Consider the following 72,089-nt stretch of genomic DNA (forward strand, 5'->3'; position numbering starts at 1 on the left):
TGATGGTCTACTACAATATTACTACAAACACGTGAGTTAGGGATTGTCAATATTGAGAGCACCTCAGAGTTGGTTACTTTTTGTACCGAGGAATGATCACGTGCAATTGTCTTTTCAATGGACATTTTCGGTTGGGTGAACTTCTACAGATGTCAGCGACTATGGATAAAGAAGTGTGGAAACCATGTTGTGCCAAAATGAAATAACTAATACAAGCAAATGATATAATTTGATCAATCAAAATGGTTATTAGATACATTGATTCTGCATTTCTTAATGGTTCAAAACAACAAAAAGTATTCCACAGAATATCATATATAAATCTGCACAATATACCGAATGCCAAAACCAGAATACTACTAAATAATATAAATATATTCTTTACATATGAACCACAGTATTTCTGACCCCTTGAAAATAATATAAAAAATCTTGCAATTAGGTTATCAGCAATGGCTCGGGCTAATTCGAAAGTGAAATTTGAAGTTTGGCAGTAAATTGTAGTGAATGAATAAAATTTAGTCATGTTTAGTACAATGTAGTGAAAGATATTGGAACCTATTTTACTTGTCAGATTTCTTCGAGCTAGTTGATTTTTATTCTAACTGTTCTATCCCCCCACCCCTCGGATGAGACCGTATAAACCGAGGACCCGTGTCGCAGTAGGTGCTGGCACGAAAAAGATCCCTCCCTGCTCAATGGCCCTGAGTGTCGAGTATAGGACAAAATTTGCAGCTCTCCACCGGTAAAAAATTCTCGAGAGGGAGTCCAACAATCAATCAATCAATCTATTCCCCCACCCACTTAAAAAAAACCCGATGCTACCTACCTGAATTAATTTTTCTTAATGGTGTTCATCGCAATGCTTGGTTGTGCCCTCAAACTGGAATAGTTTTTAGAGGCCTGGAATTCCTTGACCAATTTTATTTTATTAGCCGAACTATATTTCTAAGAAGGCAAGATGTATGGTATGTGAGTTTTATCTACATATGTTATGTAGTTCATATTAAAAAACCAAAAGGGATAATTGACGATATCCCATTCAGGGTGTAAACATATCAGTTTGAATTACTTTCCATACATTGTACTTGACATAAAATATTTTTTGCGCATAATGCGCTCCATACTGAAGATCCGTAAATGTTCACCCAACCGAAAATGTCCACTAGCAGTACAGCACGGGGAAACTCTAAACAAACGGACCTGTACAATGGAGTGGGGAAAACTTTAATTTTCATCATTGTTAATCATTTGTATGCAAATATGAGCATGGGATTAGTAGATAATAATGTACATAATGCATCAAGTCTTTCTGAGAGCGATTTAAAAAACTAGCCTTTTTGAAAAACACATGTAGTATTTTATGTAGTAACTCATAAATGCATTAAATGCAACTCATTGAGCTGATTGGTCTATTTGTGTCCCTCACTGAACAAACGTCACAAAATATATTTTCCTCGATCTGATGATTCTCGCGATGCTTTTCCCGCGCACATGCGCAGATCCAGGATAAACGTCAATACTTTATAAATATGCATGAGAATATCGTGTTCTTTTCCTGACCATTACTTTGTTAATACCGAATAAAATTTCGTCGAATTTACAAGAATGCTTCATTTTTGGTAGCTTATCTTACTCCAGAAATTTTTGTTTGGTTTCAGCTGTGCAAAAATACTGTTTAACACGGCATACATATCTTTAAAAATCGCCGATATTTCCATTTGTAACCTTAACTGTGCTGCGATATTTTACTTTATTTGCATTGGCGTCGGAAGCAAAATGAAAGTGGGGGCTAAGTGTAAGATAAAAATTTTGTACCTTCAAAAAAACCTGACAAGCAAAAAAAAGGGGGGGGGAATGTCCATTTCCCAATCACGCAAATCCTATTTCGTGGTGGTGGTGGTGGTGGGGGGGGGGGGGAGGGGGAGTAGGTTCGAACTTCAGTACCAAATTTTTTTTCTAAACACCACCATTTTCCCCATTTTTAACCTATACTAAATCGTATCTGTGGAAAGTGGGGGGGGGGGGCTAAACCTACGTTTATATGTTAAATGTCTACACTAAGTACATACTTTGGAAAAAAGTGGGGGGGGGGCGCTAAGCCCCCCTAGCCCCCCCCCCCCCCCGGTTGCGAGGCCTATCATTTGCTTACTTAATTTATCTATTCAAACGGCTTTTCTATAATGCAATTAGTAATGCAATTATCTTGATATATTGATTATAATTGTTTAACTCCGCCAAATCGGCATTAAATTGCATTCCATTCATATACTCCGTATTACGTCGAGAGAATTGTAGGATCGATTGTGGAAAAGATGAAGATGTCATTTTTGGGTAACCATCAAGTGCAATCTCTACCCAGAGTTATCGGTCTACTTATATTGTAGCGAAACGAACGAAAACTCTGGGAAGAGATTTATCAAGTGACGAAAAATTAAAAATCAGAGAAGTGCCCCCTTGTGAGAGACAATGTATAAACATAATATAATTTTTTTTATATACAATACTTGAAAAAAGTACGTGGAACAAAAATAGACATTGTATGTACGTAATATAATGATTATTTTTGTACAATAATGGAAAAAGTACGTGGAACAAAAATAGGCAATGTATGCACGTAATATAATAATTATTTTTGTATAAAAATGGAAAAAGTACGTGGAACAAAAATAGGCAATGTATGCACGTAATATAAATAAATTTAAGTTTACTTAAATTTTTTTTATTGTAATCAATAAATGTCCTCCTTGAATGTTAAAGTCTGAAATATTGTAAAGCTGTTTTTTTTTTATAATGGTCATTATGGGTCTGAACTTTCCCTATTTCGGTCAAGTCAGGGGCGTTTTCAGACCCATTTTCATTATTTTCCTGTTAACTCTGAGTGGTAATTACTGTAAATTTGGATTATCTCCCTTTGCAAAATTGGTTTATTTCTCATCTTAAAGATATGTATGCCGTGTTAAACAGTATTTTTGCACAGCTGAAACCAAACAAAAATTTCTGGAGTATGATAAGCTACCAAAAATGAAGCATTCTTGTAAATTCGACGAAATTTTATTCGGTATTAACAAAGTAATGGTCAGGAAAAGAACACGATATTCTCATGCATATTTATAAAGTATTGACGTTTATCCTGGATCTGCGCATGTGCGCGGGAAAAGCATCGCGAGAATCATCAGATCGAGGAAAATATATTTTGTGACGTTTGTTCAGTGAGGGACACAAATAGACCAATCAGCTCAATGAGTTGCATTTAATGCATTTATGAGTTACTACATAAAATACTACATGTGTTTTTCAAAAAGGCTAGTTTTTTAAATCGCTCTCAGAAAGACTTGATGCATTATGTACATTATTATCTACTAATCCCATGCTCATATTTGCATACAAATGATTAACAATGATGAAAATTAAAGTTTTCCCCACTCCATTGTACAGGTCCGTTTGTTTAGAGTTTCCCCGTGCTGTACTGCTAGTGGACATTTTCGGTTGGGTGAACATTTACGGATCTTCAGTATGGAGCGCATTATGCGCAAAAAATATTTTATGTCAAGTACAATGTATGGAAAGTAATTTAAACTGATATGTTTACACCCTGAATGGGATATCGTCAATTATCCCTTTTGGTTTTTTAATATGAACTACATAACATATGTAGATGAAACTCACATACCATACATCTTGCCTTCTTAGAAATATAGTTCGGCTAATAAAATAAAATTGGTCAAGGAATTCCAGGCCTCTAAAAACTATTCCAGTTTGAGGGCACAACCAAGCATTGCGATTAACACCTTTAAGAAAAATTAATTCAGGTAGGTAGCATCGGGTTTTTTTTTTAAGTGGGTGGGGGAATAGATTGATTGATTGATTGTTGGACTCCCTCTCGAGAATTTTTTACCGGTGGAGAGCTGCAAATTTTGTCCTATACTCGACACTCAGGGCCATTGAGCAGGGAGGGATCTTTTTCGTGCCAGCACCTACTGCGACACGGGTCCTCGGTTTATACGGTCTCATCCGAGGGGTGGGGGGATAGAACAGTTAGAATAAAAATCAACTAGCTCGAAGAAATCTGACAAGTAAAATAGGTTCCAATATCTTTCACTACATTGTACTAAACATGACTAAATTTTATTCATTCACTACAATTTACTGCCAAACTTCAAATTTCACTTTCGAATTAGCCCGAGCCATTGCTGATAACCTAATTGCAAGATTTTTTATATTATTTTCAAGGGGTCAGAAATACTGTGGTTCATATGTAAAGAATATATTTATATTATTTAGTAGTATTCTGGTTTTGGCATTCGGTATATTGTGCAGATTTATATATGATATTCTGTGGAATACTTTTTGTTGTTTTGAACCATTAAGAAATGCAGAATCAATGTATCTAATAACCATTTTGATTGATCAAATTATATCATTTGCTTGTATTAGTTATTTCATTTTGGCACAACATGGTTTCCACACTTCTTTATCCATAGTCGCTGACATCTGTAGAAGTTCACCCAACCGAAAATGTCCATTGAAAAGACAATTGCACGTGATCATTCCTCGGTACAAAAAGTAACCAACTCTGAGGTGCTCTCAATATTGACAATCCCTAACTCACGTGTTTGTAGTAATATTGTAGTAGACCATCATGCTTTTCGGTTCATTCACGAGATTGGACCATTGTTTGCTGTAAACACGCGAGACAACGTGATCATGAATATTTCAATAAGAGGCGGTTTTTTATCCGACACGGAGAGAAAATAATTTTTACCAAATAATATTTCATAACTTTTAAAAGTGATGGAGCGGAATTGTCTTATTTTCAGAAAGTATATAACTTATATAACTTGATGAGACACCACATATATTTATTACTTTTAAAATAAAACACTAATACGGCATATATAGCTTTAATATTTTGTGTCTGCTGAAAATTATATGTCGTTAAAAATACTTTTGAGAATTTCAAACAAATTATTAAACGTCACAAAGGTGGCAACACACGACAAACTGTTTTACAGACTTTTTACTCATTGAAAGAGATTAGATAAGATAAGGTGTTCTAGTGTTGAAAGGTTTATGGAAAGAAATTAACTTCTTCATGGGTAACCGGGCTATCAAAATACTTATTGCATTAAAATAAAAAAAAATATGTACAATAATGGAAAAAAGTACGTGGAGCAAAAATAAACAATGTATGCACGTAATATAATAATTATTTTAGATACAATAATGGTAAAAAGCACAGGGAATAGAAATATACAATGTATGCACGTAATATAATGATTATTTTATTTAAAAAATAATGGAAAAAAGTACGGGGAAGAGAAATAGAAATTGTATGCATGTAATGTAGAAATTATTTTATGTATATTATGGGAACAGTACGTGGAACAAACAGAGACAATGTTTGCACGTAAAATAATATTTGTTTTACATACAATAATGGAAAAAGTATATGGAGCAAAATTAGTCTTCATTACTGCTTTACTTTGTGCGTGGATGAATTTGAAGATTTAAGGACAGATGATACAAAAACATTTTTCTTTGAAGGAGACTTAATTACAAATATTTTCCAAATCTATTTCATTTTCCAGTCCTTAGGAGAGAAAAATTCTAAGAATTATTCGCTTTTCTAAACTTGTGACATGATAATAATGGTAAGTCCCTTTCAAAGAAAAAAATTTGTTTGTATCATCTGCCCTTAAAGGTACATGGAAACAGTTTCAACGAAAAATTTTCAAAATTATTTTTCCGTTTTTACAAATATTTAACTATAAGGTCTATTTATTGATCATCAAAAATTTGAACTTCAATTGTTGAGATACAAGACAGATTTACAGCTCTAAACCGTTGTTAAGTAAACAGGATCTATGTCATGTTTTCTTTTTTATTTACCTAGGCTAATATACTAATATATGCTCATTTAAAGCAGATAATTTCAATGACGAAGTTAATTCTAAATACGATTAGACAATTTTTAGTGATTTTCTGAATTTCATTTTGTTATAAATATGATATTTTCTTTATATTATACTTTCATGTAAATTATTTGAATCTGATTCGTCGAGAAACATATGATAAAAAACACTACTACCCGCTGAATAATGAAGCCACGCCCTCCTGCGTAGCAACAGGCAACATTGCTTGACGACGGGTGGTATTACAAAAAATAGCGACTGCGCGGAATTTATGCGCGCACGGTTCACTGTAATATGTATTTGTATAAAACATTCAGTATAATATAATAAATATTGCATGTAGTTGAGTGTAACATTGAAAATTTTCACCCCTCGAAAACCAATGTCGATCGAGGTGCAAATGGTTCTCTTGGGGTGAAAATTTTCAATGTTACACTCAACTACATGCAATATTTATATAATGTAAACAAAAACAAGGCACAAGCCTTGTTTACATTATGAAGAAGTTTAAGTTCTGTATCTCGTTTGTTAATCAACAAATGATGTTCAATTTTTTGCTGATCATTAGATGATTCCTTATTTTAGAATTGTAAACATTAAAATTGTTAAAATTGGTGCAGAAAATTTAGTTGAAAGTGTGTCAATGTCCCTTTAAAATATTTAAATAGGTCTTCTAATATATATTGGAGACGTGCCCAAAAGATAAATATGAGTACATGTATTCGATCGGAAGAGACGACATTTGAATAGTTTAAACCTGCACTGACAAGGATATCAGAAGATGGCGTCAAAAATTAGTGGTATTTTTCTTTATTGTCATCTTTGGTGAAGTCTTTAACATTATCTAAAGAGAGAAATTGTTGATCTCTTATACTTTTGTTCATTCGTATCGAAAAATTTCAGTAATCAAATTTATATTTGGCTGGGATTGAAGCTATTTAAGTGTAATAATATGTATATGTTTCCTGTTTTTGAAGACAGAATGTCATTCTGTATGCATTGGATGGTTGGACATAAGTCCAAAAAGTCTGCCGACGGAAATGTTTTCTACAGGTAGCTTATGCCACCTCTGAAATATGTAGGTCCCTGTTTTATGCGCTCTTCAGATATTTGTCTTGTTTATAGATTTTTGGGGATTTACCACCGTTCGTTATTCCCACCCGTTTCATTTAAATCAACTGTTTCCCAAAAGGCATTCTGTCCGACAACTCAAGCAGTAAACATTTTATTAATATAATGACTAAAATTGTGCAGGCTTTCTGTGTTCGATGCAGCTGGAAAACATAAATTATTTTTATTTTTACGCGGCAAGCGATCGGGCTTGATCTTCTACAGAATTTTCAATAACAACTTATAATAAACAGTCATGTATTTTATTCTATTATATCGGAATGGTCTTACCTACATTGAAAAATCAATTCGATTGTAAAACCTAGCTGTAAAACAATCAAACGCGGAAAATGTCGTTTTAAACAATAAAATGCTCTCTTTGGTTTCTATAGTATAGTTAAATTTGTTATACCCTTATAAATATCATTCTATATATTTATTACTAATAAAAAGTCCAACAAAAGAAATGTTTTTTACATCGGTCTAACAATCACTATTGACCGGTCCTACATAAGAATTATTAGACCGCAACGTCACTGTTACGTCACAGGTAGTTTTCGTTCAATTTCGGCGTCACGGAAATAACCGAAGCTTAGTGCTGCAAGAGTTGTCGTTTGCTACAAAGATGGCGTCACACAGTAGCCAGAGTAGGTTCTCGAATACAGACGAGAGTGAAATTGAAAGTATACTTAACGAAAGGGACAGTAAGAACACTAAGAACGTAATTAGATCCGCTGAAAACATTTTAAACGAATTTTTAGTGCATACATGTGATACTTCTCTGTCGGAATTACGCTTAAAGCCAAATGAAGAGATCTGTAATGTTCTTCGAAAATTCTACTGTGGGGTACGAAAACAAGATGGATCAATGTACGCAAAGTCTTCGATGATATCCATGAGGTTTGGTCTTCAGAAGTCGTTCATGAAATCAAATGATATTGACATTGTTAACAATGAAGAATTCAGTCGTGCTAATGTGGTGTTTTCGGCTTGTCTCGTGAAAATTAAGAGAGAGGGGACTGGAGAAGTAAAGCATAAAGAAATCATCAGTGACGGAGACATGAAAAAACTGTATGACTGTGGCGTTTTCAATGTCGATAACCCCAAGACTTTACAATGGAAGGTCTTTTTTGAAATTATGTTACATTTTTATAACAGAGGACGAGAGAACTTAAGAAACATGGAAAAAGATGATTATGTCATTAATGTAGATGCGGATGGGAGGCGCTTTGTTGTGAATAACATATCACGACTAACAAAGAACCACAGGGGAGACTCTGGGGATGATGACACTAATGCTGCCCGCATGTACGAACAACCAGGTATGTTGATTTCTCTTCTTATAATTTCAAATATTGAAAAAAAAATTATTTGAGTCAAACAATTTTGAAAAAAAAACATAAATTAACAAGCTATGTTTCTTTAATTATCATTTAGGAAACCCCAATTGTCCAGTGGCTAGTTTTGAAAAATATATTCAAAAACTGAATCCAGAATGCAAGTCGCTGTGGCAAAGACCAAAATCACTGCCAGCATCATTTGACCCTGACAACCTTGACCTGTGGTATGACAATATGGTGGTGGGGAAAAATACACTTGGAAAATTTATGCAGTTAATCAGCAAAGAGGCCAAACTTGCCACAGCCTACACTAATCATTCTATAAGAGCAACATGTATTACAATCTTGGACGAATCGGGGTACGAATCGAGACATATTATGGGGATATCAAAGCACAAATCTGAGACAAGTTTGAAACACTATTCTTCTAAATTGAGTGAAAAACGTAAAAGAGATATGTCAGATGCTTTGAGCAGGAAAATACATGTGTCAAAATTTCATGGTTCAGAAGTATTTCCATCAAGGCCCTCATCATCAAGTGTTCAGTCAATCACATATTCTCATGGATCATCATCTATGTCTCTTCAACCAACCTCAAATGCAGTCCCCGGGGCTTTCAACGAAATAGTGCAACCAGTTTCCGAGTCCATTGACTGGCTTGGTGATGTTGATGATGACGCACTTGCAGCAGTGTTAAATGACCCTACGATCTTTGCAAATATTCAGGAAATTCCAAAGTCTTCAGTGTCCACTGTAACGCCTTATAACTTTCATGGCTGTACTGTTACAATTAACAATTATTCATCCAATACAGGGGGTCAGTCATAGATATCTGTGATTTACTTTCTGTGATAAACGGTTGTGATATCCAGTGTGATAACTAAACTGTGATTAACGAAATTTATTATTTCTGTTATTTAATTATTAATTTCTCTGTTAAAATTATAACATAGTTAATAGTTTTATTGTTTGTTAAAGTTTTTTTTAATTGTTGAAGCCAAAAAGTGCAAATGAATTTATTGTTAAAAATATTTGTTGATTAAATCAGTTCTTAAGTCTTCACATTGTGTTTTAATATGTATATATCTTATGTGAAGGGTATAACAAAACAGTTATAGACTGGGATTCGGGCAACATATGATTTGTTGGACCTGAAGGTGAAAATGTTGCCCTCGGCCTGCGGCCTCGGGCAACATTTTCACCTTCAGGTCCAACAAATCATATGTTGCCCTCATACCCAGTCAATAACTGTATAATATATTATATTTTCTTTTTATGCAATAGCTGTGACGTTAATACCCGTGCTAACAAACAGGAAAAGGCATTTTATTGTTTCTATTTATTTCTGTATGAAAAAAAACAAAATAAATTAAAATTTATATATATTAAATATTTTATTACGTATTATTTGCATGCATAACTGATCGAACAGTCATTATACAAGAAATCTATGCAGGGTGTATTCGTCTACTTATTCCCACTTTTTAAAAATTGCAATTCTAACTATTCCCACTTGCCAATAACAAAAGATGTTTAGAAAGTTAATTTGCTTTAAAGTAATTAGACCATTTAACCCCCTCCTAGTTTGACTTGTATTTTGTACTTGTTATGATGGAAAATAGCGTATAGATTGCTTGAAAATAGTATTCATTTCATTCAAATATACGGATTTGAGAAAATAACAAAAAGGTCTTGCAAGAAAATGCACTTATTTCAAATGACCACGGGTAATAGATCAATTATAAAAATTATATATATATATATATTTTAGTGCTTTATATATATATATATATATATATATATATATATATATATATATATATATATATATATATATATATATATATATATATATATATATATATATATATATATATATATATATATATAATATATATATATATATATATATATATATATATATATAAATCAAAATTAAATCCAAGATAAACAAACAAGTTTACGTTTAATTTTTTACACTAAGCGCTTTCGCTTTTTTTTTTTAGTGTAAAAAATTAAACGTAAACTTGTTTGTTTATCTTGGATTTAATTTTGATTTATAACTTAACCTATACCATGGACTTCTACAACATTTTCCCTATATATATATATATATATATATATATATATATATATATATATATATATATATATATATATATATATATATATATATAAAGCACTAAAATGACCAACGACACGAACAATAAAAATTGTCAAATTTTCGGGACGCCCTGTCCCTTCCTCGGGACAAAGAAAAAAGTTAAAAGGTCATAAGAACAAAGGAAAAAGAACAACAAAAACAACTAGCACTACTACTAAACTACTAAACACTATATATTTGCAAACTTAGTTACATGTTGAATTGGAAATTTTTAAGAACTCTATAATTAAAGAAAGAAATCCGGACCGCTATGAAATACGTCCGGTCTATCGGGTATACTCGGGTGAAGTGCCATTTACACAATTGAACGAATTAATTATGCTAATTAATTACGCAATCAGTAAATCGTACATATTGAGAGAATGAAACAATGTACGATTTATTGATTGTCGTAATGAATTAGCAAAATTAATTCGTTCAATTATGTAAATCGCACTTCACCCGAGTATACCCGATAGACCGGACGTATTTCATAGCGGTCCGGATTAAATATAGTGTTCTTAAAAAATTCTTTAAAGTCCTAATTTTTAATAGATCATAATTCATATTTTAAAAATATCCCTGCTGTATTATTTTTCTTTGATTATTCTTTATCAAGTATAGTTACGCCATAATGAGAGAATGAAACAATGTACGATTTACTGATTGCGTAATTAATTAGCATAATTAATTCGTTCAATTGTGTAAATCGCACTTCACCCGAGTATACCCGATAGACCGGACTATTTCATAGTGGTCCGGATTTCTTTCTTTAATAGTGTTCATAAAAATTTCCAATTCAACATGTAACTAAGTATGTAAATATATAGTGTTTAGTAGTTTAGTAGTAGTGCTAGTTGTTTTTGTATTTCCTTTGTTCTTATGACCTTTTAACTTTTTTCTTTGTCCTGAGGAAGGGACAGGGCGTCCCGAAAATTTGACAATTTTTATTGTTCGTGTCGTTGGTCATTTTAGTGCTCTATATAAATTTCCATCCGTGACCTTGTATCTACTTGGTAGATCCGACATTTAGGATATACAGTGTTGTTGGTTTTTTAGTGCTTTATATATATATATATATATATATATATATATATATATATATATATATATATATATATATATATATATATATATATATATATATATATATATATATATGAAAAGAAAGGACAGATGTTACCTTTTGTCACCTGTATTTAGATAAAAAATAATGTTTAGAAAGTATTTTCAAGAAAAAAAGGGCAGGAAAAAAGGAAATGGTTTTGAGAATTTATCAAAATTTAAGTACTTTGTGATATTTTTTGCTGAATGCCGCCGGCAGTTTCAACATCATTGTTTTCAGGGGAAAATCTTCAGCAAATGAAAATTTTTTTATAGTTTTAATTTAAATTTGATGTCCTGGTGCATATCTAAATAAAATACGACGTCTTACTTCTCAATGTTAAATTTTGAATAATTTCAGAGTAATGAACTCCGAAACAGGTTGTTCTAAAATAACAGTATGGAAAGACATGTGTCTTATTTATTTTTTTAGTTTATTAGTTATATAAGGTATTCAACTGAAAATTTGACAGAAAATTTTGAAAATCCGGACCTACCTTAAACGAATACCTGACTTCGTTCAACCAAAGCTTCCTACTATTCAACTTAGCTGTACGAGTAAAAAGGACATCCCTGATGTTTTCTTTTACCAAACTTGCTTTATTACAATATTTGCTTTGCTCAAAGTATGTATCATATAATCTTTATTTTCACAGAGCCACACACACAAGAGGAGGTTGACAAGAAAATATTATCCGTTGCAATCGATGTTGGATCCTCATATTCTGGATATGCTTTCTCCTTTCGAAGCTCGCCAACTGCAATTATCACAAAACAAATGGGATACATATGGTTGCGAAGGATTTTCACATAAAACGCCATCTTCGATCCTTCTTGATTCCACATACAATTTCAAAGCTTTTGGATATGAAGCGGAGCAAGAATTCTCAAAACTTGTTACAAACCAACAATCAGAAAATTATTTGTTCGTAAAGAATTTCAAAACAGAACTTTTGAAAGATAAAGTAATTACCACAGAGATTTTAAGTTTTATTGTAATTTTTATATACATTTGAGCACGAAGAAATTCCATCCAAACAAAATTACGACAAAGTTTCTCCACATTTATTGAAAGATCAAAGGGCCTTGCTTTACTATATATGATAATTTATATCTTATATTTTATATCCAGGGACTTGAAAGACACCTACTCATACGAGATGTATTGAAACGATATGTTCCAGCACATGGTCTTTTCATTGAAACAATTCGATTTCTCAGAAAACACTTTTTAAAGGCACTGAAATCTAGGGGACTAGAATTTGATGAAAATGACATCCAATACATTTTAACAATTCCTGCAATTTGGACTGATGTGGCCAAACAGATTATGAGAGAGTCGGCGAACTTCGTAAGTACATACTCTCACTGAAATACACCCAGTTATATCTTTCTGAACAAATTGCATAATAGCAATAATTTCAAGATTAATCTGCAATAAAACATACATTTATGGAGATAACAAACAGTATTCAAGCTCAAATGTCCATTCAAAAAATACAAATCAGGAGCAGAGTAAACAAAGACCTCTAAAACATCAGAGGTGGGATCAGGTGCGATAGAAAACTGAACATCCCATACCGATCGGTCCTTAGCATAATCAACGAATAACGCCACGAAATTCCGACTTCAGTTCATTATTTTGATAATGACATAACAATAACCATGATTACTGTGACGAACATAAGAGAACATTTGACTGATTTAATGTGTAATTCTTATTCAATTTAGGCAGGTATCAAATGCCAGAATCTTGAACTCGCTTATGAACCGGAAGTAGCAGCCCTCCACTGTAGAAATATCCCTCTAGAGAATTTGTGCGGATCTACAAACAGTTTACGAGAAATGTTTTTGCCTGGAAGGAAGTTTGTTGTACTGGATTTAGGAGGTAAATTAAGGAAATGCAGCTCAACGCGCTTTTTAAGCTCACATGGTATTTCGCACAAATTAAGGTCACATTGTTGTAATGAAAATTAACATTTTCGAACTGCTGTACAATGACATAACCCAACGTTATATTACATATACAGTGTCAAGCATAAATGTCTTTTAGAATTATTATCTTAAGTTTCCAAAGTGGATGTTTTAAAGGGGAATTTATAGATAAATGGATGATGTTTCGATTATACGATTCTACCATAGCTTTTTACAAATTGCATAAAACGATCTTTCATTGATACATGTAGTTGAACATTTTAAATTTTCATATTAACGTATTTTTAAAAGATCTTTGCTCATTTACCATACTCCTCTTTGTTTTGTCGAAATGTTGCACCAAAAGGGATAACATTGCAGAAGGAAACCACACTTAAGGGTAGGATAATGAAGTATTGTTTATTTTTTAGAAATAGTAAGTTCTTTCTATGAAAAGGAAAATTCTTCTGCATTTACGGTTTGAAACGTTAAAATTTTGCAGTGGGATGAATTTCTCTTGATTCTAGATTTTAGAAGTTGACTCTGAAAAATCCCACCTTATCAACATACAAAGCAATCAAACAGATGAAAAATACTATTATCATTCCGAGCTAAAGAGTCAAAATATTCAGAAAATACAAGTTAAAGTAGATGTACTGTGCCCATGTCTACGTTTCTGTCAAGAGCTATTGCTTTCAAAAGAACGGATAAAAAGACAGTTGCAATTGGTAAGAAACCACAAAAATCAAAAATTCAAGTGAGAATAGTTGTTATTTTTCAGCCATGAATATTTCAAAATTCTAACAATTGATATGTGTGAATTATGTTTTAGTAAATGAAATAAAACTCTAATACTGTAACCAAATACTTTTAAAATGTATTATGTCGTCTTGTTACACAATATTACATCATAACAATGTGACCTTAATTTGCGCGAAAAACTATGTGAGCTTAAAAAGTGCGTGGAGCTGTATAGTCATGTGCAATTAAATGTGTATAATCATGGAATAAACTGCACCATTTTAAGGGTATCTTGGACCTATATTAGAATAACATGCAATCGGGTATTTGACTCTTTTACAAAAAGGGAAGGAATTCTAAAATGAAAAGAAGAAATATGGTCTCTTTCAAATTCATTTTCATGAAGATTGCATCACAGGAAAGTGTTCGTCTAAAGAAATTCTTTAAAGGTACGAGGACTGTTCGAAAAGTAATGAGACATTGTATATATTTTTCCCTCGAATGAATATCTTCATAAACATTTCACAAACGCTAAGAATTCATAAAAGCAAAAAATATTAAATTTCTCTTCAGTGGTATATAAATGTGTCAATGGTACGTAGGGGTACTCGGTGCAGTCACGAAATAAGATTTTGAAAATATATAACACCAATGGTCAAACCCCTGTGGACCAATAACATGAATAATAAGAGCGAAAATAATTCAATACTTGTATAAAGTTTTTTTAGTGTTATTTCGCCTCAATGTTGTGCACATTTGTTAGAATCATCCTAAGCCATGTTTACGAGGGTAGTTCAATAAATAATGTCCTGAGTTCTATGACATACAACTTAGAAATCATATGTCATAAGTCTTGACTTTCTTCTATGATTGAATCTTTAATGAATTGACTACAGTTTATATGACCACTTTTTATCACATAGTTTCATTATGGAGTAAAAGTAAATGTCTCAATAATTTCCAAACAGACCTCGTATATATACCTATAACCATTGTTTGAAAATACGTTGAAAAATTTCGCATTATTTTTTTTTTCTCACAACATGCACAATGTGTTAACTCTGGGACCACGTTAAAGCACTTTGAAAAAAAAAACTAACCGTAATTCACTTTTTTGTACCTGTTAATCAACAAGGGCCCACTGACCTTATAGGTCACCTGAGTATTCGTAACAACTTTCCAACTATTGAATTCGATTCGTGTTTTAAACCAGATGCCACCAATTTCACAATTTTGAAAGAGGCACCATTGCTTATCATAATTATACACTAAACATGCTTACGTTGGTTACTTAATACCCAGAGGTAGATCAGAGTAACAAAGAGAAAAAGCATTTCCACTTTGTAACCACTTATGCACCCCATCCCACAGGAACCACTGACTCTGGTGTCACATATTTAAAAAAGAATGAAAATTTTTCATGAATTTTATTTCATCATAAATTATTGATTAATATCAAAATGGAGATTTCAAGGCATTAATTTCCAGCCTATGTACCCTCCTCCTCCAAATACCTCTGAGCCAGTGGCCCGGAAATTAACCATTTTGAAAGAGGCAGCTTTCTTCATCATAACTATGTACTTAGATCATTGGCATAATACCCAGGAGCAAAGGAAAAGATTTTCAAAGAATTCATGCATTTTCATTATATAAACATTAGAGCCCCGCTGTAAAATAAGAAGTCCTGACCCAGGGGCATTGAAATTCAAAAAGGCCTCTTTCCACTTTATAACTATGTATATAGTTCACTGGTTTAATACCCAGCAGCAGAAAAAAAAGAAAAAAGAGAATTTCAAAGAAATAATTCATTTTCACTATATAACCTTAAAAGCCCTGCCCTAGCCAAGAAACACTGACTCTGGGGCAATAAAATTCACAATTTTGGAATAGGCAGCCGTATTCAACTTTACTATCATTTGATTAGTTAATTTAATGCCTAGGAGCAAAAAAGAAGAATTTCAAAGAAATAATGCATTTTCACAATATAATCTATTTAGCCCCGCCCTAGCACTAGAACCCCTGACCCCGGGGGCCTGAATTTCAAAATGCTGGTGGAGGACTCGATGCTGATTACAATCATACCAACAGTTTGACTGATTGATGCCCAGGAGTAAAGAAGATTTTTAAAGATTGCACTTATTTTAGTGGTTTTTGCCCCATCCTCCGGGCTCCTGGGGGGGGGGGGAAGAGACCATGAAATTCACAATTTTTGTTCCCCTCCACCCATAAATGTATGCCAAAATTGGTTCAGCGGTTTCAGAGAAGAAGCTGAAACTGTTGAAATGCTAAAGCACGACGGTCGACGACGGACAAAAACGTATAGCAATAATTTACTCAGGTGACCTTATGTACATGCTTTTTGCCAAACCCTGTTGAAATTGTTTTGTGATTCCAGAAAAGAAACTAAAATGAGCGAAAGTTTAACATACACACAGAAATACGACGACATTCAAAAACAGATAGCAATAAGTGACTCATATTACATAAAAAATCCAGACTTAATATTATAAAATTTGTCCATGTATACTTCATTTTTACTAGGTGGTACAGCAGACATGATTGTTGAACAGAATACGTTAGATGGTAAACTGAAGCCTGTTCTTAAAGCATCTGGTGGTTTGTGGGGAGGAAATCGTGTTAATGGAGAATTTTGTAGCTTTATTTCTGAAGCATTTGGCCAGAATATATTCAATATCTTTGTGAGAGAAAACATTTGTGACTTTTTTTACCTTAATGGCCAGTTTGAAATTAAGAAAAGGCAAGTTACCAAACATTCGACAGATAAGATAATAATGCAACTACCTGTAACATTATCCGAAACTTACACCGAAAAATCAGGCATGATGCTTGCCAAAACCATAAAAAATACAATATACAGTAAGGATATTGATGTAAACAGGGGAAAAATTGAATTAACTGCCGAAAAAATGCGTTCCTTTTTTACAAGGACATTACAGGGAATTGTTGAGCATGTGCAAATGATCATGAGCAAACCAGAATGCAAAGACATAAAGCATATTCTATTGGTGGGTGGCTTTTCAGAGTCACCCTTGGTTGTTGAAGAAATCCGTGCACAATTTCCAACGAAAATCATTATAAATCCTACTGACTCGGGTTTATCGGTTTTAAAGGGTGCGGTTCTTTTTGGGTTTGATCCAAAAGTTGTTACCGCCAGAGGTTGTCCTCTCACGTATGGAATATCACTTTATGATTCTTTTGACAAAACAAAACATGACTTTTCGAAATCAGTACTGTTGGGGAAGGAAAGAGTTGTCCTTGGATGTTTTGAGAAGATTTTTACTATCGACGAAATTGTTGATGTTGGAACTAAAAGATCCATAAACGTCTATGAAAGTTACAAAGGACAATCCGAAGCTTTAAGAAAGAAAAGTAAAGAGATTGAAATTTTCTCCTCAACTGAACCTAATCCTCTGTATGTAACGGAGCTAAGTTGTTCTCGTCATGGACGAATCATTGTACCACCACCTAATGGCAGATGGCCTGACAAGGTGAAAGGCAGAATTGAATTTGAATTTGGACAGACTGAGCTTATCGTTCGATACATTGATAGAGAGACCGAGTATATCGTTACGGGAAATGTAGATTTCCACGCATCTGAAAATGAATTGAATTTACTGAGCTCCTCAGTAAGAAAATTGTAATAAATTTTTAAGGAAATGAAAATAAATGCGTCAGTTTTTCTCGAAGGTTAAGAAATTTGATGAACGATGATGGTCTAATATTATATTTATACGGCATATACATTTATTTGCATTGGAAAAGTAAAAAATAATGTTGCTTTGTATCCAGGATTTTGGCAAGGTTTACTTTAACCTTTCTATCATCAAAAAGGAATATCTGCTACATTAACTTTAATCACATATAGAAGTAATATTTTCAAAGAATGTCGATTGTACATTTTTTGTAGATTTTCAAAGATAATAGATTGTACATTATTATGTGCTTCGATTGCAGAAAAATATGTAAAAATTTTTATATCTTTTTTTTTTCAATTACAAGTATTATCTACGAGGGCTGTTCAATACATAATGTCATCGGTGCTCGGAAAGAAGCAAAAGACGCTTTTCAATGATTTAGTCTTCATGATTTTATTAATCTCTTTTAATTGTGACACATGTCCGTAACATTTTTATCCAATTTCTGATTGTTTTAGTACTCATTTTCAAGTATGTCCCTTAGTATACTGGAAAATGGCAGATACAATGATTTCCTGGACTTGTGTCTTCGTTTTGATAAGGTGTTTTTCAAGTTTGGAAATAGAAACAGGTCAAAAGGTAACAGATCTGGCGAATATTGTTAATGTGAAAAAAACATTAACTTTCTGTTTATCCCGAAAACCCCTTTACTCATCAGGGCGTGCGGGTTTGGACGCTTCATATAGAAATTAAATGTAGTGGATACCTGATCCTGGGTCCTTACTCTAATAAACCTTTCGATTTTTATGCAAAAAAATTGCTTTCTAGACTCCTCCAGAAGTTACACTGTCTCCCCGAATACTAATTTGAACAACAATACCACTAATATTTAAGAAAATCGCATATGAATATTTCTTTGTGCTCTTATAATTCTTTGCTCATGTCAGACCTTCGCTGTTTTTATCAAGTACATCTTATGGTTAATTTTTTTTCAGGGTTTTAAGCAATACATTCAAGTTCCATTATCTGTTTGAATATCAAACAAACGTGGATAAATACAGTTACTGATAATTTAAAATAATTGTTAAGACATTCGTACATGCTGTCGTTTGCACTCATTTTTCAAAATATAGGGTGACCTTTGAGTACTAAGCATTTTTTTTACCATCAAACGTTTCTTAAAAATAGTGTAATCTACCTCCGAAATGATGTCTATCAATTTTGATATATCTTAAAGTCAATCATACATCATCAAATATTATTTGTTGTAATTTGGCAAACAGTACGTAAGTTGTAATAATTTTTTTTTTGGCAAGGATGGTACGTTGATTCCTATTATATATTTTTTATCATTGAATTCACATGCTCATTCGTCTATAAAACAGGCATTGGTTGCTGTAAATGTCACATATTTCAGTGAATATTTCTTTGGGATTTTTAACAAGTTTTACAGCAGCTTTAATTAGGCTTTTATTTTTACTCTAGTTTACTGATTCTTTACCATTCATTTATGATGCAGTGTCTCGAATAGCCCTCGTTTTCCAGCTTCTCGCAATGAAACTATGTGATGAAAAATGGTCACATAAATTGTTATGAATTCATTAAAGATTCGATAATGAGGGAAAGTCAAGCTTAATGTCTCATCGATATCTGTATTGTATGTCATACAGTTCAGGACATTATTTATCGAACAGCCCTCGTATTTCTAAATTGATTGATTTGTTCAGCCAGGTTTTTAAAAATCTGAATGAAAGAAATATAAAGTAGCTTGAAATTAACTACATTTTATCAATTAAAATTGATTTTTAATCTTCATTTTTTTTATCTTATTAATTATTCCAAATAGAATAAACTAGTATTTTGTTTACATGTATATATGCAGGTTGAATATTTTACAGTTTTGTTGGGTTTTTTTTTTCAATTCAGATATACATAGTTTCCAATATTACTGAAATGTACATGTACTTATATGGTTGAAAAACAAGTTTTTATTAATATGGAATAAAAGTTGCTTATTATAAATTCACCTAGCTGAAAGCTCAAGTGAGCTTTTTGTCTGTACACATAGTCCGTCTGTACGTCTGTCTGTCTGTAAACTTTTAACATTTTCTACCTCTTATCCAGAACCACGGGGCCAATGTCAACCAATTTATTAAACTTGCCACAAAGCATCCTTGCTTGAAGGGAATTCAAGTTTGTTCAAAAGAAGGGCCCGGCCCTCTTTCAAAGGGAGATAATTAAAAAATGGTGAAAATTTGGTGGCGTGTTTATAAAATCTTCTCAAGAACCACTGGGTCGGGAAAGATGAAACTAATGTTGAAGCCTCCACGGGTAGTGTAGATTCAAAAAATGTTCAAATCACGATCCCCTGGGCCACAATGGACGTTCAAAGTTTTACACAGGAGTATATAGGAATAATCTTTAAAAATCTTCTTCTCAAAAACAACAAATTAAAGCCATGATTGGTCATATTTATATGGAAGTATCCTCAGGTAGTGTAGATTCAAGTTTGTTCAAATCATGATCCCCGGGAATAGTGTGGGGCCACGTTGGACGATCAAAATTTTACATAGAAATATATATACATGAAAAATCTTTCATAAAAAAATTTTAAATTGAAAAGTTCTGATTGTGACGTCGCGAAACTAACTTAACCAAAATATAAATTATATTAATTATTTTCGTGCAAAAATGTCTACAGATTACTCCTTTCATCTTTTCAGGAATCACTGGTTGACAGGGAATGAACCTGCTCTCATGTTCTATGTTTAAAGGGTCCGTGTTTGATCTGCTCTCAATTGTTCACGTAACTGAATTTTTTAACATGTACATAAAATAATAAACACTCTGTGTATTGAACGAAGCTAACATATACTTCTGAGATATCAACACTTCACAAATTATACGGATTTTAGGACGTGTTAACGTTAATTATGAGCAAGATTTTTTTCTTACAAATGCTATTTTGGGGCAGAATATGCATTTTTCAACTAGCTGTCCTCCCATACGTATTGGTTTTTAAAAAAAAGTGTTTGACACATGTACCTTCTATCAATTCGGGAAATACTTTTATTGAGAAATGTCTGATTTAAAATAATGAAAGAGCCTTAACAAGTTTGAAGTATTTTACTTTGTTATAAACTGTATAAAAAATGGATGTCATCTAAAGATTCAACTTTTCATCCTTTGCCATTTAAGAAATTGTGCAGTATCCTGGAAAGAAAAATAAAGACAACACTTGGGTTAATTGTAACAAGTTAAGATAACGAACGGTGATCGCTTTCGTAAATACGTCAAACAAAACAAGTCAGTGAACAGGGCATAAACACAGATTCCGAATGGATCGGGTGCCAGTGAGGAGTAAGCAACCCCCTGATGACCGCTCACACCCGTTTTGAGCCGTATGTTTGCTTCAAAAAATAATTTGTGGTTCAACAATTAGACTGAATGCATTTGAAAACAGAATTTATCCATTGCATTCAGATGATTCTTTTTTACTCACGTTCATCTACAACGAATTTGCATCATGAAATTTAGCTGCATTACCTAAGTATATACTGGGAACTTAAAAATATGTAGCTTTTATATGAGTCATACATGTACAGATATGTGAAAGAGAAGAGGGAATCAAGTATAATTTCTCAGTGATATTGAGTTTATTATTTAACGATATACATAATGTATAGTTTACTGCTAACGTACCTTTCTCGCGTTTGTACTCTTTCCAAATTTCACCGAGTCTCTGATCCAAGTATGAACCCCTTGTTCGGACGCTTTTACCCATGTTAACTGTAGTAACTTGTCGTTTAAATGTTGCTTCGTCATATGACCTCCTGATGACCTTGACATATTTCAATCGTCCTAATTCCTCAAGTTTCTGATACAGAAATAATCTTCTGTTTCCACGCACCACAAACCAACGAGGGGACCAATAGCTGTTATTCTGCATAATTTCTATCATTGGCAGGGATTCCACACTGATTTCTTCCCACAGCAGTTCGCGAAATGTTTCCTCAAGCGATCGTCCATCGCTAAAATATGATTGGATACTGTCGTGAGCGAAACAAATTTCTGAAGGTCTCACTGACACTATTTGAACATACCCGCTACTTCCCATGATGCAGCAGCGCAATTAGTGTGTGTATCCTTTTCTTTTTCTAAAGAAACCCCGAGGATGATGTTGATACAACAAATACATATACTTTAAATGCTTTCATATCTATCTATTCACATGTTTATCAATTTATTGTTGTTATCATGCACTCATATTTTATTTGCATGTAGATCATGTAGATTGTACATAATCTTGTTAAGACAAACTAGTGTATAAAGAATTTTTTAAAAGATTTGTTTTGCATTTCAAAATATCTTGACTTATAAAGCACTATATAACCATTTAATAATTATGTTGCTCAATTATTTTGTTAACCAAAATTTTTAAGAAGTTAATTTTAATATTATATTAACAGCTGAAGATTTTCTTTTTACCGGTAGTCAAACGTTCATTTTTCTATGTTCAGTTTTGTGTCATTACACTTTAAATTTAATTTGATGAGGTTAACTCCAGATACTACTTGTCGTATAATTATTTAGTACTTTTTATGGTATATATCCTTAAATTTATATTTCTAAATTTTATGTTAAAATGATTGTTGGACTTCTAAACAAATATTACTTATGAATAACTTTGACTGTATTTATCTTATAAGTTCTAAATGTATATGTAATACACACCTTTTTTATCTAGACCATATTTATACCATTCTTATTAGGTGAGAACATTGTTTTTATATTGACCTACTTTACAGATGTCCTATCAGTTGCCTATAGATCGGATGTCATCAGCTCTATAAGTAACTGATAGGTCATCTGTGAATAAGATTGATGTCCTTACTCAAAAGTCGACATGTATTGTAAGTGTTTCTATCAGCCCATATTGACCCAAGGCAATGCAACTAAAACATGCAGAATTATATCAAGAAATTCATCTGGTTTTTAAAAAATTCAGAAAAAGTGAGAGAGAAAGAGAAAAGAACGGAACATATTCTATTTAATTTTGCTGAATGGAGATATAGAAGAAAGAATTAAGTTTTTTTTTTAAACATTTTATAGATTCTTGATCTTTTTGTGTGTGTGTGTGTTTAAAAAAATGAATTATACTGTCTAATTTCTACATTATTTTAGATATCTTATCTGACGTAGCATCTTTTTTGAAAGTGGGTGTGGGGGATGCAATGTTACTGGAAATAAAAATGTAAAAATTGTCAACAAAAAAAGGCAAAATTGTCCCAACTCTAAAATCCTATTTCTTGTTTGTGTGTGGATAAAGGGGGGATCACGTTTCAACTTCTTTCAGTGCCAAATTCTTTTTTATTTATTTCTCAAACTTACTTCATTTCCCTTATTTGACAAACAAAAGGAAGGAGGGATAACAATGGACATTAATTCTGAAAACAGAAATTAACCGTTTTTGTAGTTTAAGCAATATATATGTATCTTCCTTCATATTTCAACATCCAGTCACATGTACAGACACTAAAATTTGGTTGTGTTAAATTGGTTATCCAAAATTTTAAATTGTAATTTATATGCGTATATTTCACCGGCTACATTCTTCAAATTTCAAGACTAAAAAGTTTGTACAAGTTTATATATTTTTTATTGCTAAAAGAATAATAATAAAACATAGTCTTACAATGGTAATTTATGCAAAGACTAAATATGAGGGATGGAAAGCTAGATGCACACATCATCTTTTGCCCGGGCTACGAAACTATACATGACCCTGAAAATAAAAATAAACACATTATCAGACATTGTCTTGAATATAAGATTCTAGATATCATATGAAGACTAGTATAAAGCACGACTTACAAGAATTTTGATATTCGTTCCAAATTTGGTTTAGTTTCTGCTCTAAATCTGGATCGCCCCTTATCCTGATGCTCAACCCCATATTCCTTGTCGTATTCTGTCTGTTGAACACATCTGAATCAAAGGGTTTGTTGACCATCTGGACGGTAGTCACTCGGCCCAATCTTTCTAATTTCTTCAGAAGGAAAAGTCTTCTGTTTCCTCGCACTACATACCAATAGCCGTTATGCTGCGTGACTTCAATCATAGGTAGACTGTCTACTTGGATTTTTTGAAATACGAGTTGGCGAAAAGTCTCTTCCATGGGTGTTCCATTTCGAAAATTTGCCTGGATGCTATCGTGCGTATAACGAATTTGAGAAGGTCTCATGTACACAGTAGATTCTCCGTTTCCCATTGTGCAGCGACAACGTATGGAATGTTTTACTTTCTTTTTTTTTTTGTTTCTAGGAAACTACTTTCATTTTCGTTTTTGTTTACATAACGCACAACAAGAGCCCAATTTTCAGAAAATGTGAAAAAATATAAGTGCATTTGCAATTTTTTATTCGTATTTTCTATTTTCATTTTTCATGGAAACGTTTTTATTTATATTCATCTTGGATTTCATTTGAGTGCCCAACACGTATACATATACATGTACTCACCCGGGACTGTTACAGTAACTGGGCATTTTTTGCCGAATCATTTTTTTTTTCATGCTCTTACAGGGTTTAATATATAAAATCAAAATGACTGGAAACAAGAAGAAAATTTGCCAAAACTTTAAAAATGCTCCTTAACTGCTGTGTGTGTGTGTGTGGGGGGGGGGGGGGAGGGAGGAGGAGGCCAAGAATAAAGATCTAAGTAATTTATTCTCTCAGACATCATTCTAAAAATAAATTATTTTTCCCAGATAAAATTCAGTAATGAAAACTTCAAAATGTCGGAAATGAGGAGATGAATATTTTCAACAAGAAAAAAATTACCGAAATGAAGATATTTTTTTAAATTTGCATTTTATTTAATAAATTAACAAAAATGACTTAATAAGGCATGTTCTGGTTTAGGAAGCATGCTATGCAAACTATGGTATTCAAATGATAATTAATACGAATAAATATTTTGTGATTATTAATTGCGGAGGTTTAAAATACAACTGCCACATTGACAAACATCAACGGAACAAAAAAAGATATTGATTTGTCACCTGAGGATCAAACCGATAACCTAACAATAATTCAGACATTTAAAAAATGTCTGCTTTACTTAGGTTTAGTGGGGTATTTTATGAATTATCAGAATGAGAACACGCGACTGTCTGAAAGGTTTCCGTTGTAAGAGAAATGTCTTGATATGGCTGAATCACCAAGGTAGGCGAATTAATATTATCAATTTTGTTGGGGAACAATAAGATCTATATATTTAAAATATTCTTGAAAAGTTTAGGATAAATGAACAGATGGACATTTCTGGTTGCTGTAAGAACTATTATAAAAACGGAAACTTTTTTTTCAGTCTGAATATATATATATAAACTATTTTTTCGGGGGGGGGGGGCAAAATCGCGGAGAGCGAAGTCTCAACTTATGAATGTGCATTAATTGATTTAATTTCTATATTTTGGAAAAGGAAGTCTTGTAAAAACAAAAACTGAAAGCGAGAATCGGTACTTACATGTAGTTAGCTGTATTTTTTCTATTAGCAATTTTTAATTTCATGATTACATACATGTATACTATATCTTTCTTATTCATGTTATTTGAGACATTCCTTGACGGAATTAAGGCCACACAAGACCAGGAAGTACGGGACTTCATATCTTGACAAGATTTTTAAACTTATAATAGCCCACAGCGAACCTCAACCGTGAACTTTAAAATTTAGTGTATTCATTGAGTGCGATAAATATATTACTTTTTGTATATTGGCATATTCATGAAACTGTCTAAAATACAGGAACGATAAATGATGGTTATCTAGCTTTTAACCCCCCAAAACAGGCATCATTTATTTTATTATAGGGGCCTACTGAATGTCTTCTTGATTTAGGATGTCAGAAAAAAAAAATCGTCGATCGTCTTTACGTTCACATTTAGAAAGCTTTCAAACTCCACGCTACTTCGAAAGATTTACTGACCTCTTTATTGTTGATTTGATACTCTAAGAGTCCTTTATCATCTAAATTTTCGTTATTTCTGCACTCGCAAGCATGTTTCGTCTGTCTTTTGTTGTTTTCAAGAAAGCTACATCGGACGCAAGCTTTTATTGACGTCAAGTTTATTCCAGTTCTTTCAAACGCACAACTGACGTTTTGAGAATTCTACGGTGAACCGTACGCGCATAATTTCCACGCATGTGACATTACCGTTGTGTCATCCGGAACACCTCGGGCCTTTCACAGAAAAACACGTGTTTTTCAGTGAAAGACCCGAGGTGTTCCGGATGACCGTTGTGTTACCAGTTGTCACGTGTGTTGCTAAGGCTGAGGGTAATAGAACAGATTGTTAACTGCGTTTAAACCAATCAGATTTTAATATTTAACATGAAAGTATAATAATAGAGTTTGACATACTTTTGAAAATAATATTAACCTTGACCATAAATTTTGAACAAGCGGTGCTAAGGCTTTTTCTTCTCAAGTAATAAGTTAAATATCTATTTTTATTCTAGTAAGACGGTCCATGCAAAGAAATTAGTTGCCTCAATAGATATAGGGACGGCTTATACCGGATATGCTTATTCTTTCAATAAAAAGCCATACGATATCACGGTAAGAAAATGGACGGCAGATGGCGTTGTGTCACCTAAAGCGCCATCTTCAGTCTTACTCACACCGCAGCTGACTTTTGATTCCTTTGGGTATGAAGCGGAAAGGAAGTTCTCCGATTTATTTGCTAAAAAGGGTCATAAAGATTGGCATTTCGTCCAGGGTTTTAAAATGGCACTGAATGAAAAACAGGTATGTCTTTGATGTAGTACATGTACATGTAACTTGGCAACCAGAGAAAGAATTAATACAAAGGAATGGATTTTTGATTGTAGTTTTCTCAATATGGTGTCAACTTTTAGATATGTACAGCGTAAAAATAGTCATTTATTGAAATAATATCATAATTGATTATTCTTTTTTCCCTTTGTTTACATTCCTTGCAAAACAGGACATTTTTGTTGAAATTGGATATCTTAAACTCTTCATTCCTCCGTAAGGGTCAATGCTATTAATCTATTTTTCTCCGTTTTGTTTATTATTTTTCAGAAATTTGATATAAATTTCCTAACTATAACCGATATCCAGAACCACTTTGTACCAGCTACAGCAGTGTTTACCGGGGTCATAGGTTATCTAAAGAGAGACTTAATGGAACAACTGCAGAATGGGGGTCATCACTGTAAGATGGATGACATTCAATTTGTTGTCACCGTACCTGCCATATGGAGTGATGCTGCAAAGCAAGCAATGGCAGATTATTCAGCATGGGTAGGGTGCAATCTTGATTTATATATCAGCTCGTTTGTTTCTTTGTTTTTTGTTACTCCTTTAGTGTATTTACTGGAAGAATTCATTTCGTAATTTTATTTTTCAGATAGGAATCAAGAAAGAAAATCTTATAATAGCCTATGAACCGGAAGTAGCAGCACTACACTGTCTGGCAATTCCAGCCAATCAAGTCACCGTGAGAACAAAAGAAAACATCGCCATGATGTTTCAACCCGGATGTTGTTTTCTAGTTTTGGACCTCGGTGGTAATTATCTATATATTATATACATTTGAAATCATCAACTCTCATCATTAATTTATACCCAAAAAAGAAGAATCTTAAAGTCGATTTATAATCCCAAAATGGTAAACTGATGTTTTGTCTCTTTTTAAGGTGGAATGGCTGACATAACGGTGCAGAAGGTGGAGAGGGACGGAAAGTTAAGTCAACTTCACGCTGCCACTGGTGGGAGTTGGGGCGGATCATCATGTGTCAACAATTCGTTCTTTCAGGATCTCATGAAAAATCTAGGACATAAAGTATATCAGGAATTTTTAAAGAAAAATATAGGCGATTATTTTCTTTTAAGAAATCAGTTTGAAAAAGCGAAACAAAACTTCAAAAACAATCAAGAAGGGGTGATTTTGCAACTTCCTTCATCCTTAGAAAAGATAACGAGAGAGGTTAATGCTAAAAGTATTGAAGAAATCCTCAAGGGGTTGGACACGCATGAGAGTTTGGCTTACAGTGATGGACAATTGAAATTTACAGCAGAATATTTCAAAACCTTCTTCTTTCAGACAATTCAATCCATCGTTGATCAAATCAGAAAGGTTTTAAAGAATAAGAAATGTAGTGAAGTAAAATATATCCTTATGGTTGGAGGGTTTTCAGAGTCTGACATTGTAAGAACCAGTATAAAAGAGACCTTTCCTGGAGTTGGAGTAATTGTGCCTGAGGAAGCTGCGCTTTCAATTTTAAAAGGAGGTGTGCTTTTTGGGCATGCGCCTGACACTGTACGATTTCGAGTTTGTCCGCAGACGTATGGAATATCTATGCACGATTATTTCAATCCAAAGGTACATGACCTTTCTAAGAGTTGCAAAATCGGGAATGCTCAATTTGTTATTGGATGTTTCGAGAAATTTTTTGAGAAGGATGAAATTATTGATGTTGGTCAGAAAAAGAGAATTCGGGTTGCCGATGACTTCACCAAACAACCGGAGGATGCACGAACACAAAATAAGGAAGTTGAAATGTACTCTTCCTCGGAAAAAGATCCAAAATTTATCTCAGATCCAGGTTGCATATTACAAAGCACTATCGTTTTATCGCCACCTGGTGGAAGATGGCCTGATATATTGAAAGGGAAAATAACTTTTGAAGTGACTGTGACCGGACTGAAAGTTTCTTTCAAGGATAGAAATACAAAATGTATCAGTGATGCTGAAGTAAAATTCACAGAGCCTGTCACATCAACCGAAATGAATCCATTAAATCGATCTTTCAGGAAGGATACTTCGTGATTAAAAAGTTTTTGATTTGAAAATTCACAATAAAATTTTGATTGATTTATCAAATATCCCTGTTTGTTTTAAAATACCATAATTATATCGATATCAGGTCAATGCAGGTAGAAGCAGTGTTTCTTTTTAATATAAGAATTTTGTACTGGTCTTACAGTCGGCAAACAGAAATCTCAAAATCCATTTGTTACACAAGGATGACAATAAATTAATAAAAAACCATAAACTCGCGCTGTCGCAGTGATATGATTTTTATTAATTTTCGTTGAATGGGATATTGATTTTAGAAATTGAAATCTTTTCTTTTTTTCTAAATGAAATGTACAGGGGTATTAATATTTCTACGACCTTGCAATTTTCTTTAAGTGAGGAAAACATTACATGTACATGTGTATACATACAGTACTAGTTTATCTTGTTTTTTTAACATATGTATTTTCTATTCAGTGCGTATTGGAGGCAATTTTTTTTAATATCAGTAGTCCTGAAAAGGACTTTACTTGTATTTGATTGAAGACAATGGGGGATGCAAGGGGTCTATGCCTTGGTGGTTTTCTTTGGCGTCTTTGAAGCCTTGGGTATCGTAGGTCTTTTAGCTTATTTTACTTTCTTGAGAGACTTAGTAGCTGCATTCTTCTTGGGAGACTTGGCCTTCTTGGGTGCTACAGGTTTCTTCACAGCCTTTTTCTTTTCTGCTGACTTTTTTTTATCTCCGACTGTTTTCTGTGGTTTAGTCGTCTTCTTGGGCTTGGCAGCCTTAGGTTTACGTAGAACTAATGCTCCTATATTTCACATGAATGTGTATTCCTTGTGACAACCCCTTCCTTTGGATTCCAACAATTTTGACTTTTTTTAAATCTTGACCTTAGAGTTGAACTTGCAATTTTTCGAGAAACCATGTGCCAAAGACTCCATACGGGCGCATCAGTGTTTCACAAACATACTTTTCGAACATGTCAAATATTGCGTAATCGGATCTATTAGGCCTATTTTTTTTTTAAATAGAATGAAATTAATAAATCTGAAATTACCGTTTTTGATTTGTCCTGATATGAAACTAGAGGTACTGTGAGCTATGGGCTCACTAAATGATACCCCCGCCTCCCATATGGTTATAACTAATGACAAAGTTGCTGTGGCCGGGAAAGAAGAGGCCATGAACATACAAATTACCGTTTTCTGAAAATCTATATAGGCTATCTGGATACATTTTCTTTGTCTGACATGGAAAAAGTCCCATATTCATGACTGGATTTCTTAACTTTTCATCGAAAATGAGTTCAAAATGACTTTTCATCTTGTTTACCTACCGAGGTACAAATTATGCCCCGAAACACCTTATTTGACCAAGCTAAACTTTTAAAGCATCATTAAAGGAATTTATTTCTCAAATTTGAGAAATCTGTAGGCACCTTTCATTTACTATATCTTAACCTTAATATGACTCGAAGAAGAAGTAAGCTTTGGCTACATCCACCAAAAAGAAAGGCCCAGACACCAAAAAGAGTGGATAAGATAAAGCAACAGAAGAATGATCATAGCAGCAAAAAAAGGATTGCCACCCTAGCTCCCAAAACGTTCCAGAGTTTGTACCTGTACACCAAAAGCCAAACAACATATGTTTAATTTACATTCAAGCTTAAAAATTTCATATAATAAAAAATGTGTTGAAGTTGCACACAATAACACCGAAACTCAAGCAGATGAGACTAACTGTGCAAATTATTTGCACTCACTGTTTGATAGTGCAATATCTGCAATGGATGAACAGAGTAGAGCAAATTTGATAGATTTTTTAAGACTTGTCCATAACTCAAAGTTCCCACTAGATAACATATCATTCTTACTGTTTTAGAGACTGTCAGATTTTATTCCTTGAGCAATAGTAGCAAAATGGTACTGGCCTGTTACAAAGAGGTTTTGGAAAGCTGGATATAGACTTTTCAACGCAAAATTTTTGTATTATTTGGGTGGTCCAAAGGGGCTTGGACAAAAGTCAGAGGACACATTATCAGTCTGGTTAAAAGCAAATACTGTTGCAATTAATTTTGCAGTTCCTAGTTAAGCCATTTTGCAGCAATTTCAAATAAATGAATTCGACATCCCGACAGAAATAAAACCCGGGGTAATCCATCAAATTTTAGACGCGTTACAGGCATCTGGAGATAAGGAGTACATGATGTGTGCTGATGCAAAGAAAGTTACTGCGGGAGTTAACAAGCATGGGGGAGATGTTATGTTCGGACATGAAGCAGAGCCAACTTTCAATGAAAAGAAAGATAGGCTCACATGTGACATAGAGTTTGTTCAAAATATCCAGGAAACGATGCGTTCTTTAGATTCCAGTAGCAATTTGGACAGTTGTTGGATTCAAGCAAGATCATTTAATAATCTTATGTTGAAGACTTAACTGTCAGTTACGCCAAGGAAGAGAACTTCAATTTAAACAGAAATGTGGCTTGCAAAAAATTGTGACAATGGCTGGCAATGACTTGAGAAATTCCAACTTTATTTATGCTATATGCAGCCTTCAAGCATCTCTGTACCAGCTGAAAGAATTCATCCTCTATTCCCTGAAATCTATAAATCTTTTACCACAACTGCAACATTTTTTATCCCGCATGTGTCTGAAATTACAGGTGGTGATACTGTGGATGTGTTACACCAAAAAAATCGAATTCGACTGCTGGACGTAGGTGATGATAATGAAGAGTTAGAGTATCGGTTTATAAAACAGAGGACCAACAGATGGAGAACAATCCGAGAGAATGCAAGGGTTACAGGAAGCACGCTTCATACAGCAATTGGTCTTAGGGGAATGAAGCGTCAAAGAGAGTATGTACATCATGAGAGCATTGTTTCTCCGGAGCTACAATCAAGATTTAACCATGGAACATTGAATGAAGAGAATGCGGTAGCAACTCTAGTTGGCAGATTCATGCCAATCTTTTTTCCTGACGGATATTTCATAGAGGAAGGTTTCTATGTTTTACCTGTGGAAAACACGCCCAGTGTTTGGGAGAGGTTTCTCCAGATGAAAGTATCAGACAAGTTAAAATGGATTCAAATGGACAACTGGTTGAACTACAAAATGTATTAGCAGCTGTTGAAATAAAATGTCCATTCCCCTCTGACGATAAAATAACAGTACCGAAAATTATGCATGTCCATGCCTATCCGAAATGAAGGTTCTTGGAACAAACAAACTGATCGATGTTTCGTATTCTGAAGAATCTACAACTTTCTTCCAGGTTAATTTCAGTGAAGAACTATGGGAAGCAATCTGGAAGGAAGTGGAAGATTTATATGATCAAGAAAGGCCCACTGTTCTTACCAAATCGCGGGAATCCACAAACGCACTTATGAAAAAGATCAATGAATTTGTTAAAACAAACACAATTTTTCTTGGGGAGTTTGGTTCTGTGAAAATGGTAAACTCAGACTGTGGGCAGATATGTGAGAAAATGCCTCTGTTGTACGCCTGACCAAGAGAGAGACACACAAAAGAGTTGTTACTGTAGATGATTTGATGGTACAATTAGAATCAGCAAAAACACTTCTTGAGAATGGATATCATCTGCAAAGAAAACGAGCAACGGAAGTCATGGTATGGGTTCTCACAAACAAATATCGAAATTCCAAATTACATATTCCTTGCTCTGTACCAATTGCGTATGGCATGAAGGATTACAGATTAACATCGGCTGCTCTTAGAAATGCAACAGAAGAGGTTTTGGAGTCCTGTCATCAGAAGGGAATTCACATTCGGTCCTTTTCAACTGATGGTCAATGGATACAGTTGATGACCCGTGACAGTGAAAATAGACCGCTTACAGTCTTTCAGTTACAAACAGATGTATGGTCTGAAGTAAAGAATCGAAACTGTCAAAAGCTAATTTGATTGCACTGATAAGTAAACTTAACATTCCCCGAATTTTCAGCAATTCTAATGAGGAGTCAGATGACGTTTCTTTGAAAGTAAGTACGGAGAGAATTAATTTGCCAAACAGTCAACAAACCTTATTGAGAATTTTTGTTCAAAGCTCAGACGTGGCGTTTGAAAAAATATATATACATCAAAGCAAAGGGATCTCTGGGAAAATGACCGGAAAATGATTGCCTTAAAAGAAGATGACAGCGCTGTAGACCAAGGCTATAGTGACTGGCTTCCAGAGGATCTTATTGTATCGATGCAGAGTATGTCTGATACAAAAAATGTTGCAAGCGTTGTGTGTGATCGTTGATAAGTCTTTGATCGGCGCTCCTGTTGATGACGAAAACATTTGTACAAATAGTGAAATAGACTTAGAGTATTTATCTTATTTGTTCTCTTAATCAGCAGATGAATTTGCAACTCCTGATATAGAAGATTCTATAGTAGACCCATTTGAAAATCAGGGTATCCAAGTTGTCTCTGAGAATTTTAACAGTGCTGTTTTTCAGAATCATGGAGACGAGTCTGTTCATAGAAGGGATCTGAGTGATAATTCCTTTATAATAGAGAGGTTGAGATTTCAAACGTGTACGTGTACGGGTACGTCTAGTAGGAGAATAACCTAAATTCTGTGTGTATTTCGTCATCAATTTTAGTGACGTCAAGATTGCTACACGTTCGTAAAACTTGTAGAATGGGATCTACACGTAAGTGAAAACGTGTAGCTTTAATAATAAAAATTAGCAAATTTAAGTGTGAAAATTTGATTTTTATACATTATATAGGATGTTTACTTTCACGAGCACTTATTTTCATCAAGTTTTGTTTACTAACTGACGACAAAAAACCTTCTAAGTAGTTGAAACAGAGACACCGATCGCGGTGTACACGTACATGTTACACGTCATAAAAATCTCAACAGACAAATTTAAAAAAACGTGTACGTAAAAATATCTACAAGTACACGTACGCGTACAAGTTTAAGATCTCAACCTCTCTATTAAATCATTTGCTGTTAAATCTACAACGTGGGGAAAGCTGAAGGGAAATGGAACGACTGTAACAAAGAAGATCTTTCCACAAAACTGAAATCAAAAGAAAAATTAATGAGGAATGTGGGAAGTATGAAAGCCGTAGCCCTATAATCGTTCAAAAATTATTGCAAAGGTTAAAGTTTTCTTAAATAAAAGAAGGTCAGACTCTTAGGTCAAGGTCAATGGGTTAAGGTAAATTGTTGGTATCCAATGAAAGGTCTTATCACTAGGATTACATATATGTGAAAAAAATGAAAGCCCTAGCCTTTATCGTTCTAAGGTAAAGCCAAGGTTAAATTCTTTAAAAAGAAGGTCAATCTCCAAGATCAAGATCAAAAGAAAGTGGGCGCTTTAGATGGCGATTCGGCAGGAATAGTGGCTCATAAAAAAGAATTTAAAAATATTATTGATTTATACATTTTTTTTTAAAACCTAGCCAAGGACTGTGTTATAGGTGAATGTAAAATGGGCAAATATTTAGTTAAATGTGTTTGATTTTATTTAAATATGCACCTGAATATAGCCGTACGAGTCAAATGATGCAAAAATCGACTCCTTGGTGTCTTCCCACTTAGCCAACATTTTGAAAAAATACAGGTAAAACACAGGTAAGTCGGTGTTGGCTAAGTGGGAATGGGGTGCAGGTGGAGAACAAAAGAAATAAATTACAGGTAGGCTATAGTCTGTTTTAGCTACCTGCTGAATAAATAGTATATAATTATGTTCCCCAAACGAAGTTGGGGAACATATTGTTTTTACTCTGTTTCTTATTATTATTATTATTATTATTATTAGGGTCTTCCGTCTCCAACGGAAGACCCTTCTATTATTCTATTGTTTCTTTTTCACTTTTATTATTAAGGTCTTCCGTCTTCACGGAAGACCTTATAGCGATTCTATTGTTTCTTATTATTATTAAGGTCTTCCGTCTCCAACGGAAGACCTTCTTGTTATTCTTCGGTTTCTTTTTCCCTATTATTATTATTAAGGTCTTCCGTCTCCAACGGAAGACCTTCTTGTTATTCTTCGGTTTCTTTTTCCCTATTATTATTATTATTTTTTTTTCCAACCGATTTTTGTGCACGCGATTTCTCAGAAACGGCTCGGCCGATTTACATGAAATTTTATTATGTAATAGATCATCAATCGATCTTGATAGGTTTTTAAGCGTTTTTATGACGTCACTTCCGGTCGTGAGATATGGACAATTTTCTGATTTTAAATTGCAATTTTGTCTGAACTTAGTAGCGAAAACTGCTTAAGATATGAACTGAAGATTAATTGGAGATGATAGTTCATGATTTATAGCGATGCAGAATCACCTTTTCGTACGTCGTCAATACTTTCGGTCGCTACCGGAAGCGAATTTAAAAAACGCAATTTTTCAAATTTTGTTTTTTAATATTTTTGTTTTTGATTTGAATAGAGACCCTTTTGCAGAAGCGAAATATGTAATTTGTTTGAAAATCGAAAAAGCCGATCTCGAGATATTTGCATTTGAAAACGCGAAGCGGCGATTCCAATGGCTAAATGGTTAGCGTGTTGGACTGTCACGCGGGCGACCCGGGTTCGATCCCCCGTGTGACCAAAAATTTTTATCATTTCTTCTGTTCGAGTTTTCGATATTTTTTAATTTTAGACCATTTGGAACAATATATTATAAACTTTTAAGCATATCTTGCGTAATTATGGGTCACAAGGGGCCAGAATATCAAATGTTTGACGCTTTATATCTCGTAAAGGGGGAATATTTTGATAAGCAATATTGAACAAAAGATGGTCAGAATAATGTTCTAAACAATATGCATACTTTGAATTTTTGTCAAAGTACAACTCCTACATTAAGGACTTGTAGGAGTGCCCCTAAATATTTCCATTTAGCATATCTCCACAACGAATAGAAATCTCTGAATAAGTGTTGAACAAAAAATCTTCAAAATGATAAGACCTTTCGTTTGATATCAAGAAAAAGGGGCTGACCCCTCAAATTAGGGGCTCAGAGGGGCTAAAATTCTTTTATCTATAACTCTCTAATGATCAATATTCTGTTATACATTACTGAAGCAAAAGTATTTATCTTAACGATTTGCAACAATATATGATACAATTTTGATCATATGTTACGTAATTAGGGGTCACAAGGGGCCAGAATGTCAAATCTTTGATGCTTTATATCTCGAAAAGGGGGAATATTTTGATAAGCAATATTGAACAAAAGATGGTCAAAATGATGTTCTAAACAATATGCATACTTTGAATTTTTGTAAAACGGCCCCATTAAGGACTTGTAGGAGTGGCCCTGAATATTTCCATTTAGCATATCTCCACAACGAATAGAAATCTCTGAATAAGTGTTGAACAAAAAATCTTTAAAATCACAAAACCTTTCATTTGATATCAAAAAAAGGGGCTGACTCCTTAAATTAGGGGCTTAGAGGGATCAAAAGTCTTTCATCTTCAACTCTTTCATGATCAATATTTTTTTTATAAGTATCCATTGTGAGAAGGGGAGATATTCATCTTAAAGATTTGCAACAATATATTATAAAATTTTGATCATATGTTACGTAATAAGTGGTTGCATGTGGCCAAAATGCTATATTTTTTATGCTTTACGTTCCGAAAAAAGGGAGTATTTTTATAAGCCATATTGAACAAAAGATGTTCAGAATATCGTGATAAAAATCAGAAACTTAAAAATTAATGAAGGAAAACTTAATGTCATTCTCTTTTAACGAATATCTCAGTCAAAATCACATCACATCTTATCGAGAAATTCGACGGAAGACCTACTCGTTGCTCGCAACGAGATCTCATCTAGTTAAGGTCTTCCGTCTCCAACGGAAGACCTTCTTGTTATTCTTCGGTTTCTTTTTCCCTATTATTATTAGGGTCTTCCGTCTTCAGCGGAAGACCCTTCTATTATTCTTCGGTTTCTTTTTTACCTTTATTAGGGTCTTCCGCTTCCTTCGGAAGACCCTACTGTTATTCTACTGTTTCTTATTATTATTTTATTTTTTTTTTCCCGCTCGATTTTTGACAGGCGATTTCTCAAAAACCTTTGGACTGATTTTTATGAAACTTTCAGGTTAGATACCTTGTAATTAAACCTATTTACACCTGTTTTCATTTTTTTGATGCATGCCTTTAATTGTGAGTTATTGCCCTTTAATTGAAAATTTTGATGTCTCGTTTCCACTAAAAATCTCAAGAACGACGTAAGATATTTACACGAAAGTTGGAGAACTTGTAGCCAATACATTGTAGATGTGCAGAACGATAAAATTATAAACTGATTTCCTAAAGTTTGGAAGCTATAAAACGGCAAATTTTAGTAATTTTTTTTCTTTGAATTTTTGCTACTTTTTGTGTAATAACTTTTAAACCGAGAATAATTTGGTAAGAAATATATCACAAAAGTTGTGGGTAATTACGAGAGCTTTCATATTAGATTAATGAAAAGGGGCTGGCCCCTATAATTAGGGGTTAATAGCTCATACACGTTTTTTCTGATAGCTAAAAATATTGGTATATTATGAAAAAGTTTGACTGAAATAATTTCGAACTTATAAAATCTTGTCATTTGATATAAAAAGAAATAAACTTCCAGCTATATTTAATTGTTTTTATATAAAACAAGTACATGTATGTGAGAAACCTTTCAGGAACAAGTTGTCTACTATAGCCAGCCAAGCCTTTACTGCATACATGTGCACATTTTTAGGCCTAGTTGATGCATCTAAAAGAAATAGTTTTGAATCGGTGTTTCTTTGTTTTCTTTTTATTCAAATAATTTTAAAATGTGATGATGTACACAACAATAATTAGTACCTAGTTTAGAGGATTTTTTCGCGCTTGTTTGTAAACAACGCGCGGCATTGTGGGAAATAGGAAGGTACTAAAGACGCGATGTACTAAACATTTATTTGACCTGATTCAAATTTGTCTGTAAATGTTCAGAACAATTGAATTTTTGTATAGCATATGCCTCGAAGTCATAAAGTCTGTACATAAGTAATTTAAAATACTCAATATTACCATTTAATTAAAAATTAAAACGTCAGGTAAATATCAGGTCTCTAGTATATCCCGTTTTTAGTGTGCCCCTTCGAGTCGACCTCGGACACATGTTTGCCATGGTTTACAAACTGAAAATAGAATGATTTGTGAAGTTGAACATTTTCTCACAAAGAATCCGTTTGTAGACATGCACACTCATTTAATCTGGAGCTACGAAGTACTTTGTCACTTCTCTGGAACATTATTCTAAGCAGAATTATCCCGATTCATATATTCTAAGAATCTTGTGTGAATTGTTTACGAGGAAATGCTGACTGTCACATTAACAAGGATAAACACTCTTGACTCTGCTTCGGATTCCCCAGTGATAATTGTATCGAGTGGTGAAAGAGCTGACGGCGACATTTTAATGTATGATTGGCTTGGACCATTGGAATGAAGGTTAGAATATTTTTATTACTTAAAATTTACACTACTGATTACATGACAGTGACGTACATTGATGTTATTAGAAATACACAGACACACCGATATATTATCTGTTTTACAGTTCAGACGCTCTCTGTTTGCCTTGTAAATCCCCACAGCTTTATATTTTATTTCTTTTTAATTTGAGGATGTAATTTCAACAGTCCTACTATCTATCATAGTGATCATACTCTATAATTCAAACTGCACTTAATGTTACAGAATATATTCAACTAATTATATATTGACAGTGTGACTGTAAGGGTGAGGGCAGATACTTATTAAGTTTTAATTTAGATTGTGCTTGTCAAGCCGCATTTGACATTTGGTGCATCCATGCTCAATGTTCACACTGAGAGTTTATTCAAATGTTTAATTCGAATGAATTAACTGCTCGTTAAATTACTTCCCATTGGCTCCATGTGAACATGAGTAAGGATAGCTAATTCAAATTAAATGGAAATGAATTTTGAATGTAGCTTAAACATGTTAAAGAAGCTAAGCACTGTGTGTCCAAAGTATACTGCGGAAAAATTGTGTGGAGCAATGTGCAAGTCACAATCTTCTTTTGCCAAGGTACGTGTTATCATAAGAGCTCGCATTATGGGCAGGGATTTGTGCTGCTGTCTGGACTCGCTATAAATAGATGTTCTCAAAAAGTCTTAATTATTTAATATCATACTTTACTGACAAAAAAGGACAAATATTTCTCAGTTAAATTGCAAAAGAAATTTGTTTTAAAAAATTGTAATAATAGAAAGTTTGCTTTTTTTGTTTGATAAGACTGCTGTAATGGTTTAATGTTTGTTTATTTGCCTTAATCATACATTTTTCAGTCATTTCATGGTGCCACCACTTGGGATGGTATTAGCTGCAAATATAGACTTGTACTCAGCACTTATTGCCTTTAAGAAGTATGAGATCCATTTTGTGCTAACACCTACCGTGACACAGAATCTTGGTTTATGCAGTCTCATAGGAGTAACCTGTCTAAAGCATTTAGCAATGGGATTGGAACCTGCGACGTAAGGTTCAGCTTCTTATTGATACTTTGATTTATAATATTTATTTGAGAGTTTCACTCATTCACATACTTAGAGATGTTGATATACAGTCAAGGGACATAATTATTCGCCACTTCAAAATGGCCGCCGAAATTTTACAAAGCGCACCTTGATATTTAGGAGCTGTTTAAAATTTAATAAATGCCCATCTTACCTCAATACTTTGTTAAATTGCCTTTCATCTTTAATACTTCATTTAGTCTACCGGGAATTGTCTTATACAGGGCCTCGATGTCGGATGTTGGAATATTTTCCCAGGCAGTCCGAATTTCCGCCATCAGCTGATCTTTTGTGTTAATGAATTCGGCACGGGTTTCCAGTGTTCTTTTCAATTTTAACCAAATGTTCTCGATGATATTTAGATCAGGGGACTGGGCAGGCCATGATGTTGTAATTATATTGTTATTGGCGATGTATTCTTTTACTAAATTAGCTCTATGAACGGGAGCATTGTCGTCCATAAATACATATGCGTTATCTGGAAAATGTCTGGCTAAAACGGGCCAAAGGTTGTTGTCTAATATTTCAATATATTTTCTTGCATTTATGTTACCTTCTACACTAGTTAAAGTTCCCATTCCTTTTATACAAACACAACCCCAGATCATGATACTCAGCTGTCGTCGAGATGGCGGACACACAAGCTGCGCACTGTACTTTTCCTCGTCTTTTCTCCAGATATAAACTTTCTTATTTTTTCCAATTACTATCTGGCTTTCATCACTAAACACCCATTTATTCCACTCACGATCAACAGTCCAATTTCTCCTCTCCTTGCACCATTTACAGCGAGCTTTTTTGTTGGCCTCACGAATAGCGACTTTTTTCTTGGCAACCCTTCGTTTGTACCCAAGCTCGTGAATTTTTCTTTTTATAGTCCTTGTACAAAATCTATGATCGTTTTCCTCATTTATTATACCTGTAATGTCCTCGTAAGTTCTTCGTCTGTTTTCTTTAACTACACGTGAAAGTTTGTTTTTGTCTCTGTCGGTAAACACTTTCTTCCTCCCTCTTCCTCGTCGATTTTCTACCTGTCCCGTTTCATCAAACTTTTTAACAATACTACGTATTGTTGACCTAGGGATTCCTAATATCCTCGCCAATTCTGATGTATTTCTGTTGTTTTTATATGCTTCTACAACCATATTTCTGACGGACATATCTAATTCTTTCCCCTTGCGACCCATGTTGTTTTCAGATATATTTTTCGACAAACAATATAGCAGACGACAAAAATATTGTGTACACGTCATCAATTTTAGTATTACAACACAAAGATAAAAATAGAATGGGAAAATCTTTTGTCTAAAAATAGCGCTCAGCCCTACTTTACGGAACATGCGAGAAAACGTGACGCGATTTAGGCGGAAGTGGCGAATAATTATGTCCCTTGACTGTATATTATTGAATAGCATCAATTTAGACCTTTAATTAGCTAAGTAAACATGTACTGTGAGGTTTTCAAGGTCTCATTCATTTTATATGCCAGATGCATGTTAAGGAACATAACTGCATAAATGTTTTTGTCTTAAATTTGAAGCTTTTTACTAATATAGAGATATGTTAGTTTTAAACCTCTTCAAATTAGAGTAGACCTTTACTTTAAACTCAGCAATGTGAGTGTGTTGTGTGAACTTGTGTTAGCAAGACAGTGTGTTGTATGAATTTGTGTAAGCAAGGCAGTGTGTTTTGTGAACTTAATTGTGTTAGCCTGACAGTGGGTTGTGTGAATTCTTGTGAGCTTGACAATGTGTTGCGTAAACTCGTGTTAGCGGGACAGCGTGTTGTGTGAAATCGTGTATAAAGTGTAAGTGTGACATTGTGTTGTGTAAACTCGTGTTAGCTAGACAGAGTGTTGATTGAACTCGTATTAGCGAGACTTCGTGTTGTGTAAACTGGTGTTAGTGATACTGCGTGTTGTGTAAACTCGTGTAAGCGAGACTGCGTGTTGTGTAAACTCATGTTAGCGAGACAGCGTGTTGTGTGTATTCTTATTAACGAGACAGCATGTTGTGTGAATTCGTGTTAGCGTGACAGTGTGTTGTGTGAACTTGTTATCCTGAAAATTTGTCTTGTGAACTGGTGTTAGAGAGATAGTGTGTTGTGTGAACTCGTGTTAGCAAGATTGCATTTTGTGTGAACTCGTGTTAGCCAGACTGCGTGTTATGTGAACTCGTGTTAGCGATATTGCATGTTTTTTGAATTTGTGTTAGCGTGACAGTGTGTTGTGTGAACTCGTGTTAGCCTGACAGTGTGTTGTGTGAAATGGTATTAGGATGACAGTGTGTTGTGTGAAATGGTATTAGGATGACAGTGTGTTATCGCAACAGCGTTTGGTGCTAACTTGTGTTAGTGAATAGTGAGACAGCCTGTTTTGAGAAATCGTGTTAGCGTGACAGTGTGTTGTGTGAACTCGTGTTAGCCTGACAGTGTGTTGTGTGAAATGGTATTAGAATGACAGTGTGTTGTGTGAAATGGTATTAGGATGACAGTGTGTTATCGCAACAGCATTTGGTGCAAACTTGTGTTAGTTAATAGTGAGACAGCCTGTTTTGTGACTTTGTGTTAGCGTGACAGTGTATTGTGTAAACTCGTGTTAGCGTGACAGTGTATTGTGTAAACGCGTGTTAGTGAGACTGCGTGTTGTGTAAACTCATGTTAGCGTGACAGTGTGTTGTGTGAATTCATCTAAGCGTGACAGTGTGTTGCGTGTATTTGTGTTAGCTAGACAGTGTGTTGTATGAACTCGTATTAGCGAGACTGCGTGTTGTGTAAAACTTGTGTTAGCGAGACAACGTGTTGTGTGAACTTGTGTTAGCGAGACAGTGTGTTTGTGAATTCATGTTAGCATGATAGTGTGTTGTGTGAACTTGTGTTAGCCTGATATTTTGTTGTGTGAAATTGTATTAGCGTGACAGTGTGTTGTGTGTTAGTGTGACAGCGTGTGGTGCGAACTTGTGTTAGTGTGAAAGTGTTTTTCAGTGTTGTGATGGCGAGCTGTGTGATAGCCTAATGGCGTCTTTTGTGTCGGTAAGATGGCACGCTTTTATGAAAGTGCTATTGAGCTTTAGCAAGTGGCCCTATCTGGACACGCCTTATTATAATTGATCAGTTCTCAGATATACAGTGAATTACCGGTATTATTGTCACCATGAAATCAGCATTTACAGTTGCAATTACCTAGTTAGTAATCATAAGATATTGGTTTGTCAGTTTTAAAATTATGGTGTTCCAATGATGTGAAGTTGCAGTGTGTTAGCATGTTAATTTCAACAGACTGCCACTCCAATGCAGCTTTAAACAACACGCTGCTGTGTTAACACAAAACAAAATATCATGCAAACACAACTTTAAACAATCTGTTGAGTGTTAGCTTCACTGCATGTTGGATTCAGTGTGCTGGCATATTATCACTGACGTACATGCTAGCACATTGTCACCTCGTGCTAGTATGTTGTCATAAATACTCTAGCACATTATCCTAAACCCACTAGTGCATGAATACTTTGCACTTGTATGTTGTCTTATTAGGGAATAGCATAAATGACTGCCTTAATTGGTGTAAACTTCTTTTAATTGATGAAAGAGTACATTAAAATTTACAAATTATACACAGAAAATGTGACAATATCTTATCTCTCAATTTGATAATATGATTTATAATCTCATGAATTGCACTTTTTTTTTAGTAAAAGAATTATAGATTAAAAAATTTCAATTTCTTTTGGATAGGTGTGACTCATCTGAAGACTGAATTTTGATACCAAGCATGACCATGATTTGCCAGAAGATCATCTGTTTGGATGTGACATGGAATAAACAGCATAGTGAAAATAAGTCAAGTTTTGGTTTGTGAAGACAATTTTTAAACACACTGTGTATCATTTTTAAATTTTGATTTGACAACATAAATCCACATATATGAACATATCAATTGCTCTCAGTTTTTCAAGTGAAATAGTTTTTGTAACAGAAATACATGTACCAGTAATTACATTGGAATAAATGTTATTTTTAAATATAATAATATTTTGTTTGTGTAGCATATTGACCTCTTTAATAAGGTCTTCCCTTTCAAAGTTTAGACTTACTTATTCTAATGATTAAGATAGATCCTCTGTCTTCAGCAGGAATAGAAGATCTTGTAATACATGTATGTGTATTTTTTACAGTATAATGTAAAAAAAAATGTTATTTTGGCACATACAACTAATTAAAGGTATAAACATGTGTATGATTCCAAGGAATTCCGTACATAGGGCATGTACATGTAGTTTTCTAAAACAAGATTGAAGAGATGTCCAGTCGCATTTCAATGTCAATTGCAAAACTGTGCCTGTTGCATACTTATTAGCCCATCTGAGCTAAAGGAACCAGTAAATTTTTTAAAAACATAATTTTATCCATTATCATCATTGTCTAAAATTTCACAATATCATTTTCCGGAACCAAAGTGAAACTTGGCACAGAGCATCCTTAGTGTAGGGTATTCAAATTGTTCTTATGCAGGGCAATACCTTCAAAGAGATTTGTTTCTTTAATGCTGTAAATGTATTATATTTAGCTTGTACAATATTTGGTGGAAATTGATAGCCTTTTATAATTCTAAAACAAAAGCTCTGTTATACAGAGGTATATACAAGAAGATTTAGAGCAGAGGTCCCAATAGCGTAATATTTAGCGCGTTCGATTTTCATGCTGGCGACTTGGATTCAATCCCCCTTGAGTGCAATAATTTTTTTTTACTTTTTCATCTCGACTTTACGTTTTTTTTTAACGGAATCGGACGGAAGACCTCTCGTTGCTCGCAACGAGATCGTATCTAGTTCTTATTATTTTTTTTCTTACCGATTTTGTGCACGCGATTTCTCAAAAACGGCTGGTTATATTTTTATGAAACTTTCAGGTCTGATAGAACATAAAAAAAACTTGATGCATTTTTTTTCATTTTGATGACGTCACTTCCGGTTCGAAGATTTTCGCAATTTTGTGATTTTTAAGGGTCATTTTGTCCGTCGCTCTTCTTAAAAACCGCTCATCACAGGAAGATGAAACCTTTTCTGGAAGATAGAGCAACTAATGTAGTTTTGCATTGTGTTGTTAACTTTCACCGGAAGTACTGCACGTTAACGCCCGGTATGGTCTGAAAAAAGTCATACTGAGCATTTCATAAGTTCTAACACTTTTTCTATTATATCGTTTTACTTGTAAATATTTTGTTAAAACATATAGAACAAAAACTGTGAAAAATTCTGAGATCTTTCAAGTGATATCTCCAAAAAAGGGCTGACCCCTAAAATAAGGGATCTAGAGGGGCAAAAAGTTTTTAGTTGATATCTCGAAAAGTATTGAGAATTTGTGATAGTTCTAAGAAGCAAAGTTGTTCAAAATGACAAGCTTAATCTATTTGAGTCGTCAAATACATCCGGCGTCGTCACTTCCGGCCAAACCGGAAGTAGTCAAAAAACGCGTATTTCGCGGTTCTTGTCAAGTTTTTGGGTAACATATGTCTCTGGGAGCATAAAAATTAATTTTCCGTCCGTCGTCGTCACTTCCGGTTAAACCGGAAGTAGCAAAAATTGCTTATTTTTGCATTTATTTACATAGCTTTAGAGGATTCAAACCATTTTTAGGCGTTATTTTTCATTTTTGTTGAAAATGAAAGCTACTTCCGGTCAAACAGGACGGAAGACCTACACGTTGCTTTGCAACGAGCTTTGCTCTAGTTATTATTATTATTCCTCCCAAATTTTGTGAGTGCGATTACGAAGAGATGGTTGGATAGATTTCGACAATTTTTCACGTGATAGTAGGCTGATATATGAAGTTTATATAAAATTCCGTTTTTTGAAAAATTCACTTCCGGTCCGAAGTTATGGTCGAATTTCCAATTTTTATATGACATTTTGTCCAGAATTTTTCTTGAGAACGAGTTGAGGTAAAGATGTGAAATTTACAGAAGTTTTATAATATGACATTGTCCTTGTTTTGAAGTAGTTTTCGTGTGTTTCTAGTACTTCCTGTCCGCACCGGAAGTGAATTTGTGTTTTGATCAATTTTCGACTTTTTTGTTTTTTAATATTTTTTCAAGATATTTCTAAGCATAATAGAGATAGATCCATAGAAGCCAAATATATAATTTGTTTTAAATTCAGATCACGCGTTTTGTAAATTTCAGCTACTTTCGTTTTGCATTTATAAAATCAAAGTACTGAAAGTACTAACGGAGCATTTTTTACGTTAAATTACATGAAGGTTATGTTTACATGTTTCTCTTCATACAAAATCAATACATACAGTCTCATATATATTAGGTTGACGACTTAAAATTGCAATAAAAATCAAAGTACTTAAAGTACTGAGAGGCCTCTTTTTACACACCAACCTTTTTCTCACTACAGTGTACATGTAGTATAAACTGGCATGTTTTTCTACACATAAACATCAATGCATTCAATAAGTAACCTATGGAAGCTATTTTCGTCGTCCAATAAAAATAAAAGCACATGTACCGCAAGGACTGAAAGGATATTTTTTGTAGTAAAAATCAAAGTACTGTAAGTTCTGAGACATTGTTTTCTAGATACTCACCCATTAAATTTAAAATAGATAAAATATGCTTCTTGATAAAAAAAAAAACTGCACGCATACAGTATTATATATGATGACAACAGATACATTCATTTTAACAGTAAAAATCAAAGGACTACAAGTACCAAAAGGTAAAACCTAGTTTTTTACAATATTAAAATTATTACCGTACTTAATGTACACATTTCTCTACATACAAAAATCAATGCATACAATATCATACAGGAACGGAAGACTTTTTTGTTGCCATGGCAACAAGAGTCTAGTTATTATTAAGGTCTTCCGTCTTCAGCGGAAGACCTTCTTGTTATTCTTAGGTTTCTTTTTCGCTTTTATTAAGGTCTTCCGTCTTCAGCGGAAGACCTTCGTGTTATTCTTAGGTTTCTTTTTCACTTTTATTATTCTTTTTTTTCTTACCGAATTTGTGCACGCGATTTCTCAAAGACGGCTTGATGGATTTCCATGAAACTTTCAGGACTTATGTTACATTACTTGAACCTTATGCATTTTTTCCGATTTGATGACGTCACTTCCGGTTTGGAGATAATGTCGATTTTATGATTTTTAAAGGGTCAGGTTGTCCGCAGACTTTCTCAATAATGGCTCAAGATAGAAACATGAAACTTTCAGGTATGATAGACTAAAGTCTGTAGATATGTATAACGTATTTCATTTTTATCGGAAGTGCAGCACTTCGGCGCTCGCTATGGCCCGAAAATAGACGTATCACGAATTTCAAAATTTTTAACACTTTATCGAAAATATCTTTTTACCTAGAAATATTTTGTTAAGACATGAAGAACAAAAGAAGTGTAGAATTCCAAGATCTTTCAAATGATATCTCGAAAAAAGGGCTAGCCCTTAAAATTAGGGGCCTAGAGGGGCCGAAACTTTTTCTTTATATCTCAAAAAGTATTTAGAATTTGTAATAGGTCAAAGAAGCAAAGTTGTTCAAAAGGTCAAGCTCAATCTATTTGCGTCGTCAAAATTCGTCCGGCGACGTCACTTCCGGCAAAACCGGAAGTAGTCGAAAAATGCGTATTTTTGCCGTTCTTGACAAGTTTTTGGGTAACAAATGTCTCTGGGAGCATAAAAATTCATTTTCCGTCCGTTGTCGTCACTTCCGGTCAGACCGGAAGTAGCAAAAAATGGCTTATTTTTGCAATACTTGACAAAGCTTTACATGATTCAAGCTATTTTTGGGCGTTATTTGGCATTTTTGTCAAAATAAACTCTACTTCCGGTCAAACAGGACGGAAGACCTACTCGTTGCTTTGCAACGAGCTTTGCTCTAGTTATTAGGGTCTTCCGCTTCCTTCGGAAGACCCTACTGTTATTCTATTGTTTCTTATTATTCTTTTTTTTTTTTCCCGCTCGACTTTTGACAGGCGATTTCTCAAAGACCTTTGGACTGATCGTTATCAAACTTTCAGGATAGATAGTTTGTAGTTAAACCTATTTAAACCTGTTTTCAGTTTTTTTATGCATGCCTTAATTTGTGAGTTATTGCCCTTTAATTGAAAATTTTTGATGTCTCCTTTCCACTGAAAATCTCAAAAATGACATAAGATATTTACACGAAAGTTGGAGAACTTGTAGCCAATACATTGTAGATGTGCACAACGATAAAATTATATAGCCGATTTCTTCTAGTTTGGAAGCTATAAATCGGCAAATTTTAGTAATTTTTTTTCTTTGAGTTTTTGGTACTTTTTGTGTAATAACTTTTAAACCGAGAATAATTTGGTAAGACATATAATACAAAAGTTGTGGGTAATTACGAGAGCTTTCATATTTGATTAACGAAAAGGGGCTGGCCCCTATAATTAGGGGGCTAATGGCTCATACACGTTTTTTCTGATAGTTAAAAATATTGGTATATTATGAAAAAGTTTGACTGAAATAATTTCGAACTTATAAAATCTTGTCATTTGATATAAAAAGAAATAAACTTCCAGCTATATTTAATTGTTTTTTTATAAAACAAGTACATGTATGTGAGAAACCTTTCAAGAACAAGTTGTCTACTATAGCCAGCCAAGCCTTTACTGCATACATGTGCACATTTTTAGTTGATGACTCTAAAAGATATAGTTTTGATTCGGTGTTTCTTTGTTTTCTTTTTATTCAAATAATTTTAAAATGTGATGATGTACACAACAATAATTAGTACCTAGTTTAGAGGATTTTTTTCGCGCTTGTTTGTAAACAACGCGCGGCATTGTGGGAAATAGGAAGAAACTAAAGACGCGATGTACTAAACACTGATTTGACCTGATTCAAATTTGTCTGTGACTGTTCCAAACAATTGAATTTTTGTAAAGCATATGCTTCAAAGTCATAAAGTCTGTACATAAGTAATTTAAAATACTCAATATTACTATTTAATTAAAAATTAAAACGTCAGGTAAATATCAGGTCTTTAGTATATCCCGTTTTTAGTGTGCCCCTTCGAGTCGACGTCGGACACATGTTTAGAAACTGAAAATAGAATGATTTGTGAAGTTGAACATTTTCTCACAAAGAATCCGTTTGTAGACATGTACACTCATTTAATCTGCAGCTACGAAGTACTTTTTCACTTCTCTGGAACATTATTCTAAGCAGAATAATCCCGATTCATATATTCTAAGAATCTTGTGTGAATTGTTTACGAGGAAATTCTGACTGTCACATTAACAAGGATGAACACTCTTGACTCTGCTTCGGATTCGGATCATCATATCATTCCCCAGTGATAAATGTATCGAGTGATGAAAGAGCTGACGGCGACATTTTAATGTATGATTGGCTTGGACCATTTGAATGAAGGTTAGAATTTTTTTATTACTTAAAATTTACACTACTGATTACATGACAGTGACATACATTGATGTTATTAAAAATACACAGACACACCGATATATTATCTGTTTTACAGTTCAGACGCTCTCTGTTTACCTTGTAAATCCCCACAGCTTTATATTTTTTTTTTTTTTAAATTTGAGGATGTAATTTCAACAGTCCTACTATCTATCATAGTGATCATACTCTATAATTCAAACTGCACTTAATGTTACAGAATATATTCAACTAATTATATATTGACAGTGTGACTATAAGGGTGAGGGCAGATACTTATTTAGTTTTAATTTAGATTGTGCTTGTCAAGCCGCATTTGACATTTGGTGCATCCATGCTCAGTGTTCACACTGAGAGTTTATTCAAATGTTTAATTCGAATGAATTCACTGCTCGTTAAATTACTTCCCATTAGCTCCATGTGAACATGAGTAAGGATAGCTAACTCAAATTAAATAGAAATGAATTTTGAATGTAGCTTAAACATGTTAAAGAAGCTAAGCACTGTGGGTCCAAAGTATACTGCGGAAAAATTGTGTGGAGCAATGTGCAAGTCACAATCTTCTTTTGCCAAGGTCTTATCATAAGAGCTCGCACTATGGGCAGGGATTTGTGCTGCTGTCTGGACTCGCTATAAATAGATGTTCTCAAAAAGTCTTAATTATTTAATATCAATCTTTACTGACAAAAAAGGACAAATATTGCTCAGTTAAATTGCAAAAGAAATTTGTTTCAAAAAATTGTAATAATAGAAAGTTTGCTTTTTTGTTTGATAAGACTGCTGTAATGGTTAATGTTTGTTTATTTGCCTTAATCATACATTTTTCAGTCATATCATGGTGCCACCACTTGGGATGGTATGCAAATATAGACTTGTACTCAGCACTTATTGCCTTTAAGAAGTATGAGATCCATTTTGTGCTAACACCTACCGTGACACAGAATCTTGGTTTATGCAGTCTCATAGGAGTAACCTGTCTAAAGCATTTAGCAATGGGATTGGAACCTGCGACGTAAGGTTCAGCTTCTTATTGATACTTTGATTTATAATATTTATTTGAGAATTTCACTCATTCACATACTTAGAGATGTTGAATATGTTGAATAGCATCAATTTAGACCTTTACTTAGCTAAGTAAACATGTACTGTGAGGTTTTTAAGGTCTCATTCATTTTATATGCCAGATGCATGTTAAGGAACATTACTGCATAAATGTTTTTGTCTTAAATTTTTTTGTCTTAAAAGCTCTTTACTAATATAGAGATATGTTTGTGTTAAACCTCTTCAAATTAGGGTAGACCTTTACTTTAAACTCAGCAATGTGAGTGTGTTGTGTGAACTTGTGTTAGCGAGACAGTGTGTTGTATGAATTTGTGTTAGCAAGGCAGTGTGTTTTGTGAACTTAATTGTGTTAGCCTGACAGTTAGGGGTGAAACGATACGCCTCCTTCACAGTTCGATACGTATCGTAAAATTTGGTCTCAGTTCGGTTATTTTCGATACGATACATTTTAATAGAAGGAATCATATTCAACTGTTCTTTTATGCTATCTTTAACTTATCTAGTCAAAAAAATTATACTGTAAATCTGGAAATTTTTACTGTAGATAAATTTTTAGCAAATTTGCATGTGCCTTGCATTCGCAAAAATATTTTTCTTAAAAATAAATCAACATGTGAAGAACTTGTGTCTTTTTTTTAACTCAGTGAATAGGCGTCGGAAAGCACTGGTCATTTTTAAAAGAAACCTGTTTACACTAGTCTACTATATAACTACAAGTTAATTACCTGTGCGTGTTAATTGCCCTTATTATATGCAATATTGTCCGATGATTTGACAAGCACTGAGGTGGTATGCCCCATTTTAATTATTTTCATCAATTAATTTGCCAATAAAGAGAGAACTGTCATTTTATCTAACCGTGTATTAACACAGGCGATAACTCAAACTCAGTGCATTTACTAGAAATATTTTATCTTCATTTGGATTATACTTTAGGTTAAAAGGAATACACAACCTCAAAAATGTTTGTTATAATTGATTTAGAAATTATTTTCAGTGCAAATCCTTTTGTGTTTTTAACAAAATTGTTTCGGAGCGATTTTGCAATATCATGCCACATTGCGAGTATATTGGTGATATTCTATCTGGGCATATTACCGGTATTTGAAACATAACCTGATATGAAAATCTTCAGTGTTTTTTATTTCTAGCAACAGTGACAATTCGCAAAAATTTGAAGCGTTAAAATTAATCAACAGCTTTTTGACCCAAATTCGCAAAAAAAAATCGACGTAAAAATTTCCAGATTTACGGTATGTAGAATGGATATAATAAATAGATTTAATTGATTTGTCTTTTAAAAACTATTTTACAAACTTTTAGTCCACAAAAATTTACGTTTTTGTAATAATTATACAGAAAAGCATGTTTATACCTTATGCCAAACCCGACTGAATGACGATTCCAACCGAAAAATGAAACGAACCGAAAGTAGAGATTTTGTACCGTGTATCGAACCGAGAAAAAATACCGCGGTGAACCGATACCGAGGTGAACCTTTCACTCCTACTGACAGTGGGTTGTGTGAATTCTTGTTAGCTTGACGATGTGTTGCGCTAACTCGTGTTAGCGTGACAGCGTGTTGTGTGAAATCGTGTATAAAGTGTAAGTGTGACAGTGTGTTTTGTAAACTTGTGTTAGCTAGACAGAGTGTTGATTTAACTCGTATTAGCGAGACTTCGTGTTGTGTAAACTTTTGTTAGTGAGACTGCCTGTTGTGTAAACTAGTGTTAGCAAGACTGCGTGTTGTGTAAACTCATGTAAGCGAGACAGCGTGTTGTGTGAACTCTCAGTAACGAGACAGCATGTTGTGTAAATCATGTTAGCGTGACAGTGTGTTGTGTGAACTTGTTATCCTGAAAATTTGTTGTGTGAACTGGTGTTAGAGAGATAGTGTGTTTTTTTAACTCATGTTAGCGAGATTGCATATTGTGTGAACTCGTGTTAGACAGACTGCATGTTATGTGAACTTGTGTTAGCGATATTGCATGTTTTTTGAATTTGTGTTAGCGTGACAGTGTGTTGTGTGAAATGGTATTAGGATGACTGTGTATTGTGTGAAATGGTATTAGGATGACAGTGTGTTGTGTGAAATGGTATTAGGATGACAGTGTGTTATCGCAACAGCCTCTGGTGCGAACTTGTGTTAGTGAATAGTGAGACAGCCTGTTTTGTGAATTCGTGTTAGCGTGACAGTGTGTTGTGTGAACTCGTGTTAGCCTGACAGTGTGTTGTGTGAAATGGTATTAGAATGACAGTGTGTTGTGTGAATTGGTATTAGGATGACAGTGTGTTATCGCAACAGCATTTGGTGCGAACTTGTGTTAGTGAATAGTGAGACAGCCTGTTTTGTGACTTTGTGTTAGCGTGACAGTGTATTGTGTAAACTCGTGTTAACATGACAATGTATTGTGTAAACTTGTGTTAGTGAGACTGCGTGTTGTGTAAACTCATGTTAGCGTGACAGTGTGTTGTGTGAATTCATCTAAGCGTGACAGTGTGTTGCGTGTACTTGTGTTAGCTAGACAGTGTGTTGTATGAACTCATATTAGCGAGACTGCGTGTTGTGTAAAACTTGTGTTAGCAAGACAGCCTGTTGTGTGAACTTGTGTTAGCGAGACAGCGTGTTTGTGAATTTGTGTTAGCATGATTGTGTGTTGTGTGAACTCGTGTTAGCCTGATATTTTGTTGTGTGAAATTGTATTAGCGTGACAGAGTGTTGTGTGTTAGTGTGACAGCGTGTGGTGCGAACTTGTGTTAGTGCGAAAGTGTTTTTCAGTGTTGTGATGGCCAGCTGTGTGATAGCTTAATGGCGTCTTTTGTGTCGGTAAGATGGTACGCTTTTATGAAAGTGCTATTGAGCTTTAGCAAGTGGCCCTATCTGGACACGCCTTATTATAATTGATCAGTTCTCAGATATACAGTGAATTACCGGTATAATTGTCACCATGAAATCAGCATTTACAGTTGCAATTACCTAGTTAGTAATCATAAGATATTGGTTTGCGAGTTTTAAAATTATGGTGTTCCAATGATGTGAAGTTGCAGTGTGTTAGCATGTTAATTTCAACAGACTGCCACTCCAATGCAGCTTTAAACAACACGCTGCCATGTTTACACAAAACAAAATATCATGCAAACACAACTCTAAACAATCTGTTAAGTGTTAGCTTCACTGCATGTTGGATTCAGTGTGCTGGCATATTATCACTGATGTACATGCTAGCACATTGTCACCTCATGCTAGTATGTTGTCATAATTAAATACTCTAGCACATTATCCTAAACCCACAAGTGCATGATTACTTTGCACTTGTATGTTGTCTTATTAGGGGATAGCATAAATGACTGCCTTAATTGGTGTAAACTTCTTTTAATTGATGAAAAGTACCTTAAAATTTACAAATTATACACAGAAAATGTGACAATATCTTATCTCTCAATTTGATAATCTAATTTATAATTTCATGAATTGCACTTTTTATTAGTAAAAGAATTATAAATTAAAAAATTTCAATTTCTTTTGGATAGGTGTGACTCATCTGAATACTGAATTTTGATACCAAGCATGACCATGATTTGCCAGAAGATCATCTGTTTGGATGTTACATGGAATAAACAGCATAGTGAAAATAAGTCAAGTTTTGGTTTGTGAAGACAATTTTTAAACACACTGTGTATCATTTTTAAATTTTGATTTGACAACATAAATCCACAAATATGAACATATCAATTGCTCTCAGTTTTTCAAGTGAAATAGTTTTTGTAACAGAAATACATGTACCAGTAATTACATTGGAATAAAGGTTATTTTTAAATATAATCATGATAATAATATTTTGTTTGTGTAGCATGTTGACCTCTCTATTAAGGTCTTCCCTTTCAAAGTTTAGACTTACTTATTCTAATGATTAAGAAAGATCCTCTGTCTTTAGCAGGAATATAAGATCTTGTAATACATGTATGTGTATTTTTCACAGTATAATGTAAAAAAAATTGTTATTTTGGCACATACAACTAATTAAAGGCATAAACATGTGTATGATTCCAAGGAATTCAGTACATAGGGCATGTACATGTAGTTTTCTAAAACAAGATTGAAGAGATGTCCAGTCGCATTTCAATGTCAACTGCAAAACTGTGCCTGTTGCATACTTATTAGCCCATCTGAGCTAAAGGAACCAGTAAATTTTTTAAAAACATAATTTTATCCATTATCATCATTGTCTAAAATTTCACAATATCATTTTCCAGAACCAATTTGAGTGAAACTTGGCACAGAGCATCCTTAGTGTAGGGGATTCAAATTGTTCTTATGCAGGGCAATACCTGCAAAGAGATTTGTTTCTTTAATGCTTTAAATGTATTATATTTAGCTTGTACAATATTTGGTGGAAATTGACTTTTGAATAAGTTAGCGTAGATATTCTTATTTATGTTTATGTACAAGACTTTTAGCTTTGTACTTGATTAAGTGATTGCTGCATTCTGCCAAAGCCGCTAAAAAAGAATACACAGCCATACGTAATATATTCACCATATACCTTTCAGAGAATTTTACACTCCTATTGAGGTACCACCAGTTGCTAGTGGAAAGCTTCAAATTCGAAAAATACACAACACATTTCTGTGCGTTTATTATAAAAGTATTGTTCTACTTACTGATTGCAACTAATGAAGATTGTTCATCATTATTGTAAATAGTAAATACATTTGGTTTTTTGAATTATTATATAATTTGTTTATTTTATTTACCTAGTTATACTGTATATTAAATGATTTTAAAGCCATTTTTAAGATGGTAATGTAGCAAAACACTTATGTTTCTGTAGTATGACACGTTTCACAAACATAATTGCAACAAACATGATATATATCCGATATCAAAAGTCATAATATTGGAAGTTAAACTGTTGTGGATACGATTTCAAGAATGCTGTTAGAGAGAGTACCCTTTAAACCTCATGCTCAAACCAAATTAAAGAATTCAAGTTAGGGTTTTTGAGACAAATCGAAAAAGAGAATGTTAAAATAATAAGACTAGACTAAGAGCAAAGCTCGTTGCAAAGCAACGAGTGGGTCTTCCTTCCTAGCGATAAGCAAAAGATTAAATGTTTCTGTCTAGATTGTCAACTAGATTGTTGACAATCTAGACAGAAACATTTAATCTTTTGCTTATCGCTAGGAAGGAAGACCCACTCGTTGCTTTGCAACGAGCTTTGCTCTAGTTATTATTGTTTTTTTTCTTACCGATTTTGTGCACGCGATTTCTCGAAAATGGCTCGATGTATTTCCATGAAACTTTCAGGACTTATGTAACATCACTTGAACCTTATGCGTTTTTTTCTGTTTTGATGACGTCACTTCCGGTCCGGAGTTATCAGCACTTTAATGATTTTTTAAGGGTCAGTTTGTCCGCACGATTTCTCCTAAACGGCTTTAGATAGACACATGATACTTTCAGGTATGGTAGACCTAAGTCTGTAGATTTGCGGAATGTATTTTATTTTTATCGGAAGTACCGCACGTCGGCGCTCGCTACGGCCCGAAAATAGTCGTACCGCAAATTTAAAAATTTTTATCACCTTTTCTACGATATCTTTTTACCTGGAAATATTTTGTTAAAACATATAGAACAAAAGAAGTGTAAAATTTCAAGGTCTTTCGAATGATATCTCGTAAAAAGGGCTGGCCCCTAAAATTAAGGGCCTAGAGGGGCCAAAAGTTTTTCCTTAATATCTCATAAAGTATTGAGAATTTGTAATACGTCAAAGAAGCAAAGTTGTTCAAAATGTCAAGTTCAATCTATTGAAGTCATTAAAATGCGTCCGTCGTCGTCACTTCCGGCCCAACCGGAAGTAGTCGAAAAACGTGTATTTTTGCCGTTCTTAACCCGTTTTTGGGTAACATATGTCTCTGGGAGCAAAAAAATTAATTTCCGCCCGTCGTTGTCACTTCCGGTCAAACCGGAAGTAGCAAAAATGGCTTATTTTAGCATTAATTAACATAAATGAAGGTGATTTATACATTTGGGGGCGTTATTACTCATTTTTATGAAAAGTGAAAGTTACTTCCGGTTACTTCCGGTCAAACAGGACGGAAAACCTACTCGTTGCTTTGCAACGAGCTTTGCTCTAGTTATTATTCTTTTTTCTTCTTATTTCTTCTCCGGTACTTTTTTGTCCGCGAGTGTTCTCAAAAACTGTTCATCCAACTGAGCTAAAACCTTTTTTGCGTTAATAGGTGTGTAGTGTAGGTGTGCGGAACGAAGGTCATTTTGCACGCATACGCATGCACGTGCGGGCGCGTGCAACACGTGAAATGACTTATATACTTAATATAGCCATAACTTTTACATTTTTTCATGAAATGATTTGAAACTCATTATATAAAGATATATTAATAGTATAGATAATGTGACACTGTCAAATTAGCACGAATTCACGCGCATGCACGTGTGCTTCACTCTGATTGGCTGAAACGAAAATCTCAATATCTTTTCCGTTTTTTGACGAAATGCTATGAAATTTGAAATATAGGCATACTTTAGGATGCTCTAGAATATGGTAGATAGCAATTGTCATGAAAACACGCGCATGCACGTGCGCTGCAATCTGATTGGCTAAAACTTTAAATGGCTATATCTCCTTTGTTTTTTGACGAAATGCTTTGAAATTTAAAAAATAGTCATGAATTAGGATGTCCTGCAATATGATATACAAAAAATTTCAAGAAATCACGCGCATGCACATGTTCTGCAATCTGATTGGCTGAAACTTTGAATGGCTATATCTCCTTTGTTTTTTGACGAAATGCTTTGAAATTTAAAACATAATCATGCATTAGGATATCCTACAATATGATTTAGAAAAAAAAATTCATGAAATCACGCGGATGCACGTTTGCTGCAATCTGATTAGCTGAAACTTGAAATGGTTATAATTCCCTTGGTTTTCAACCAAACAGGATGGGATTTATAACATGGATACATATAAGGGCCTCCTACAAGAAGGTATTGTCGTCATGCACGTGCAAGCACGTGCGTGCATATGGAATGAGTGAAATTAAAAATACACTTGAATGAGTGATTTTTAATTTTTTTGGACTAAATGCTTTAATATAAAGTATATTTAAATATATAGAAAGTGTAGACAAGATTATATGATCATTACGCACGTGCATTCACATGGGCACGCGTGCAATGTTAAAATTTGAATAGGTATCATTTTGGGAAAACTTTGTTAAAGTCAAAAATGCACAGATGTTGTCTTATTTAATAAGGCTTACAGGGAATATGGCACCAAAAGGGAGTTGGGGAGCGTTTGGGGAACATCTGTAACGGTTCCCGTTACAATTAGCACTAGTTTCTTTATGAGATCCCTTCAGCAACAGATTTTGAAAAAAAGCTTGCTTTATATATTATTACTTTTGCTTTTCATGGCTGGGTTTAAAAACTTTCATTTCAATCATGGCTACTGTAACTTGCTTTTTTCGGAAACTAATGGATATCTGCCTGACACTTAAGGCAATTCTTGCAAATATATCTGCCATCTTTGATGTTATACCCATTGTCAAATATCAACTATTGTTATGGTCTGGTCTCTACGTACCGGATAAAATGATATGGAGATTTGTCACTCATTTAATAATTAGTTACAGCTTTTTCAAACTTTAATAACTTCCACACTAGCATTACAACGACATAATCAAACTATAATTTAGTTACATGTATCAAACTGATCGGTGAAAATAACTAATGTCAAGATGTTGCCTAAAGATATTATAGGTATTAACAGCACACATTAGTGATAAAGACTGACTGTGACACGCCCAGAGCAGATTAATCACTTCATACTGAAATGCTAAATTTTGATACGCACAAATAAACTTATGCAGTGATTAGTACTACCTTTTCAAAATTTAATATATTATTCACAGTTTCTTTAATAAATACACTAAGAGCACGAATATCGATAAAATTTATTTTCCATATAATGTAGTTTGCAATACACGATATTATAATTGCTTAGCAATCCGGTGTAAGTTTTCGAACACCCGGGTTGAGCAGGGTGCAAAATAACCTGAATTTACAATGCAAAGCAAACAACATGACGTCAAGATGTATTGGGGTACGCAGTAGATTCAAACATTCGGCATAAATTGGACTGTTTTCAACGAGAATTTATATGTTAACATTTGCCCCAAAAATGCTATCCAGGTGAAATCAAGTGTGTATGGGGTTTTACTCTTTGTTGTTATCCGAAGGCAATCCGGGGAAAATCCCCGTAGATCCTGGTGTTAACGTACATAGAGGATAACTAATAACATCGGGTTTCCCTTTACAAGTTCTGTATCAAAATAATCATTAATGTTACAGAAAGCACTCGTAATGTTGTGTACAACTTTAACAAGAGAAACACATTGCTTAACACTTCCTAGCAGGGCATGTATGAAATCCCTGGGAACCATAGCTTACGTCTCAGCATGCCCAACAGACTTTCAGGAACATCAGGCCGCTGCAATGAAGAAAAATTGTCTCCAGTACAATCAGACCTGCAGATCCTTCGAATACCACTGTGTCCTAAATGATGATATGACAAGACTCGTTGAAGTTTGTGCCCCTTGGCGTTATATTCAATGTAAGTTTGTGATAGACCAAAAAGATAAATATTTTTTAATTATAATGCATTTTACATTTATATATCGTGACATTAGAATTTTTCAATATATTATGTAAATATCCTTAACTAGTAAAAACAAAAAAAAAAACAAAAAAAAAAAGAAAAAAGATTTTCACAAGTTTTCCACCGATTTATTCTTCATTCTTTCTAAAGATTTAAAACATTTTACGGTCTCTTTCTGTACTTACAGCGGGAAAATGTACAGAGTTTAACGTCGGACTACGGAGCATTCGGAAAATCTACAAAAGTGATTGCACTGATTTTCTTTTCCCCTGTCCTTCTTTTTACAACTCAACAGAGTCTTATCGATATAACTAATCTTTTATTATCACTCTCATGACTTTAGTAACAAGAATAATTTTTCTTTTGTATTTCTGAACCTTGACTCAGAAGAATATCATGTTGTAAGGAATTTTTTGCTCGTTTTGTCCTTTCTTTCTTGTACACATCAACTGTGAATTATTTTAATTTATAGCAGGACAAGACAGGTCTTTTCCTAGCTTTATATTTTGCATATCTATCACCTACTTTTGTTTTAGACAGGGGTTGTTATAGCAAAATTACAACCACGACAATGGGAACCTCAGAAATAACAACAAGAAATCAAAATGTTTCCTATACAATAGAAGATGTTTCAAGACCAGGGAATCAAACGTAAGAACGACTCACTTAACATTTTTATTGACATTCATACTAAAGAAGAACCAACGAAAATGAATAAAAATCAAGTTTAAGGAACTTCATAGATTCATGAACATGCACATCACATGATTATTATTAAAATATATTAAAATATTTCGTAGACATGAGCTGGAGAAAACTAGAAAGGAATATAGAACAGAATTTTTGGGAATTTCACTCGGTATTAGCATTCCAGTGGTACTGCTGATGATAATTCTATGTGTATATTGGAGAACCAACTTTAATCAAAATGGTAAGTATTGGAAGTTACATTATAATCATTTATGAGCCAAGTTTTATCTTGGAGGTACAACTAGTGATTTTTCTAATTTCAAATATGTACGACAGATATATAAGGTACACAATCTTTATCTTTACATAATTGCGCAGTTTCACAAGAGTAGTTTAAAACGACACAATGAGTCAAAATCATGTCTTTCTTTTAAGGTATTTGTAGCATACAGAGAAAGACTTATGAAAATCATGAGTATATAGCTAATGCTATGTTTACACTATGTTCCCGGCAGCCACGGCAATCACGTTTCAGGCCACCGTGGAAAAAACGGGACGGGCGTGAGAAAACTTGGGGCAACGGGATGGGCAAATGTAACTCATCGCGATTGCCGTGGATGCCGTGCCAGATTTTTAAACTGTCAAAAAATTTGCCACGGCGGCCACGTTGCAGATGTGAAACTTAGTAGGTCGTAGTAAAACGGAATAAACGCAACAAAACGCGACAGCACGTAATAGACCGTAACAGAACTTGGAGGCAGTCCGTAGTGGGACGGGAGAATGTATATTTCCATTCATCTCACGGTCCATTCACGTTTTGAGACGTTTTGCTGAGTTTAGTCCGCGTTCTGTCACGGCTAGTTCACGGTTGTTGTCCGTTTTATCACGTTCTGCCACGTTTCATCACGGTCCTCACGGCAAACTAGGGTGTATGGTAGCCGTTTCCTCGCGTTCAATCGCGGTTCGTCCCGGCATGTTACGGTTTATGGTCCCGGTGCGTTGCGTTCTACTACGGTCTGACACGGCGCACGCGGTCTGAGAGGAAGCATATAAAAGCCGGGCACTGCAGAGAAGTTTCATTCGAGTCTGAACAACTGAGAAGTTAACAACTCATGCTATGCCACCGAAGAAAAGAGGTAGGAAAGCAGCCGGTCTTCCAAAATTACCAGTTGAGGTGGAGCAGCCTGAACATGCTAATAATGATTTAGCGCCGCCAAATGAAGAGGAGCGTGTTGCAGCTGTTGATCCGGTACCTGATCAAGAAATTGAACCAGAGTCGGAGGAAGCCGAAGGAGACGCACCCACGAGGAAGAGGGCAGCCCCCAGGCTTGTCACCTCATTTTCGGAGGATGAGAAGGAGCTGATCATTGACTTCCTACAGCAAAATCCCACACTGTACTCCAAAAGACTGGCTGGTTACAAGGACTCGGCAGCGAAAGACAGGCTGTGGACAGAGCAGGCAAGAAAGATGGAACGTATGCCCATGGAACTAAAGACCTGGTACGACAGCATGCGTACCAAGCTCGGAAAGCTGAAGAAAGCAGTCACCAAGTCCGGGCAAGCTGCAGAACCCTTCACTGCAACCGAACTGTAAGTTGTACTCATTTTATAAGATTTTACTACTAAAATTATTCGCAAAGACAACCTTACTGAAAACTGAAACTGTACTAAAACATATATTCACATGCATTTTCAAAAGATCCATTTTCTTTGTCAACAGGTGGATATGGCAGCGCTTCCAGTTCCTGTTAGAGCACATCACTCAGATGCCCAGAAGGACCATGGCGAGCTTCACTGCCCGACTTCAACCTGCTGCTGATGCTACTATAGCTCCCCCTGTTGGGGCTTCTTCTGAAGCTTCGGAAGACGACCCAACTGATACCCCTACACCACCTGCTTGCAAATACGTTGTCTACAGCCCCAGGCAAAACGGACCGCATGATCGGCCTCCTGGAAACCTTCCTGGAGAATCGGCAGAGTCAGGCGCTACCAACTACTGCCTTTGGTTCCTACGTTAATGGAAGTCTGCGCAGCCTTCCAACACATATCCGACGTACAGCAGAAGCAAGAATAATGGCAATTTTACACGAGTCCCAGAACGAAGCAGACCGCCTGCAATTTCGACCGGTACAACTGCAACAGCCTAGCCCAGCTAATCGTCAGCGACCCTGTACCTCGTACGGAGAACCTCCAGCCCAGCGTTTTGATAGTCGTCCAAGTGAGTCTCTGGTCAAGCAATGGCAGCCACCCCCCTCCCAGTGGCCTGTTGAGGTGACGAACCCACCTGATCTCTGGCACTCGATGGATCGTCCGTGGGTACAAGAGCAGTTCCCTCATATGAACATTGCATGTCAACGGCCCGTGACTGGAAACCAACAACAATCACAGCAATCGACGCCAGCTACCGAAGTTCAAGACATCGCGCCTAACCAAATGATCGCCTCTGCCTCAGATTCCTTCTCCTCCTTGCTGAATCACATCCGTCAGCCAGAGGACGACGACCAGAGCAGACCAAACCAGTAAAGTTCTTCTGAATGCGTTTGTATTTTTCAGAAAATAAATACATGCAAACTTGTCTGTCTTAGTTGTTTACTCTTACCATAGCAGGAGTATTCCGGGTACTCCGGTTACCCCACAATTCCAACACTGCATGGCGATGTCCGTAGATGACCTTAATGTGTTAATCGTACATTAAACCAAAACCCCCCTCCTTATCTAAGTTAAATCTGTGATACCCAGTAAGACACATTGATACCAGTTTTGATGTAATGGTGTCAGATGCGCTTTCCGGAAAAAATATCTTCTTCAGCAGTGCTCAACCAAAACTTTTGAAAAGCCAAAACAATGCCAACAAGTGTAATACACAGACAATAATGAACAGTTACGAAAAATAACAAAAACCCATATCCACATGAGGGAGGTACTCATTAGTTTTTGTTTAGTAAAACAAGTTCAACAATTTTAACCATTTATTGCATAATATATACAACATTTGCACTTCGGAAGAATGTTTTGTTCACATTAAGAGTCGTGTTTGTTTATATGAACTGCCCTTCACTAGAGGGTGATCATTCTGTCTTGCCACTCTACAGTACCAGCAGGGGAATTGAAGTATCTTTCCAAATATTCCCATTGTTGTTTCGCATCCAGAGTGTCTCGGTTCCTTCCTGTTGGTGGTGCGTCCACTTCCTGCCATTGAACATCATCTCTCCAGTTTCCAGGGATCAGATTGTGTTCCTCATCTTCATGGTCTACCTCATTCACTAACAAGACTGGGGCCCTTCTTCTCAAGAGGTTGTGAAGAACAACAGCAGCCTCAACGATGTCTCGCACTGTGATGAAATCCAAATGTATTTAATCAGGGTTAGGGTTAGGGTTATTTAATCATACATGTATTTAATCATACATGCACGAAATCTGTATTCAGTACATTGCAAATAATCATTAGTATTAGCTAACTATTTCTTCACTTTTATCATAAAAATATAGGAATTGTACATGTTATTGCAACTATTCATTGAAACACTGGCGCAGTAACAGAATGATAATAACCTGTATCTGGTTTCTGTTCCAAAGTTCCAAGGAAGCATCTGAAGCGCTTTGCTAGGATACCAAACGCATACTCAACCACTCGTCTTCCACGCGAGATCCGATAGTTGAAGATAAGTTGTTCTTTTGGCATAGCTCTTCTCCCATATGGCTTCATCAGGTAAGTTCGTAAGGCGAATGCGTCGTCACCTAGGATGAAGTAAGGGATGTCCTGGTTCTGGTCATCGTTGGGCAGAGGACATGGTGGAGGCAAACCTATTTGGCCGTCTTGCAAGAGTTCACTGAGTTCCGAGTCATTATAGATTTGAGCATCGGACATGTGTCCAACTCCACCTACAGTGCCCACTGTCCAATCCGACAACTGTGCAATCCGGCACACTGGCACTTCCGACGCAAAACTTTATTCCCAAAAAAATCTTTATATAACTTATGTAGAAAATACTTTACAATCCGACCACTGTACATTCCGAATTCCGACACCTTTTTGTAAACACAGCCTATTAATTGCATTGCAATTTCACCTGTGTTATCCGACATAATTACACGGCTCGTTAATTAAACCCAAGGTAGGTATACCATAATTAGCCGCTGGCCAATTACGGGTCCAAGCTGTGATTTTAAAGTCCCGTTTGGTCAATTGATCATCTGAATATGTAGTCAGTGATTCATGCTGAAGTTTGTAGGTGTTTTGTTTATGTACACAATAAATGAACAATACTCAAATTAAAAAAAAACGTAAATAGCATTTGGCTTCGCCTCATACAGATTGACAATAACGTGTGTCAAAAACTAACTCAGACTGGCATTAAAAAATGAAGACAGTTTAAATTGTAATTAATCTCACTAACGACACATAAAATATGCTTTTGGAGAACTTTTTTTTTGAAATAACAAAGAATATCAGGTATCGATAACGTCTTAATCACGATTCTGTGTTCAACAGATAAAATTATGGTTTAGAAGTTTTCCGCAAATATTACCTCTCATTACCAACTCTCTTTCGCGGCCGGAAATGCGAGTGTTTCGTTTACGTAGCTCTTTTCTAAGCGTGGATAAATCCCACGACCCATAATCGGTCAATATATCTTTAAAATTTAATTAAAATAGCAAGGTATACAAGATCGAAATTACGTTGGCACTCTCTAAAATTGGAAGAACGAAAAGTCACGAACTTAAACGTGTCATGCGCCACCTATATAATTCAGGGACGATAATGTGCAGTTTTCTTTGCAATTGCTAAGGACGCCCGATATTTCGAAAGCATTCCGGTGCCAGACAACTCACCGAAAGACAGGTCACCGACAAAAGATACATATCCAGTATCTTGCAACTCTGACAGAAGAGACTTTAATGAAACAGCGACTTAACAAAAACAGACAACAATTGACACTTTTTTCACTAAACCTCAGGAACTGTAACTAACGTTATACGTTGCATTGTTTATTGTCTGAAACTGTAAATAGAAATGTACCATGCCATTTAATTATTTATTGAAATAAAATCACATCTTCATGTAAAAATCTTTCATATGAAATAATTATGGAGGCCACGATCAACCATGTACTTTTTCTGATAATGTTGGATCTAATGCCATACTTGACAAATTGTGACAGAAATAGCCAACACTGAGTAATCCGACACACTGTTTAATCCGACATAAATTCTATTTCCCATGGCTTGTCGGATAAGACAGGTTTCACTGTACTTCGATCCATATGAAACGATACTGGGCATCCACCAAGGCGAGGAGAGGGATACTGAAAAAACCTTTGTAATTGTGGTACATGGAGCCTGTGTTTGGTGGCTTGCTAATAGCAATATGTTTTCCATCTACAGCTGCCACTGCATGAGGAACATTCCACTTGTCTTCAAAATCACGGGCGAGGGCTCTCCACTCATCAGGCGTCACAGGCACGGCGAATGCTTCATCCTTGTAGGCTGCCACTATGGCCTTACACACCTCTGGCACCATATGGCATATGGCTGCTTTACTGGTCCTGAATGCGTACGGGAGTGACGAGTAATTGTCACCAGTGGCCAAATGTCTTAAGACACACTGACAGCTTCAGACCAGGTGGTAGGGCTGCGCGGAACCTAGTGTCTCGTCTCTGTATGTATGGTGTAACTCTTTCCAGGATCTGGTTGAAGAGATCTGGAGGCATCCTCAGGTAGTTTGTGAATGAGTTAACATCTTCCATTCGGAGTTCCCTGGTCATAAATGTTTAGTAGTGACCCATCTGTTGCCTTCTGTCTTCGGACAACCAGTTCTGAACCCATATGGATCTCCGCCTTCTCATCCGTCTTATTCGTCTCATTCCTAGTTGCTGCACTCCTGCCTTCCCTCTCTGTAACTGCTGCTGGTTCTCTTCATTTTGACGAAGTGATTTTAGGTATGCACCCAGCAAACACGCGAAAATAAAATCTTCGTCTTGAGAATTCATGATGTTTTATCTTCGAAGGGTCATGATACAATGATTGTTTCTGGTTAGGAGACCTTCTCTGGTACAAACGTGATCCATAGTTTCCCGGCGTCCATGTTTCATACGTAGAAAGACTTGACAGAACGTGAGAAACGTATAAGAACTTCATAAGAACGCGAGAAACGAGAGGGGACCTATCAGAACGTAAGAGGCTTGGGGGGAACGTGCTGGCATACGTGGCAGAACCGTAGTGCGCCGTGGAGCCTCCGGCACTCGACGGCAACTTCTTCCTACGGCCAATCACGAATTCCGTAAAAGACCGTAGAAGACCGCAAAAGAACTTGTCACGACTTGGATATAGAGGGGAAAATAACCAAAATCTCACGGCGCACTACAGTGCAGGGAAATAATTTTGTTACAGCATCAATGCTGATTTTGGTGCTTCCTATGCTTGCTGATTTTGATGCTTCCTTTGCTTGCTGATTTTGATGCTAGTTATCCTTATCCTGATCCTGGTTTGATCCTTATCCTGATGCTGGTTTAAACTAGGTCAATGCTAGTAATGCTACCGGAAGTAGGATTATCCTGCCGGAAGTGGATAATTCAAAAAACAGCATCGCTATTTTAAACCATTAAAAATAAATTTTGGGGTAATTTTTATTTTTAATTTGTATTAAATGACTTTCCTTTATCTGTTTTTAGTTTTTACCGAAAAAATTAGCGATTTTTATCGAATTTCGTTTTGTCGTATTGCAATCGTAAAAAATCAAAATGGCGACATAGTGGAAGTTGGAAGAAAATCTTCATCTTGCGAAGTTATCGTTACATAGTTATTTGATATTGATTGCAGTTAAAATGCGATGATCTATCCTTTTTGTGATGCAATTTCAGTAGGTGGAATAGACCTAATGTGTGCAACGTGTAAGCATGGAAACGTGATGGACAATGAACATGATGAAGTTTATGTCAAATCCAGATGAAAATTTATTGCGTGTCCTGTGAATATTTAAGCGAAAATATTATGCTTTAGCCTAAATGGAATATTAAGTCGTAATCCAAGGAACCAATAGATCATCAGTACAGTCACTGCAACCACTCAGAGGGTATGTAAACAATGCTTTTTTTTAATAAGATTATATGAAAATAGTAAAGATTATGTGAAACAGATTTAGTGTAACAAAAAATTAAAAACTCAAAATTCTGAGCGATTAAGGCATTTCAACATGTTAAACCCATGTGATTTTAAAGGTCAATTTTTACAATTGAATAAAAAATGAATGAATTTTTAATTTAGAATCTGCAGATGCAGTATTCTGTAGTTTATTCCACAATTAGTATCAAGTAAAATTATACATAACCCATTGTTGCAACCACGGCCAAAATTTACAAACTTCTCCCATTCTGACCGTGGTCAAATGAGAAAGAATATTTTGTAGCTTGATCATTAGTACTGTAAACCAACTTTTATTCGCGTGCGAGAAATTTTCGCGAGATTCGCGAGAGCCTCGTCATCGCGAATATTTCTCGCCGCGAATGGGTCCTTACCTCTCTTTTTCTATTAAAAACAGTTCCAAAAAGGCTTGGTCGCGAAAATTAATCGTCGCGAACTACTTTACTCCCGGTAAATCGCGAAATAAAGTCGTCGCGAATAAAAGTTGGTTTACAGTATTTTGTAGCTTATTAAAATATTGACCATTTGCAAATAAAGCAAAGTAAGATATTTTACTTTGATCATGATACCTAGTTAGAATGATCTAACTGTGTCTCGGTACAGGCCCTCACCACAGTTAGAATATGTCCCATATACTTGCAACGTCAGCAAATCAGAGCGGATCCGCTCCAAAATGATTTTGAAGAATATAAAAAGATTTGCATTGGGAATACCGGTAACTACCAAAATAATCAAAACAAACCTTCTTGAGATTGCTTATGCCTTTTATCCCCCAAAAATAATCCATATATTAAATATGAAAATCCAATTAATTTTCTCAATGTTCTTCTCTCGATTCAAATTTATTACCTGCCATGTTTACATTCAGAACTCTCTAGATTGTTCCTAGTAAATGCACTATGCAAGTTATAGCACGTGTTCCTTTCTGCTACATTACGAATACACGGAACGAATTCTATCGTTAAACGGGGTCTGTAGGACAATATCATTTTAACGATAGAACATTCTATTTACATGATACCCAGTCGCAGTGTAAGAAACACTGTTGAATGAATGTAAATTGATCATTTCAATTGGGATGGAAAGAAACCCATGTTCACTTACAATGTCATATGACGTCACAATCAAGATTGAGGCATCAAGATTAAGATTAGGAAATTTTTTGATCAAGCGGGGAAAGCTTCATGCTTACAACAATGTGGTAATGTACCTATATATAACCTGACCAACTGATAACCAAGTCCACTCAAACGTAGTACAGTGAACATGTATTTCAACTTTTGAACCAATCTAGAAGTCAACTCTTAAACAATACATGTAAACAGATATATAATTTTTTCAGAAAGCAGATATGTATCTATCCTTATATTTGAGCTACAATACAATGTCAATATGTATCAAATATTTGAATTGGTCATGTTGATCAGGAAGTCTTTTTTTGTATTGAACAAGATGTGTTAGTGAAACACTGTGCGGCCGGTGGTAACAAAGGTAAAAAAACTGTTTTAGCATATAGGTCACAGTCTAAGTCATAAGGTCATTGATTTCAATGTCGTTTGAAAGAACTTTATTAGTGGAAAATGCATACCGAATATGAAGTCTCCATCTCCTTTGATTCAAAAGTTATAGTGAAAGTTCGAAAGAACTATTTTAAGCATGTAGGTCACAGTCAAGGTCACAAGGTCATTGAAGTTGGTGTCTCTTTAAGTTGAGTACGCCTGCCAAATATCAAGTCTATACCTCTCAGAGTTAAAAAATTAAGGCGAATGTTCAAATTAACAATAGACAGACAGATAAACAGCTGAACAGATAAACAGACAGGACATAAATAATATACGCTTGAGATCTATCGATCTGAAGGCATAAAAATTTTAAGAACAAATCATTTCTTCACAATTATTTATGAATAATTTTCATTTGATTTCAAAGAATAAGCTGTGTACATGGTATATCCGCTGTAAAACAAAATTATTTTATATAAGTGGTGAGAATTATTACTAGTATGTATTTTTATATAAAAATTTTGATTTTAAAATATGTTTATCGTATATAATTAACACAAAATATAAGTTTAAACAAAAAAATGCCTTATTCTTTTTGCGATATTTAAATATTTTTACATACATATTGATCGATATATGTGTACTTAATCCTCACACAGAATCTTTATTATTATAATCGATTAATCATTTCAGCCTCAATGGCTTGGACGCTCCTCTTAAATTTTACTGGAGTTGAAAGAGAAAAGATGAGTGTTTGAAACTGTGATCATTACTTTGATATTAAATAGCCAAATTATGTTCAATTTGTAAAGTTACTTATTGTCATTGTGCACCTATTTCATAGGAGAAGTATTTAAAGTTTTAGTAGTCAGTGACAATTTATTTTTTTTACCTGGAAAAAAATTTAAACTAGGAGACTTATTGTTCATAGAACAATAAGAGGTCTTTCCACCTTTTTAAATTTCTTATAGTTTTATATTTTACACTCTAAATTTAATTTTAAGGGAAATGGCTTGAAAAAAAAAAATGAAAATGTAAAAAAAAAAAAAAATTTTTTTAAATGACCTTGACCTTTGACCTTGAAAAAATTTTCAAGGTCAAAGGTCAAAGGACACATTGCAATTAACCCCATGCTTCTACCATTTATAGTTTTCAAGATATAAGGTTTAATAGTAAGTCTAAAGAAGTTAAAGGGCAATAACTCATATAAGGGGTCATTAGATCCTTTAGTACTTATACTATGAAGGTGTGCCTAAAGACCCTTAAGACATAAGTGAAGGTTTCATGCCTCTACGGTCTACAGTTTTGAAGTAGTAGTGATAACAATGTTTTTCACATAAGGGGCAATAACTTTTGATAGAGTCTATCTTGGGGAACAAGAATGAAATCTTTGAAATAGTTTTAAGTGTACATATTAATGATGCAAAGACTGATTGCATATGTTAAAAAGACAAAGGATATATAAAAAGAGCTTAATTTCTCATTTTTGCAATGACCTTGACCTTTGACCTTGACAAAATATTCAAGGTCAAAGGTCATGAGTCACAATGCAGTTGGCCCCATGCTTCTACCATTTATAGTTTTCAAGATACAAGGTTTAATAGTAAGTATAAAGAAGTTAAAGGGCAATAACTCATACAAGGGGTCATCAGATTCTTTTGCACCTATACAGTGAAGTTAGGTCTAAAGACCCTTAAGACATTAGTGAAGGTTTGGTGTCTCTACAGTCTAAAGTTTCGGAAAAGTAGCGATAACAAGGTTTTTCGCACAAGGGGCAATAACTTTTAAATGGGTTCATGTTAGGGGACAAGAATAAAATCTTTGAAACAGTTTTAAAAGTACATATTAATGATGCATAGACATTAAGTATATGTTAAAAGACAAAAGAGATATAAAAAGAGCTAAATTTCTCAGTTTTGGAATGACCTTGACCTCTGACCTTAAAATGAATTTTAAGGTCAAAGGTCAATGAATCTTATGCAGTTGGTCCCATGTTTCTACGTCTTCTCGTTTTGAAAATTTTTAATCATTTGTAAAATTCTAAAACTTCCAGGGGCAATAACTTATTGAAGGGGTCAATGAATACTTTCGCAATGAATCAATAAAGTGTCTACTAAATTAGTCAAAGACATTAGTGAAGGTTTCATTTCTCTACGGTTTATGGTTTCGGAGGAGTAGCGATAACAAGCTTTTTTGCGAAAGGGGTAATAACTCCGAAAGGGGTCATAGTTTATATACGCAGGGTCAACTGCGAAAATCTTTTACGGAGTACATTCTTATGAATTGAAAATCTTTACGATAAATCTTGAAACTCAAAATCACACGGCGGAAAAATAATAAAAAATAATAAGAAAAAGGAAAAAAAGAAACAGAAGGAAATCAATAGGTCTTTCCACAGAAAGGTGGAAAGACCTAATAAATTGCTCTAAATGTGTAAAATTCTAAAATAATTTCCTCCTAAGCTTGTAATTAGGTCTTTCCACCTTTCTGTGGAAAGACCTCTTGAAATGCTTATGTTTATTATTATTATTATTATTATTATTATTTTTCTTCCCGGACTTTTGAAACCGCAAGACTTATCGAAAAACTTTATAGTTCATAATACTGGATATTAAAAGTTATTCTGAAAAACGACCCCCCATGTTTGATCTTAGATCCCTTTCAAAGTTATTGCCCCTTTTGCAAGAAATGCTTGTTATTGCTACTCCTTTGAAACCGTAAACCGTAGACGTATGAAACCTTCCCCAATGTCTTCGACTAATTGAGAGGACCCTGGAATCTATTCATTGCAAAAGTATTCGGTGACCCTTTCAATGAGTTGTTGCCCCTGAAACTTTTTGAATTTTAGAAATAATTAAAAATTTTCAAAACGAGAAGTGATAGAGACATGAGACCAACTGCATAAGATTCATTGAGCTTTGAGCTTAAAATTCATGTAAAGGTCAAAGGTCAAGGTCATTCCAAAATTGAGAAATTAAGCTCTTTTTATATCTTTTTTGTCTCTTAACTTATACAAAATGTCTTAGGATCATTAATATGTACTCTTAAAATTATTTGAAATATTCAATTCGTATTCCCTAAGATTGACCCTATTAAAAGTTATCGCCCTTTGTGCGGAAAACCTTTTATCGCTACTACTTCTAAACTGTAAACCGTACAAATATGAAACCTTCACTAAAGTCTTCGACTAATTGAGAGGATTCTGGAATCTATTCATTGTGAAAGTCTTCGATGACTTCTTCAATGAGTTATTGCCCCTGAAAGTCTTTGAATTTTACAAATAATTAAAAATTTTCAAAAAGAGAAGGTGTAGAGACATGAGACCAACTGCATAAGATTCATTGAGCTTTGAGCTTAAAATTCTTGTAAAGGTCAAGGGTCAAGGTCATTCCAAAATTGAGAAATTAAGCTCTTTTTATACCTTTTTTGTCTCTTAACATATACAAACTGTCTTAGCATCAATAATATGAACTCTTAAAACTAATTTAAAGATTCAATTTGTATTCCGTAAGATTGACCCTATTAAAAGTTATCGCCCTTTGTGCGGAAAACCTTGTTATCGCTACTACTTCGAAACTATAAACCGTACAAATATGAAACCTTCACTAAAGTCTTTGACTAATTGAGAGGATTCTGGAATCTATTCATTGTGAAAGTCTTCGATGACTTCTTCAATGAGTTATTGCCCCTGAAAGTCTTTGAATTTTACAAATAATTAAAAATTTTCAAAACGAGAAGGTGTAGAGACATGAGACCAACTGCATAAGATTCATTGAGCTTTGAGGTTAAAATTCATGTAAAGGTCAAGGGTCAAGGTCATTCCAAAATTGAGAAATTAAGCTCTTTTTATATCTTTTTTGTCTCTTAACATATACAAACTGTCTTAGCATCATTAATATGTACTCTTAAAACTATTTGAAAGATTCAATTCGTATTCCGTAAGATTGACCCTATTAAAAGTTATCGCCCTTTGTGCGGAAAACCTTGTTATCGCTACTACTTCAAAACCGTAAACCGTACAAATATGAAACCTTCACTAAAGTCTTTGTACTAATTGAGAGGGTTCTGGAATTTATTCATTGTGAAAGTATTTGGTGACTCCTTCAATGGGTTATTGCCCTTGAAAGTCTCTGATTTTTAGAAATAATAAAAAAAATTTCAAAACGAGAAGGTATAGAGACATGAGCTGAACTGCATAAGATTCATTGACCTTTGAGCTTAAAATTCATGTAAAGGTCTAAGGTCAAGGTCATTCCAAAACTGAGAAATTTAGC

General features: G+C 34.5%; 7 protein-coding genes and 1 long non-coding RNA gene across 8 annotated transcripts; 5 read left to right on the forward strand and 3 right to left on the reverse strand.

The window, feature by feature from the left end:
* Positions 1-7,650: 7,650 nt before the first annotated feature.
* Positions 7,651-18,112, forward strand: LOC134263094 (heat shock 70 kDa protein 12A-like). The gene is given in 7 exon segments (XM_062745407.1): positions 7,651-8,347; positions 8,463-9,182; positions 12,269-12,384; positions 12,386-12,577; positions 12,745-12,963; positions 13,344-13,500; positions 16,809-18,112. Coding segments are annotated over 7 exon segments (3,222 nt in total). The 3' UTR covers positions 17,930-18,112.
* A 2,836-nt stretch (positions 18,113-20,948) lies between these two features.
* Positions 20,949-22,176, reverse strand: LOC134263089 (uncharacterized). The gene is made up of 2 exons (XM_062745404.1): positions 21,626-22,176; positions 20,949-21,136 (listed from the first exon to the last, which is right to left on the reverse strand). Exons 1-2 carry the CDS (start codon positions 22,038-22,040, stop codon positions 21,117-21,119), a joined length of 435 nt encoding a protein of 144 aa, XP_062601388.1. The 5' UTR covers positions 22,041-22,176; the 3' UTR covers positions 20,949-21,116.
* A 1,383-nt stretch (positions 22,177-23,559) lies between these two features.
* Positions 23,560-24,241, reverse strand: LOC134263090 (uncharacterized). The gene is made up of 2 exons (XM_062745405.1): positions 23,798-24,241; positions 23,560-23,708 (listed from the first exon to the last, which is right to left on the reverse strand). The coding sequence occupies exons 1-2, from the start codon at positions 24,192-24,194 to the stop codon at positions 23,689-23,691; spliced, it is 417 nt and encodes a 138-aa protein (XP_062601389.1). The 5' UTR covers positions 24,195-24,241; the 3' UTR covers positions 23,560-23,688.
* Positions 24,242-25,018: 777 nt separating this feature from the next.
* On the forward strand, positions 25,019-28,785 carry LOC134263095 (heat shock 70 kDa protein 12A-like). The gene is made up of 5 exons (XM_062745408.1): positions 25,019-25,149; positions 26,450-26,738; positions 27,036-27,257; positions 27,364-27,523; positions 27,653-28,785. The coding sequence occupies exons 1-5, from the start codon at positions 25,133-25,135 to the stop codon at positions 28,783-28,785; spliced, it is 1,821 nt and encodes a 606-aa protein (XP_062601392.1). The 5' UTR covers positions 25,019-25,132.
* An 8,939-nt stretch (positions 28,786-37,724) lies between these two features.
* Positions 37,725-43,285, forward strand: LOC134263102 (uncharacterized). The gene is made up of 3 exons (XR_009991182.1): positions 37,725-38,214; positions 39,078-39,266; positions 43,038-43,285. It is a non-coding gene; the product is annotated as an uncharacterized LOC134263102 (long non-coding RNA).
* A 16,490-nt stretch (positions 43,286-59,775) lies between these two features.
* LOC134263096 (uncharacterized) lies at positions 59,776-61,191 on the forward strand. The gene is made up of 2 exons (XM_062745409.1): positions 59,776-60,763; positions 60,894-61,191. The coding sequence occupies exons 1-2, from the start codon at positions 60,291-60,293 to the stop codon at positions 61,189-61,191; spliced, it is 771 nt and encodes a 256-aa protein (XP_062601393.1). The 5' UTR covers positions 59,776-60,290.
* A 55-nt stretch (positions 61,192-61,246) lies between these two features.
* Positions 61,247-61,696, forward strand: LOC134263097 (uncharacterized). The gene has a single exon (XM_062745410.1). It carries the CDS (start codon positions 61,247-61,249, stop codon positions 61,694-61,696), a length of 450 nt encoding a protein of 149 aa, XP_062601394.1.
* A 534-nt stretch (positions 61,697-62,230) lies between these two features.
* On the reverse strand, positions 62,231-64,920 carry LOC134263098 (putative nuclease HARBI1). Its single transcript, XM_062745411.1, has 4 exons — positions 64,784-64,920; positions 64,450-64,719; positions 62,698-63,120; positions 62,231-62,456 (listed from the first exon to the last, which is right to left on the reverse strand). The coding sequence occupies exons 1-4, from the start codon at positions 64,918-64,920 to the stop codon at positions 62,231-62,233; spliced, it is 1,056 nt and encodes a 351-aa protein (XP_062601395.1).
* Between the last annotated feature and the right edge of the window lie 7,169 nt (positions 64,921-72,089).

The sequence above is a fragment of the Saccostrea cucullata genome, unplaced genomic scaffold (genome assembly GCF_032062105.1).
Source record: "Saccostrea cucullata isolate Sc308-1 unplaced genomic scaffold, CSIRO_AGI_Scuc_v1 ctg1810, whole genome shotgun sequence".
Taxonomy (NCBI): Eukaryota; Metazoa; Mollusca; class Bivalvia; order Ostreida; family Ostreidae; genus Saccostrea; species Saccostrea cuccullata.

What these genes read in the sequence shown, in the direction of transcription:
- LOC134263089 (XM_062745404.1), bottom strand. Translation starts at nt 22,040, where the DNA reads ATGGGAAGTAGCGGGTATGTTCAAATAGTGTCAGTGAGACCTTCAGAA. An exon ending in AGAGTACAAACGCGAGAAAG is followed by an intron (nt 21,137 to 21,625) that starts GTACGTTAGCAG and finishes TTTTCTTTCCAG; the next exon opens with GATACTGCACAATTTCTTAA.
- LOC134263090 (XM_062745405.1), bottom strand. Translation starts at nt 24,194, where the DNA reads ATGGGAAACGGAGAATCTACTGTGTACATGAGACCTTCTCAAATTCGT. An exon ending in GAACGAATATCAAAATTCTT is followed by an intron (nt 23,709 to 23,797) that starts GTAAGTCGTGCT and finishes TTTTATTTTCAG; the next exon opens with GGTCATGTATAGTTTCGTAG.
- LOC134263095 (XM_062745408.1), top strand. An exon ending in TGGCACTGAATGAAAAACAG is followed by an intron (nt 26,739 to 27,035) that starts GTATGTCTTTGA and finishes ATTATTTTTCAG; the next exon opens with AAATTTGATATAAATTTCCT. An exon ending in TGGCAGATTATTCAGCATGG is followed by an intron (nt 27,258 to 27,363) that starts GTAGGGTGCAAT and finishes TTTATTTTTCAG; the next exon opens with ATAGGAATCAAGAAAGAAAA.
- LOC134263096 (XM_062745409.1), top strand. Translation starts at nt 60,291, where the DNA reads ATGCCACCGAAGAAAAGAGGTAGGAAAGCAGCCGGTCTTCCAAAATTA. An exon ending in CCCTTCACTGCAACCGAACT is followed by an intron (nt 60,764 to 60,893) that starts GTAAGTTGTACT and finishes CTTTGTCAACAG; the next exon opens with GTGGATATGGCAGCGCTTCC.
- LOC134263097 (XM_062745410.1), top strand. Translation starts at nt 61,247, where the DNA reads ATGGCAATTTTACACGAGTCCCAGAACGAAGCAGACCGCCTGCAATTT.
- LOC134263098 (XM_062745411.1), bottom strand. Translation starts at nt 64,920, where the DNA reads ATGGAAGATGTTAACTCATTCACAAACTACCTGAGGATGCCTCCAGAT. An exon ending in CTCGCCTTGGTGGATGCCCA is followed by an intron (nt 63,121 to 64,449) that starts GTATCGTTTCAT and finishes TTGGGAATAAAG; the next exon opens with TTTTGCGTCGGAAGTGCCAG. An exon ending in CATTCTGTTACTGCGCCAGT is followed by an intron (nt 62,457 to 62,697) that starts GTTTCAATGAAT and finishes CCTCTTGAGAAG; the next exon opens with AAGGGCCCCAGTCTTGTTAG.